The 72,089-nt window shown below is 40.0% G+C and overlaps 1 protein-coding gene, 3 non-coding genes and 1 pseudogene across 6 annotated transcripts; 2 read left to right on the top strand and 3 right to left on the bottom strand.

Annotated features, from left to right (window-relative positions):
• Positions 1-12,740: 12,740 nt before the first annotated feature.
• Positions 12,741-12,906, top strand: LOC112129166 (U1 spliceosomal RNA). The gene has a single exon (XR_002911585.2). It is a non-coding gene; the product is annotated as a U1 spliceosomal RNA (small nuclear RNA).
• On the bottom strand, positions 12,755-58,698 carry TERB2 (telomere repeat binding bouquet formation protein 2). 3 transcript variants are annotated; one of them, XM_054531398.1, is made up of 7 exons: positions 58,602-58,676; positions 58,407-58,488; positions 56,881-57,020; positions 53,797-53,858; positions 49,517-49,602; positions 41,832-41,920; positions 12,755-12,903 (listed from the first exon to the last, which is right to left on the bottom strand). In XM_054531398.1, the coding sequence occupies exons 1-7, from the start codon at positions 58,663-58,665 to the stop codon at positions 12,842-12,844; spliced, it is 585 nt and encodes a 194-aa protein (XP_054387373.1). In that variant the 5' UTR covers positions 58,666-58,676; the 3' UTR covers positions 12,755-12,841. The 3 variants fall into 3 exon arrangements, with proteins under 3 accessions (XP_054387373.1, XP_024088504.1, XP_054387374.1); XM_024232736.2 differs by lacking the exon at positions 12,755-12,903 and adding an exon at positions 37,143-37,293 and having other exon boundaries at positions 58,602-58,698; XM_054531399.1 differs by lacking the exon at positions 12,755-12,903 and adding an exon at positions 47,758-47,872 and having other exon boundaries at positions 41,750-41,920.
• Positions 42,058-45,686, top strand: LOC112129103 (5-azacytidine-induced protein 2-like; annotated as a pseudogene).
• Positions 42,126-42,229, bottom strand: LOC112129131 (U6 spliceosomal RNA). Its single transcript, XR_002911559.1, has one exon. It is a non-coding gene; the product is annotated as a U6 spliceosomal RNA (small nuclear RNA).
• On the bottom strand, positions 52,471-52,573 carry LOC112129139 (U6 spliceosomal RNA). Its single transcript, XR_002911565.2, has one exon. It is a non-coding gene; the product is annotated as a U6 spliceosomal RNA (small nuclear RNA).
• Positions 58,699-72,089: the final 13,391 nt, after the last annotated feature.

Raw genomic sequence — 72,089 nt, 5'->3', positions numbered from 1 at the left:
GGTACAAGACAAGGATGCCCTCTCTCACCACTCCTATTCAACATAGTGTTGGAAGTTCTGGCCAGGGCAATCAGGCAAGAGAAAGAAATAAAGGGTATTCAATTAGGAAAAGAGGAAGTCAAATTGTCCCTGTTTGCAGATGACATGATTGTATATTTAAAAAAACCCCATTGTCTCAGCCCAAAATCTCCTTAAGCTGATAAGCTACTTCAGCAAAGTCTCAGAATACAAAATCAATGTGCAAAAATCACAAGCATTCCTGTATGCCAATAGCAGACAAGCAGAGAGCCAAATCATGAGTGAACTCCCATACCCAATTGCTACAAAGAGAATAAAATACCTAGGAATCCAACTTACAAGGGATGTGAAGGACCTCTTCAAGGAGAACTACAAACTGCTGCTCAACGAAATAAAAGAGGACACAAACAAATGGAAGAACATTCCATGCTCATGGATAGGAAGAATCAATGTCGTGAAAATGGCCATAATGCCCAAGGTAATTTATAGATTCAATGACATCCCCATCAAGCTACCAATGACTTTCTTCACAGAATTGGAAAAAACTACTTTAAAGTTCATATGGAACCAAAAAAAAGCCTGCATTGCCAAGACAATCCTAAGCAAAAAGAACAAAGCTGGAGGCATCATGCTACCTGACTTCAAACTATACTACAAGACTACAGTAACCAAAACAACATGGTACTGGTACCAAAACAGATATATAGACCAATGGAACAGAACAGAGGCCTCTAAAATAACACCACACATCTACAACCATCTGATCTTTCACAAACCTGATAGAAACAAGCAATGGGGAGGCCAGGCGCCATGGCTCACGCCTGTAATCCCAGCACTTTGGGATGCCAAGGTGGGTGGATCATGAGGTCAGGAAATCGAGACCATCCTGGCTAACATGGTGAAACACCATCTCTATTAAAAATACAAAAAATTAACCAGGCATGGTGGTGGGTGCCTGTAGTCCCAGCTACTTGGGAGGCTGAGGCAGAAGAATGGCGTGAACCCGGGAGGTGGAGCTGGCGGTGAGCCAAGATTGTGCCACTGCACTCTAGCCTGGGCGACAGAGTGAGACTCCGTCTCAAAAAACAAACAAAACAAACAAACAAAAAAACAAGCAATGGGGAAAGGATTACCTATTTAATAAATGGTACTGGGAAAACTGACTAGACATATGTAGAAAGCTAAACCTGGATCCCTTCCTTACAACTTATAGAAAAATTTATTCAAGATGGATTAAAGACTTAAATGTAAGATCTAAAACCATACAAACTGTAGAAGAAAACCTAGGCAAAACCATTCATCACAGAGGCATGGGCAAGGACTTCATGACTAAAACACCAAAAGCAATGGCAACAAAAGCCAAAATAGACAAATGGGACATAATGAAACTAAAGAGCTTCTGCACAGCAAAAGAAATTACCATCAGAGTGAACAGGCAACCTACAGAATGGGAGAAAATTTTTGCAATCTACCCATCTGACAAAGGACTAATATCCAGAATCTACAAAGAACTTAAACAAATTTACAAGAAAAAAACAAACAACCCCATCAAAAATTGGGCAAAGGATATTAACAGTCACTTCTCAAAAGAAGACATTTATGTAGCCAACAGATACATGGAAAAATGCTCATCATCACTGGTGATCAGAGAAATGCAAATCAAAACCACAATGAGATACCATCTCACGCCAGTTAGAATGGCAATCATTAAAAAGTCAGGAAACGAACAGATGCAGGAAAGGATGTGAAGAAATAGAAATGTTTTACACTGTTGATGGGAGTGTAAACTAGTTCATCCATTGTGGAAGGCAGTGTGGCGATTCCTCAAGAATCAAGAACTAGAAATACCATTTGTCCCAGCAATCCCATTACTGGGTATATACCCAAAGGATTATAAGTCATGCTACTATAAAGACACATGCACACGTATATTTATTGTGGCACAATTCACAATAGCAAAAACTTGGAACCAACCCAAATGTCCATCAATGATAGACTGGATTAAGAAAATGTGACACATATACACCATGGAATACTATGTAGCCATAAAAAAAGGATGAGTCCTTGTCCTTTGCAGGGACAAGGATGAAGCTGGAAACCATCATTCTCAGCAAACTATCACAAGGACAGAAAACCAAACACCGCATGTTCTCACTCATAAGTGGGAATTGAACAGTGAGAACACTTGGACACAGGGCGGGGAACATCACACATGGGAGCCTGTTGTGGGATGGGGTCAGGGGGAGGGATAGCATTAGGAGAAATACCTAATGTAAACGACGAGTTGATGGTTGTGGCAAACCAACATGGCACATGTATACATATGTAACAAACCTGCACGTTGTGCACATGTACCCTAGAACTTCAAGTATAATAATAATAATAAAAGTAAATCATCCACATGCTGAAGGAGCAGGACCAGAGTGCCTGGACTTGAGAAGTGGCCTAGTTCTTGGGCCAGTGCCTGACCAAACAGATGAAGGCTATCCCTAAACCCTTGAGGCAAGAATGTCCTCGTAAGTAGGGATGTGTCTGTAGAATCCTCAAAGGCAAAGAGAAACTGGGAGTCAGAGGGTAGGGGAATGCAGATGAAGGTACCCTTGAGGTCCAGAACAGTGAACCATTCTGCTTCCTCTGGTATTTGAGAGAGCACGGTATAGGAGTTGCGTACAACTGGATATAGAGAAATTACTGCCTCATTGATTAGTGTGAGATCTTGCAGTAGTCTCCACTGACCATTCGGTTTTTGTATTCCTAGAATTGGGGTGTTGCAGGGACTGTTGCATTTTCTTACTAAGCCTTGAGTTTTTAAATGTCTAACAATATCCTGTAACCCTGTATGAGCTTAAGGCCTTAAGGGATATTGCCTTTGATAAGGAAAAGTGGCAGGGTCTTTTAGCCTGATTTGAACTGGGCGGGCATTTTTTGCCCTTGTGAATTGTCCTTCCAATGCCCAGAATTCAGAGTTGATTCCCTCCTCAAGTAGGGGACAACAAGTGAGTAACTTGTCCCCCATATTCATATAGATAATAGCTCCAGCTTTGGCTAATATGTCCCTCCCTAATAAGGGTGTGGACTTTCAGGCATAACAAGAAAGGCATGTGAAAAGAGCAAAGTCTCCCAATTACAGCTGAGGAGGTGGGAGAAATACCTGGTTACAGGCTGTCCCAGGATTCCTTGGATGGTAATGGACTTTGAGGACAGTGGTCCGGGGCAGGAGATTAACACTGAGAAGGCTGTACCAGTGTCCAGGAGGAAATCAATTTCCTGGCCCTCAGTGGTTAAACTTACCCAGGGCTCAGTGAGGGTGATGACATGAGCTGGCACTTGCCTCGGGCACCCTCAGTCCTGTTGTTCGATCATCTTGTTAGGGGCTTCTGGCCCAGAGAATCTTTGTCCTCTGGGACAGTGCATCTTCCAGTGATTGCCTTGGCATAGTGGACATGGGTGAGGGGGCGGCTTATTTCTCATTGGACAATCTTTTTTAAAGTGTCCTTGCAAACCACACTGATAACAAGCCCTACCAGGTGATTGGCCTGCTTCATTTTCTGTCCTTTCTGAACCAGCAAGGTTTGTTTATGTGAGGGCCCTGACTAAGGCTGTGGCCTTTCTCTGATCTCACCTTTCCTTCTCGGCCTGTTCCTCTTGGTCCCTATTATAGAACACCAAGGTTGCCACCTTTAATAATGCCTCCAGATTTTGTTCAGGGCCCAGGGCTCGCTTTGGAGCTTTCTCGTGATATCTGCAGCTGATTGCATAATAAACTTATCTTTTAAGATCAATTGACTCTCAAGGGAGTCAGACGTTAGGGGAGTATATGTTCTTAAGACCTCCCATAGTCACTCGAGGAAGGCAGAAGGATTTTCTTCCTTTCCCTGAGTTATGGTGGACATCATTGAATAATTCATGGGCTTTTTCCTAATTCTCCTTAGTTCTTCTAGAACACAGGTCAAGAGATGTTTGCAACTCCAGTCCCCGTGATCTGAGTCAAGGTCCCAGTGGGGATCCATACTGGGGATGGCTTGCTGACCAGTAGGGAATTTGTCCCTTTCTTCAGTAAATTCTATCATTTACTTGGCTAAGATACCAGGTATCTCCAAATTGTCAGGCTGCATTCTTTTCATTAAAGGCCAGGGTTTGATCTAACAATAAATCCAGTGAGCCAGGCGAGGTGGCTCATGCCTGTAATCCCAGCACCTTGGGAGGCCGAGGCAGGCAGGTCACAAGGTCAGGAGATTGAGACCACCCTGGCTAACACGGTGAATCCCCATCTCTACTAAAAATACAAAAAATTAGCCAGGTGTGGTTGTGGATGACTGTAGTCCCAGCTACTCAGGAGGCTGAGGCAGGAGAATGGTGTGAACTCGGGAGGTGGAGCTTGCAGTGAGCCGAGATTGTGCCACTGCACTCCAGCCTGGGCGACAGAGTGAGACTCCATCTCAAAACAACAACAGCAACAAAACAATAGCATGATATCTCTCCAAGTGAGGTCGAAGGTTTGCCCTAGACCCCATAGGATATCTATATACCTATCAGGATCACATGAAAACTTCCCCAGATCTACCTTGATCTGCTTTAAATCAGAGAGGGAGAAGGGGACATGTACCCAGGTTGGGCCAAATTCCCCTCCCCCTACAGCTTGAAGAGGACATAACCTATAGCCCTGGGGTTTTTTTGTGGTCCCTTGGAGATTTCTTTGCTTGTTTCCTTCTGGGTAGGGGAGATTAGAGGAGGCTCATCATTAATAGAAAGGAAGAGAAGCTGTAGGGAGGCTAGGATATGGGAGTAAGCTGAGCGGTCCTCCTGTGGAATGTAGATTGCAAGCTTTGCATAGTTGTGGATTATCCTTCATTGAAAAGAAAGCTTGGACATAAGGCATTTCACTCCATTTGTTTTCCTTCTTACAGAAAAGGTCAAGCTGCAGGATGCTATTGTAATTTATACTTCCCTCAGGTAGCCATTTTTCCCCATCAGAGAGAGAATATTGGGACCAGGCCATAGTGCAGAAAAAAATAAGCCACTTCTTTTTCAGGGTTTGCAGGTCAAATTTGTCCCAATGGTTTAGGATTCATTTCAAGTGTGAGCCTGTTGATCCCTGAGTGTTTCCCATCTGAAAGAAAAAAACGCCCGTGGTTTTGGTTTGTTTTTTTTTCTCCTGCCCAAGAACCTGCAACGGGTCCTGGACGCTGCTGTTTGGAATAGTTTTGCTCACAGAAGCAGCAGTGGAAACACTAGTTTTCCTCCTAGACCACAAAGAAGACCGAGGAAGGTCGGATTTAGTTGCCCTTACAGACGCATTCTCGAAACCCTGCACCCTTGCCTTTCCTCTTAGACCACAAAGAGGACCGAGAAAAAACGGATTTAGTGGCCCTTACTGATGCATTCTCGAAAACCTGTTAGAGTCCTAAGCATTTTCTTCTGTTGGTATTGGGACCTTACCCTTGTCCTATAAAGATGATATCCACAAAATGGAGTGGAGGGCCATACCTTGAAGGAGGGAAGGGATCTCCAGGGTCGTAAGAGTGATGCCTTTTGTCCTCACTTCTCATCATATGAACAGGAAGGATATCTGCCCCCCAATTTTGGAGTCTATAATTTCTGAGGCTCCCCATATCTTAGCTTTTGGAATAGCCTTTGTTAGGCCTGCTAGTCTGAGGAAGAATCCTAAAATTCCAGATAGTCCCCTCTGCTACGGGGTTTTGGGCAATAATTATGTCTTTCTGATTGGTGAGCCTGGGTGCCTAAAAAAGGGAACAGAGTCCTGAAATTTATACTAGAAACCATTCTTTTCAGAGAAACTAGAAGAGCACCAGGGACAGGGAGTAGTTTTTAGAAGCAGGACTAGCCTTAGGGAAGAGAGGTGGGAGGAAGTTTGTCTGACAGGCATTAGGACCCAGGAGGCAAGGGTCGGGATAGATAGGATAGATGGATGAGTCTCACTTGGGCAACGTAACTTTGAGAGCTCTGTTCATGGCTGCAGGGTCAATTAACTTTTTGCTGGGACCCCAGAGCTGAATGGCTTTCCTCTCTGTCGACCCTCAGCTCAGCCCAGAAGTATAGGAAAAGCAGAAGCTGTTTCCAGGCAAACCAATGCTCCTAACTCTGACGAGTCGGGGGTTGTTAGAGAGCCCTTTCCTAGAAAGCCTGACATCCGTGTCTTCAGCCTGGTGGCCACACTAGTTGTTTCTAACTGGCCAACAGGTGCCTGGTGTTTAGCCCCCGAATTCTACGGAAAAACAGGACAGAATAGCAAGTGAAAGGGGTCCAATGGTACTCACTGCATGGTGCTATACTGGACGAGCTCCCAAGATGTGTATGGAGTTGGTTCGCGGTGGGTTCATGGTCTCACTGACCTCAAGAATGAAGCTGCAGACCTTCACAGTGAGTATTACAGCTCTTAAAGATGGCATGGACCCAAAGAGTGAGTGGTAGCAAGGTTTATTGTGAAGAGCAAAAGAACAAAGCTTCCACAGCATGGTAGGGACCCAAGCGGCTTGTCACTGCTGGCTGGGGGTGACCAGCTTTTATTCCTTTATTTGTCCCCTCCTATGTTCCATTTCTATCCTATCAGAATGGCCTTTTTTCAATCCTCCCTGCAATTGGCTACTTTCAGGATCCTGCTGATTGGTGCATTTTACAGAGCACTGATTGGGACATTTTACAATCCCCTTGCTAGCTACAGAGCACTGATTGGTGAGTTTTTACAGAGCACTGATTGGTGCATTTTACAATCTTCTTGTAAGATAGAAAAGTTCTCCAAGTCTCCACTCAGCCCAGGAAGGCCAGCTGGCTCCACCTCTCACCAGCACTTTGGGAGGCCAAGGCAGGCATATCACCTGAGGTCAGGGGTTTGAGACCAGCCTTGCCAATGTGGCAAAACCCTGTCTCTACTAAAAATACAAAAATTAGCCAGGCATGGTGGCAGGCACCTGTAATCCCAGTTACTTGGGAGGCTGAGGCAGGAGAATCACTTGAACCCAGGAGGCAGAGGTTGCAGTGAGCTGAGATCACGCCACTTAACTCAAGCCTGGGTGACAGTGAGACTCTGCCTCAAAAACAAAAAAACAAAAAAACTAAGTTCCCCACAAAGTTAGTTCAGACTTTGCCCAGGAATGAACAAGGGCAGCTTGGAGGTTAGAAGCAAGATGGACTTGGTTAGGTTGGATCTCTTTTACTGTCTTAGTTATAATTTTGCAATGGCAGTTTCAATCCCTTCCTTTGGGTTTTATAACACCTTAATCTTAAGGTGTTGGCTAATGAAGAGAGAGAAAGGGCAAAGACCACTCTAACTTCTTCTTGCTGACCAGGAGCGTAGTCGGGGTACGTTTTGACCCCAAGGTGAAAGGACTGGAACCACTTTGCAACTGTCTGAGCATACTCATGCAGGATGGCTGAAAAATGTGTTAGTATTGTCATCTATAATTTTAGTATTGCATTTAAGGGAACAGCGCACTACAAAGGAAACAATGAGTTCTAGCATAAGGAATGCAATTCCTACTTTTAAAAGTAAAGATTTGAAATCATTAATTTGGAGACTTGTAGTCCACAAATAATTTAGGATTTAGTCCAAACTGCAGAAAAAACTCAAGAACAACTAACAATGAGCGTTTCTTTATTTTTGGAGCATAACTTTTCTGTCTCCAGTCCCCATTTTTTAATTAAAAATAAATCACAGTAGATCAACTTTACTTGAAAAATAAGTTTTAATCTTATTATGCTCTGCCTGATTACTTGCATACAGTGCAGCAAGAATAATTATTGTTCACATAGGCATTTTAAAATGGCTTTGATGGAACTCTGTTTCATAAGGAATCTCAGATAAGACTTTTTAAAAGCCAAGCCCAGCCACGGGTTTGTACCCTCAAATAACCATGAGTTGGGTAAATTCCTCTCCTCTTGAGGTCCCAAGATAACTTGGGGCTCTTCGGCCTGTTAGAAAGTGACATTCTTTACTTACCACAGATCAGGAATCCTATACAGGGACTGTGTAGACAAGGTATGAGGCCAGTTTTCCCAAGGGGCTTTGTTTTCTCTGTTTTGTTTTGTTTTTGAGACAGGATCTTGCTCTGTCACCCAGGGTGGAGTGCAGTGATGCAATCTCTGCTCACTGCAACCTCCATCTCCCAGGCTCAAGCAGTTCTCCCACCTCAGCCTCCCAAGTAGCTGGAACTACAGGCATGTGCCATCACACTCAGCTAATTTTTGTATTTTTAGTAGAGACAGGGTTTCACCACGTTTCACAGGTTGGTCTTGAGCTCCTGAGCTCAAGCTATCTGTCTGCCCCGGTCTCCTAAAGTGCTGGGATTGCAGGCATGAGCCACCATGCCTAGCCCCAAGAGGCTTTTATTCCTTAAAGGCAAGCACACAATTCCAGTCAAAGCCTTAGTAAAATAAGCAGTTTCTTCAGTTGTGTCCTGTTGCAAAGGAAAACATTCCTATTGCACTTATGGAAATAACTATATTGCCATAAGTTAAGAATATTCACAAATAGTTACCAAATCCTGGGGAAATCAGGAAGAGAGAATCAAATATGCTCCAAATTTTGTTTACAGATGTGTACTTTACTCAATATTAAAAGCTGTAAATAGTTCAAAAGAAAGGTTTTCTTGGCTCTGGAAAACAAAAAAGATCAGCAATGTTTTAATCAAAAAGTCAATAAAGGTTGCTTCAGTCTTCTATTAGTTCAGCCCATGCAGTTAACTTCTGTTCTGCTTAATATTCAGATAGAAGTGCAGATAAGGTCTGACACCAGCATAGCTAGGGGGCATGGCTAATTCCACATGTCCCCAGACCTTAGCTAGAATTTCTAATGGCTCCAAAGTAGGTAAGCCTAACAATTTTCAAAAGTCAAAGAAACAGTGTATGACCTTAAAGTGTTTAGCAAACCTAACATCTGACCTAATTTAGACTAAACATCTAAATTGTGAAGACATTTTTTACCAATAATCTTTAAAACTGTTTTTATTTCCAAAAGATCACTGAAATCACATAAACAAAAAGGCATTAAAATGTTTCTATTTTTCTGACAAAATACTTGATTTAAGTGCTTATTTTTTCTAAGCCAAATAGTCAGAGCTCTTTTATACAAACATCGTGCATACAACACATATACATAGACAGACAGACAGAAGGTCTGGTAGTTGCAAGATTTTTCATTTGCCAGTTTCTTAATTGGATTACTGGCTTCAAGGTGGCACCCTTGGAGGAACAGCACCAGGAAAGCATGGCATCTCTAGGGCCTAATAAGAAGGCATAGCTGGAAGGCAAAAACATATCCCCGAAATTAAGGGTGCCATTTGTATACTGCATCTTGGATCCCCACAAAACAGGGAAATACTATGGGAGAAGATAGTGCAATACTTCTACCATGCATGTCATTGCAAAGCAACCCAAAACCAATCAGCCCATTTTGAAATCAGCCCATCCCCCATGGGAGCCTCCTCTCAGTTGGGGGTGGGATATTTCCATACCTTCCAGGTGGCCAAGAGCATGCTTCTCTAATCCAAAAATCCAAGAGCCAAGCATCCCTCTTAACTGCCATTGGCCATTCTTTAAAGTATATTTCCTACGTGGTTATTACACACCAAGACTAAAAGCTCTCAAATAATGCAAAGTAATTTTTGATACCTGCCAATGTAAAAAATGTCAAGTAATGTAATGTAAAACGGAAGACAGCCTTAGATTTTGAGAGGGATCTATTCTCTTTCAATTGCTAGGGTTCCATGAGAAAAACAGAGCTTTTTCCCAGAATGGGGTCTGTGGCACCTCCTCTGTTTTTCCCTAAGAGTCCAAGGCTGTTAGAATTTATCTTAGGTTCTCTCATGTGGGCATCAAGAGTGTTGAGAAGACAAAAGTGGAGAAAAACAATTCAGTCAACTGAGAAGAAAAAACCTTTTTTTTCTTTAGAAAAATAAGATCCAAGAAGAGAAAAAATAAGTAAAGGTATTTTAAGTATATGTAGAGTTTGGATATCTGCTTTTAATCAAGCCGATTTTAACCATATGGCTCTTTAAAAAATTATTTTTTAAATATCTAATTACTAGACTCTAGCCAGGACAGACAGTCAATGTTCCTTGCTTTTGAACTTTACCACAGGTAGCTTCCCATGTGAAATTAATGTTTTAAATAAGGTTATAATGGATACACAAGGTGATTCAAAGAGATAGTAATCAGTTTCTTTTTTTTTTTTAAAACAAAATTTAGAATCTTCCCAAGGTAGTTCAAAGGAAAACTGAAGACGAGAAATCAAAAGTGGTCCACGGAGGAAAAAGAATCAATAAGTGGCAAAAAGTTACACAAATAAGCCAGAAAAGACTCATTCCCTAAGCCAAGAATTTAACCTGGGCTGCCATTGTCAAAAGACGAGGCCTTAGCTACTGAGTTACAGCATTGAGCAATTTCTATTGCTCTTCCTAGAAGAAGCCTAGAGCAGCCAATTTTGAGCTTGCAAAGGCTTTTAACTGCTCAAGATAACTTTTAGGGTTAACTATGACATGAACCCCCAAATTCCTGTCCTCTGGGTGGCAGAGACCAAGAGAAAGTATCCCCACATGGTCACAAGGTTGGGCTCTTAAGGACACAAAACAAACAGATAAATTTCATCTGGTATTGGTGTCAGGTACACACAGCAAAGTCTGTAACTGAGCAGCCTGCCAGGCTGGCTTGAAAAGTGGGCTCACAGGAGTCCTAAACCCACATTCTATTCTGTGATTCCCTTCTCTCCATTACAGAAGAACACAGAAAGACAAATTCTTAGCACAAAGTACACCAGATTTGCTACAACCTAAGACTAGTCTCACAAATCCTTTCTTCTACTAATCGAACCCTTGCAGAGGAGACAAACAGTGATACAATTTGTATAAATTTATCATTTATACAAATACACACACACACACACACACAGAGAGAAAGAGAGAGAGAGAGAGAGAGAGACAGACAGAGACAGAGACAGAGACCAGAAACTCGGCTGGAGAGTAGGGGAAAACCAGCGAGTCAGGAGTGCTGATTGGTTGGGTCAGAGGTGAAATCATAAAGGGTCAAAGCTGTCTTCTTGGGCTGAGTCAGTTCCTGGGTAGGGGCCCCCAAATCAGATGAGCCAGTTTATCAATCTGGGTGGTGCCAGCTGATCCATCAAGTGCGGGGTCTGCAAAATATCTAAAGCACTAACATTTCATTTTATAATAGTGATGTTATCCCCAGGAGCAATTTGGGGAGGGTCAGAATCCTGTAGTCTCCAGCTGCGTGACTCCTAAACCATAATTTCTACTTTTGTGGCTAATTCGTTAGTCCTACAAAGACAGTCTAGTCCCCAGGCAAGAAGGAGGTTTGTTTTGGAGAAGGGCTGTTATCTTTGTTTTAATCTATAAATTAAAAACTAAGATCCCCCTGAAGTTGGTTCAGACCATGCCCAGGAATGAAGGACAGCTTGGAGGTTAGAAGCAAGATTTTAGGTCAGATCTCTTTCACTGTCTCAGTTGATTTTGCAGTGGTGGTTTCACAGACACACTGCTAATCCTCTTACCTAATCCAGTAGACTTTGCCCCAGCCCTTGAAGTTGTCTCCCCCTGGCCCGCCCAACATACAGGGCACAGCCTGTACTTTCACCAGTAATCACCCCTTCCCCAAATGCACTGGAATCCCACAGATGACAAGGCTTCATTTCTTAACCAGGATGTGGTAAAGTGTTCTATACAGCATAAAAGCCCCCAAAAAATTTGATGATGATGACGGATCAATCTCTGGAGCCTCAGTAATGACAACAAGGGAAGTGTGTGTGTGTGCGCACGCCTGCACGTGTAGGTGCAGGATGGGGGAGTATTACAAGATGTACAAGGCAGTGGAATGGATTTTTGCAGTGGAATGACTTATAGAATCAGTCAGGTCTTTTGCTTTTAGATACCTCCCACAGCTCTTAGCTGTGCATGACTGGTTCCTTCAGTAGCTCCTGCACTTAGCAGCTAAGAAGGTCTTGCTTGGAGAGATGAGGTGCTTTCCTTCACTTATCCACTGAATTTAAAACCCAGTTTAACCCCCCTTGCTTTGTGGGGTTTCCACACAGTCTTCTAAGCATGTCCTTCCAATGGGTGAAGCTGAAGGAGAAGACCCCAGGAATGGCTTTAGAGCTGAGGGCCACTTTAAGGAGACACTCCTTGGACTTTAAATTATGAAAACAAAACACACAGAACCAAAGCAAAAGCCACTGGAATAATGACATAATGCCCACACTGGAGTTGTATTTGTTTTTTCCTGAGCAGTAACATTTTAAAGCTGTCTTGAAGGTTGTTGCCTGGTAGCAGAGATTTGGAGGAGGGGAAAGCAAATTTAGAAATATATTCTATGACTAGGGCTCTTTATAGAGAAAGTAAAAGGATGAATTGGTAAGGATTCTGTTTTTTCAGAGCAGAAGAACTTGATAAGGAGTCTTAAGAAGCTGACATTTTAAAAACAAAAAACTGAAGTTGTTATTATAGTATTGTGACACTTCTGCATAATTTCCTAACAAAGGCCAGCATTCATAGTGCTGAGGAACAGACTTTTCCAGGCATTTTACTGAATAAGCTGTAAAATGCTGCCTTTGACTTTGCTGGTGGCCTGCTTGGCACAGCTTCTCTGGGCCTCTGCTTAACTTTCCCAGACAGCACAGCACAGCACTTTGAAACACTCTCCCCACTGAATGCAACTAACAAGTTGTTGATAAATCTCTACTATCAAAGCTTATTTGGATTCTTACCAGGCAGGGGAGATGCCATGATCATGAATGTGGTTTTCCCAGGGTGAGGCTCATCCATTGCACTCCATAGGTGTGCTTACCCCTGTGATTTCCTCAAATGCGGGAAACTTGACTGCATAATTTGTGGTAGTGAGGAACTGCATTCGTGCTTTCCCCTGGGGAAAAAAAAAAGAAAAAGGAAAAACCTTATTTGGAGTTTAAAATATAATTAATTAAAAATTAATCCTAAGGGGTCGCATATCTAGGGGAGACTTTAACCCATCACAGATACTGGATCTGGATAACTTGCAATAACCCAGTGTCTGTGATGGGTTAATCTCCCCTTAACTTATCACAGATACTGGATTATTGCAGGTCTGGATTACATAATGCGCTGACAAGAAAAATCAGTGTGCCATAGGTCCTCGGTGTTCCAAAAGTCAGAACAGTTATAAAATCCTGACTATGGCTTTCTCCATTGCTTCATCAGCTATTCAGTTACTCACACCTAGCTATTCACAGCAAAAGAAACAAGCAACAAAAAAACAAAAACCATAAAGTTTCTTGAAGAACTTAAAAATAAGGTTGACAATGAACGTTAAACTAGTAAAATTCATATGCAGTAAAAGAGATTAATAGAGGCCACCCTGAGGAACCATTAACATACTTTCTATTAACAAACCTGAAGAAAGCACTATGAAGAGCTAGGAAAGGAGAGTCAGAGAGCAGGAATCTTATTCTAGAACTATCCAAGGAGAGAGGCACTTTGGTAGTGGCGGCAGTGCTGGTGGCACAGGAAGAGTGGAAGCAAGGAGACCAGTTGAGGTTCCTGCTATATGCCAGCCCAGAATGCTGATCTGGACTTGGATAAATGGTGGAAGTGGAGGTGGAGTGAAGTAGACAGATCCAAGATTTATTTTAGAGGTAGGATCCATGGAACTTTGTAAGGCGTTAGCTTATGGGAGTTGAGAAGAAGATAGCAGAAAGGCTGACTCCCAGATTTCTGGCATGACTAACTGGATGGATGAAGATACTCTCAGCTGAGATTTGGGGAGGAGCAGATTTGGGGAAAATATCAAACGTGTGATTTTGGGTAGGCCAAGTTTGAGATGGTGTCTTTGTCTACTTTGTGTTGCTATAAAGGAATATGTGAGGCTGGGTGATTTATAAAGGAAAGGTTTATATGGCTCATGGTTCTGCAGGCTGCACAATAAGCATGGTGGCAGCATCTGCTCAGCTTCTGGTGAGGGGCTGCAGGTTGCCTCCACTATTGGCAGAAGGGAAGGGGGAAGGAGAGCAAGCATGTGCTGAGATCACATGGTGAGAGAGGAAGCAAGAGAGAGCAGGGAGGTGCTAGGCTCTTTTTACCAACCAGCTTTCATGGGAACTAACAACCAGCATAATAGAGTGAGAACTCACTCACTTTACCTGCCCCTACCAACCCACAAAGGGAGGGCATTAATCTGTTCATGAGAGGTCATCCTCCCTGACCCAAACATTTCCCATTAGGTCCCACTTCCAACATTGAGATCAAATTTCAACATGAGGATTGGGGAGACAAACATCCAAACTATAACGTTCTGCCCCTTTCCCCCCAAACTCATGTCCTTCTCACATGCAAAATACATTCTCTCCCAATAGTGCCCAAAGTGTTAACTTGTTCCAACATCAACTTAAAAGTCTAAAGTCCAAAGTCTCATCTGAGACTCAGGGCAGATTCCTTCCAGCTATGAGCGTGTAAAATCAAAAACAAGTTATTTAGTTCCCAGATGCAATGGTTGTACAGGCATTAGGTAAAGATTTTCATTCCCCAAAGGAGAAACTGGCCAAAAGAAAAGTAACAGGCCCATGCAAGTCTAAAACTGAGTAGGGCAGACAGGCAGACATTAAATCTTAAAGCTCCAAAATAAACTTTGACTCCATGTCCTGCATTCTGGGAACACTGGCTTGAGGGATGGGCTCCCAGTGCCTCAGACAGCCCTACCCCTATGGCTTTGCTGAGCACTGCCTACATGGCTGCCCTTATGGGTTGGAGTGGAGTGCCTGAGGCTTTCACAGACTGAGGTGCATGCTGCTGGTGACTCCATAATGCTATGGTGGAGGGCAGCAGCCCTTCTTCCACAGCTACTAGGCACTGCCCTAGTACAGTTTCTCTGCAGTGGCTTGCCCCTGTGGCAGGCTTCTGCCTGGGCACTCAGGCTTTCCAATACATCCTCTGAAATCTAGGTGGAAGCTGCCAAGCCTCTACCACTCTTGCATTCTGGGAGCGTGCAGACAACACCATGCGGAAGCTGCCAGAACTTAAGGCTTACACTCTCTGGAACAGCAGCCTGAGTGGTACCTGGGGCTGTTTGAGCTCAAGCTAGAGCTAGAGAAATTAGAATGCTCCCCACATCCTGCAGTGGCACAGGGCAAAAGCATCCCAGGCCTGTCCCCTGAAACCACTCTGTCCTCATAGGCCTCTGAGCCTGTGATGGGAGGGATGACCTCAAAGATTTCTGAAATGTCTTTGAGGTCTTTTCCCCATTGTTCTATTAGCACCTGGTTCCCTTCTATCCATGGTAATCTCTCTAGCAAGTGGTTGCTCTATATCACCCTTGGATTCCTCACCTGAAAACATTCTTTCCTTCTCTACCACATGACCAAGTTATAAATGTTCCAAATTGTTTTGCTCTTTTTCTCTTTTAATTAGAAATTCCACCTTTAGATCATTATTTTGCTGCTGTATCTGATCATAAGCTTTTAAAAGTAGCAGGCCAGGCACGGTGCTCACGCCTGTAATCCCAGCACTTTGGGAGGCTGAGGCGGGCAGATCACGAGGTCAGGAGATCCAGACCATCCTGGCTAACATGGTGAAACCCCGTCTCTAATAAAAATACAAAAAAATTAGCCGGGTGTGGTGGCGGGCACCTGTAGTCCCAGCCACTCGGGAGGCTGAGGCAGGAGAATGGCGTGAACCCGGGAGGCCGCGGAGCTTGCAGTGAGCGGAGATCACGCACCACTGCACTCCAGCCTGGGCGACAGAACAAGACTCCATCTCAAAAAAAAAAGTAGCCGTGCCACTTCTTGAATGTGTTGCTGTTTAGACATTTCTTCCACTGGATAACCTAGGTCATCACTCTTAAGTTTGGCCTTCCACAAAGCCCTAGGCCATGAACATAATGCAGCCAAGTTCTTCGCTACGGCATAATATGGGTGACATTTGCTCCAGTTCCCAATAAGTTCCTCATTTCCATCTGAGACTTTGTCAGCATGGCCTTTACTGTCTATATGTCTATAAACATTTTGGTCACAACCATTTAACCAATATGTAAGAAGTTCCTAACTTTTCCTAGGCTTTTTTCTCTTCTGAGCCCTCCAAACTCTTCCAACCTCTGCCCGTTAACTAGTCCAAAGCCATTTCCACATTTTCAAGTGTCTTTATAGCAACACCCACTCCTCAGTATTAATTTTCTGTCTTCATCTGTTTTGTGTTGCTATAAAGGAATACCTGAGGCTGAGTAATTTATAAAGAAGAGGTTTATGTGGCTCACAGTTCTGCAGGCTGTATGATAAGCATGGCACCAGCATCTGCTTCTGGTGAGGGCTTCAGGTTGCTTCCACTCATTGTGAAGGTAAAGAGGAGCCAAGGTGTGCAGACAGTACATGGCGAGAGAGGAAGCAAGAGAGAGTAGGGGGATGCCAGGCTCTTTTTAACAAACAGCTTTGGTGGGAACTAACAGAGCAACAATTCACTCAGTCACTCTCACTTCCCCAACCCCAGAGGGAGGGCATTAATCTATTCATGTGTCGTCTATGCCCATGGCACAAACGCCTCCCGTTAGGCCCTACCTTCAACACTGGAATCAAATTTCAACATGAGGTGCTGGGGGACAAACATTTAAACTATAGCAGATGCCTATAGCAGACATCCAGGTGAAATGACCAAACAATATAGGTCACATGCTATGTAGGAGACTGGGAAAGTCTAGGCTTGAAGGTCTAGATGAAATTTGGAAGTCATTGGTATATAGACTGTATTGAAAGCAGTAAGTGAGAATAAGATAATCTAGGGACTGAACACACAATTTGAAAAAGGACATAGCTCAGGTCCAAGCTCTGAGCATCAAACATCAAGGAACTAGGAAAAATGAAGAGGAAACAGCAAAGGATCCTGAGAATAAGTGAAGGCACAAAAAGCAGTGTTTTAAGAAAAAAGTGGTCAAGTGTTTAATACTGATAAGAAGTCAAGGTGGAAACCAAAGAATATCTAGTGGATTCAGCAACAAGGAGGTAATTGGTAATCATGCAAAAGGAGTTTTGGTGAAAAGATGGGAGTGGGAGCCATATTGGGACAGGATCATTCTTCCATTTATTCAGCAACTATGTAATAAGTGTCTATGACATGCTGGTACAAGGTGCTGGGGATACAATGAATCTGACAGACACAATCCCTACTTAGGGGAGGACAAACCATTAAACAGATAATCATAGAAGTAATGACTCAAACACAATTATGGTAAGGGCTATGAAGGAAAAGAAAAGAAAACCATGGAAGTGTGTAGCAGAGGAACCTAGTCTAGCTTGAAAGCAAGAGAATTTTGCCCTGAGGGAGTGATAGATAAAGCTGTACTTGAGAGACTTGAGTTGTGACAGCAGTGAGGCTACGGAGGGAGATTGTGTGTTCCAGGCAGAAGGAACCACCACAAACGTGGAGTCCAAGAGGGCGAGGCCATCATGAAAAGTCAGCAGTGTGGCAGAATCACAGTGAACAAGGAGAGAGTGGCACAAAACAACAAAAACAACAACAGCAACTAGAGCCTAGCAAGTGACCCAACCCAGGGGTTCACATAGATCCTCCAGTGTTTTACACTGTAGGAAATGCCAGGATGCAAGAAGAAAGGTAGTGAGAAGGCCTATGGCTGAAGACCTTAGGGTAAAAGCTGGAAAATTATACTTCTCTAGGGTGAGGAGTTCACTCTGATGTACAAAGTCTATTTTTTTCAAGCCAAAAATAATCGAATAGCACTGACTTTTATTCATTCATGTGAAGTCATCTGGAATGATATCTGTTGCATTTAAATGCTCATTAATAATATAAATGACTTAACAAATCCATTTCAATGGATATTCAATATTCCACTTAGATAAGTCACACAGCCTCATGACAATGCATATAACATATATAAACAGACAGAGATAAACACCCCCTCCCCCTCAGTTGATTTATTCAGCATGTTAGAGCAGTGAAGAATGGTTTCAGTCTTATAACCAAGTTAGAGTGAAGACACTGGCCGCATAATACACATGCTCCATTTGTAAAACAATTCTGAGTCTTGGGCAACCGTTCTCTTGAAATCTTACAGTTTTTAAAAGCAGTTATTGTCCAAAGCTGAGAGAACTTAAGTCTTCTCAAATGAGCATGTGAATGAATGGAGGGAGGTAAACAAAAAATAAAACTTAAAAAGATGAGGTCTGATATGGGAGCAGCTGGATTAGAAACTAAAAAAGGGGCTGGGCGCAGTGGCTCACACCTAGAATCCCAGCACTTTGGGAGGCCAAGGCAGGCAGATCGGTTGAGCTCAGGAGTTCGAGACCAGCCGGGGCAACATGGTGGAACCCTGTCTCTACAAAAAATAAAAATAAAAAATAAATACAAAAATACAAAAATTAGTCAGATGTGGTGGCACACGCCTGTAATCCCAGCTACTTGGGTGGCTGAAGCAGGAGAATCACTTGCACCTGGGAGGCGGAGGCTGCAGTGAGTGGAGAAAGAGAAAGAGAGACAGAGAGAGAGAGAGAGAGAGGAAGGGAGGAAGGTAAAAAGGAATAGTAATTTAAAGTTTATTTCAGCTATAATGCAGGTTATTCTGACTTCAAGGTAGCATCACGTGGCATACTTCTGAGTCAATTCTCGACATATTCTGTTGTGTTTATCTCTGTCTGTTTATATAAAAAGGCACAGTGAGACATTTCTAAACATGGCAGGATCTCAAGAAATATTGTTTCCATGAGCTTTCCTTGAATAAACTACTAGAAGATGAACTTCAACCAAGAAATAAATTGGAAAACTATGGCAAAAAGAGAGGTCATCAAGAGCAGGATAGGGAGAAGATGAGAAAATATTCTAATTTCATTATTTATTCATATTAGGGGATTGATAAATAGTGCCTAAGAGAGGAAGATTAAGTATATACATTATAAAGACAATCACTAAAATAAAAATATAACCTCTCCAGATTTTCAGAAAAAATAAAACCAAATACATACCATAACATCAGAATTTTTAAAGGATCTATGAAATAACAGAAGGCATCATATAAAGTTATATATATTATATTAATAATTAATACCAAGTATTTCAATTTGATAAATATAAATGTGCTAAACTAATGTATTACAATAAAAGAAATTTCAGCCAGGCTTGGTGACCCACACCTGTAATCCTAACACTTTGGGAGGCTTGGGCAGGAGGATCGTTTGAGCCCAGGAGTTCATGACCAGCCTGGGCAACACAGTGAGACCCCATCTCTATTTTTTATTTAAAAAATAATAAAAATTGAAAGTAAAATAAAATAAAGTAAATTTGGATTAAATCATAAAGCAAAATTCAACTCTATGCTGTACACAAGGGATCCAAAACAAAATAAATCAGAAATCTTTACAAATGTAAATTAGAAGAAAGCAATGGTTATAAGTTTTGTTTTGTTTTGTTTTGTTTCTCTTTCTTCCTTTTTATTTTCTATTACACTTTAAATTCTAGGATACATGTGCACAATGTGCAGGTTTGTTACACAGGTATACATGTGCCATGTTGGTGTGCTGCACACATCAACTTGTCATTTACATTAGGTATTTCTCCTAATGCTATCCCTCCCCCAGCTTCCCAAGCCCTGACAGGCCCCGGTGTGTAATGTTCCCTGCCCTGTGTCCATGTGTTCTCATCGTTCAACTCCCACCTATGAGTGAGAACATGAGGTGTTTGGTTTTCTGTCCTTGTGATAGTTTGCTGAGAATGATGGTTTCCAGCTTCATCCATGTCCCTCCAAAGACATGAACTCACCCTTTTTATGGCTGCATAGTATTCCATGGAATCGCCACACTGTCTTCCACAATGGCTGAACTAATTTACACTCCCACCAACAGTGTAAAAGCGTTCCTGTTTCTCCATATCTTCTCCAGCATCTGTTGTTTCCAGACTTTTAAATGATCACCATTCTAACTGGTGTGAGATGGTATCTCGTTGTGGTTTTGATTTGCATTTCTCTGATGACCAGTGATGATGAGCATTTTTTCATGTGTCTGTTGGCTACATAAATGTCTTCTTTTGAGAAGTGTCTGTTCATATCCTTTGCCCACTTTTTGATGGGGTTGTTTGTTTTTTCTTGTAAATTTGTTTAAGTTCTTTGTAGATTCTGGATATTAGCCCTTTGTCAGATGGGTAGATTGCAAAAATTTTCTCCGATTCTGTAGGTTGCACGTTCACTCTGATGACAGTTTCTTTTGCTGTGCAGAAGCTCTTTAGTTTAATTAGACCCCATTTGTCTATTTTGACTTTTGTTGACATTGCTTTTGTTGTTTTAGTCATGAAGTTGTTGCCCATGCCTATGTCCTGAATGGTATTGCCTAGGTTTTCTTCTACAGTTTGTATGGTTTTAGGTCTTACATTTAAGTCTTTAATCCATTTTGAGTTAATTTTTGAATAAGGTGTAAGGAAGGGATCCAGTTTCAGCTTTCTACATATGACTAGCCAGTTTTCCCAGCACCATTTATTAATAGGGAATCCTTTCCCCATGGCTTGGTTTTGTCAGCTTTGTCAAAGATCAGATGGTTGTAGATGTGTGGTGTTATTTCTAAGGCCACTGTTCTGTTCCATTGGTCTATATATCTGTTTTGGTACCAGTACCATGTTGTTTTGGTTACTGTAACTTTGTAGTATAGTTTGAAGTCAGGTGCCTCATGCTTTGTTCTTTTTGCTTAGGATTATCTTGGCTATGCAGGCCCTTTTTTGGTTCCATATGAACTTTAAAGTAGTTTTTTCCAATTCTGTGAAGAAAGTCATTGGTAGCTTGATGGGGATGGCATTGATTCTATAAATTACCTTGGGCAGTATGGCCATTTTCATGACATTGATTCTTCCTATCCATGAGCATGGAATGTTCTTCCATTTGTTTGTGTCCTCTTTTATTTCATTGAGCAGTGGTTTGTAGTTCTCCTTGAAGAGGTCCTTCACATCCCTTGTAAGTTGGATTCCTAGATATTTTATTCTCTTTGTAGCAATTGGGTATGGGAGTTCACTCATGATTTGGCTCTCTGCTTGTCTGCTATTGGCGTATAGGAATGCTTGTGATTTTTGCACATTGATTTTGTATTCTGAGACCTTGCTGAAGTAGCTTATCAGCTTAAGGAGATTTTGGGCTGAGACAATGGGGTTTTTTAAAATATACAATCATGTCATCTGCAAACAGGGACAATTTGACTTCCTCTTTTCCTAATTGAATACCCTTTATTTCTTTCTCTTGCCTGATTGCCCTGGCCAGAACTTCCAACACTATGTTGAATAGGAGTGGTGAGAGAGGGCATCCTTGCCTTGTGCCAGTTTTCAAAGGGAATGCTTCCATTTGTTGCCCATTTAGTATGATATTGGCTGTGGGTTTGTCATAACTAGCTCTTATTATTTTGAGATACATTCCATCAATACCTAGTTTATTGAGAGTTTTTAGCATGAAGTGCTGTTGAATTTTGTCAAAAGCCCTTTCTGCATCTATTGAGATAATCATGTGGTTTTTATCATCGGTTCTGTTTATGTGATGGATTATATTTATTGATTTGTGTATGTTGAGCCAGCCTTGCATCCCAGGGATGAAGCTTACTTGATCATGGTGGATAAGCTTTTTGATGTGCTGCTGGATTCAGTTCGTCAGTATTTTACTGAGGATTTTTGCATCGATGTTCATCAGGTGTATTTGTCTAAATTTCTCTTTTTTTTGTTGTGTCTCTGCCAGGCTTTGGTATCAGGATGATGCTGGCCTCATAAAATGAGTTAGGGAGGATTTCCTCTTTTTCTATTGTTTGGATTAGTTTCAGAAGGAATGGTACCAGCTCCTTTTTGTACCTCTGGTAGAATTCGGCTGTGAATCCATCTGGTCCTGGACTATTTTTTTGTTGGTAGGCTATTAATTATTGCCTCAATTTCAGAACCGGTTATTGGTCTATTCAGAGATTCAATTTCTTCCTGGTTTAGTCTTGGGAAGGTGTATGTGTCCAGGAACTTATTCATTTCTTCTAGATTTTCTAGTTTATTTGCATAGAGGTGTTTATAGTATTCTCTGATGGTAGTTTGTATTTCTATGGGATTTTAAACTAAAGAGCTTCTGCACAGCAAAAGAAACTGTCATCAGAGTGAACAGGCAACCTACAGAATGGGAGAAAATTTTTACAATCTACCCATCTGACAAAGAGCTATTATCCAGAGTCTACAAAGAACTTAAACAAATGTACAAGAAAAAAATAAACAACCCCATCAAAAAGTGGTCAAAGGATACAAACAGACACTTCTCAAAAGAAGACATTTATGTAGCCAACAGACACATGAAAAAATGTTCATCATCACTGGTCATCAGAGGAATGCAAATCATTTTTTATTGTGGCTATTTGGTTCTTCTCTCATTTCTTATTAGTCTTGCTAGTGGTCTATCTATTTTGTTGATCTTTTCAAAAAACCAGCTCCTGGATTCATTGATTTTTTTGAAGGTTTTTGTGTCTCTATCTCCTTCATTTCTGCTCTGATCTTAAGTTATTTCTTGCCTTCTGTTAGCTTTTGAATTTGTTTGCTCTTGCTTCTCTAGTTCTTTCCATTGTGATGATAGGGTATTGTATTTAGATCTTTCCTGCTTTCTGTTGTGGGCATTTCGTGCTATAAATTTCCCTCTACACATTGCTTTAAATGTATCCCAGAGATTCTAGTACATTGTGTGTTTGTTCTTATTGGTTTCAAAGAACATCTTTATTTCTACCTTCATTTCATTATTTACCCAGTAATTCAGGAGCAGGTTTTTCAGTTTCCATGTAGTTTTCCAGTTTTGAGTGAGTTTCTTAATCCTGAGTTCTAATTTGTTTGCATTGTGGTCTGACAGACAGTTTGTTGTGATTTCTGTTCTTTTACATTTGCTGAGGAGGGCTTTACTTGTGGTCAATTGTGGAATAAGTGTGATGTGATGGTGAGAAGAACGTATATTCTGTTGATTTGGGGTGCAGAGTTCTATAGATGTCTATTAGGTCCACTTGGTGCAGAGCTGAGTTCAAGTCCTGGATATCCTTGTTAGCCTTCTGTCTTGTTGATCTGTCTAATATTGACAGTGGGATGTTAAACTCCCATTATTGTGTGGGAGTCTAAGTCTCTTTGTAGGTCTCTAAGGACTTGCTTTATGAATCTGGATGCTCCTGTAATGGGTGCATATATATTTAGGATAGTTAGCTCTTCTTGTTGAATTGATCCCTTTACCATTATGTAATGGCCTTCTTTGTCTCTTTTGATCTTTGTTGATTTAAAGTCTGTTTTATCAGAGACTAGGATTGCAACCTCTGATTTTTTTTGCTTTCCATTTGCTTGGTAGATCTTCCTCCATCCCTTTATTTTGAGCCAATGTGCGTTTCTGCATGTGAGGTGGGTCTCCTGAATACAGCACACTGATGAGTCTTGACTCTTTATCCAATTTGTCAGTCTGTTTTTTTTAATTGGGGCATTTAGCCCATTTACATTTAAGGTTAATACTGTTCTGTGTGAATTTGATCCTGTCATTATGATGTTAGCTGGTTATTTTGCCCATTAATTGATGCAGTTTCTTCCTAGCATTGATGGTCTTTAAAATTTGGCATGTTTTTGCAGTGGCTGGTACTGGTTGTTGCTTTCCATGTTTAGTGTCTCCTTCAGGAGCTCTTATAAGGGAGGCCTGGTGGTGACAAAACCTCTCAGCATTTACTTGTCTGTAAAGGATTTTATTTCTCCTTCACTTATGATGCTTAGTTTGGCTGGATATGAAATTCTGGGTTGAAAATTCTTTTCTTGAAGAATGTTGAATATTGGCCCCCACTGTCTTCTGGCTTGTAGAGTTTCTGCCGAGAGATCCGCTGTTAGTCTGATGGGCTTCCCTTTGTGGGTAACCCGATCTTTCTCTCTGGCTGCCCTTAACATTTTTTCCTTCATTTCAACCTTGGTAAGTCTGACAATTGTGTGTCTTGGGGTTGCTCTCCTCAAGGAGTATCTTTGTGGTATTCTCTGTATTTCCTGGATTTGAATGTTGGCCTGCCTTGCTAGGTTGTGGAAGTTCTCCTGGATAATATTCTGAAGAGTATTTTCCAACTTGTTTCCATTCTCCCTATCACTTTCAGGTATACCAATCAAATGTAGATTTGGTCTTTTCACAAGTCCCATATTTCTTGGAGGCTTTGTTCATTTCTTTTCACTCTTTCTTCTCTAATCTTGTCTTCTCACTATATTTCATTAATTTGATCTTCAATCACTGATACCCTTTCTTCCACTTGATCGAATCAGCTATTGAATCTTGTGCGTGTGTCATGCAGTTCTCGTGCTGTGGTTTTCAGCTCCATCAGGTCATTTAAGGTCTTCTCTACACTATTTATTCTAGTTAGCCATTTGTCTAACCTTTTTTCAAGGTTTTTAACTTCCTCATGATGGGTTCAAACATCCTCCTTTAGCTTGGAGAAGTTTGTTATTATCGACCTTCTGAAGCCTACTTCTGTCAGCTCATCAAACTTATTCTCTGTCCAGTTTTGTTCCACTGCTGGCGAGGAGCTGCAATCCTTTGGAGGAGAAGAGGCGCTCTGGTTTTTGGAATTTCCTGCCTTTCTGCTCTGGTTTCTCCCCATCAGGCAAGGCTAACATTGGGACAAACAAGTGATAAGGGGTACAAATAAATAATCTATAATGATAAAAAAATGCAGTTCACCAGTTACAATGTTATGAATACCTAAGCACCAAATAACTTAGCACCAACATGAATATTAATTAAAACATAAAATCACAGGATATACAAGAAAAAATGGAAACATTGTAGTAGAAGCCAAAACGACAGAGAAGGGCTAAATAGCATAATTAATAACACAGATAAAACTTGGTACTCAAGAAAGAGAATACACCTTTTTTTTAAAAGTATCTGTGGATAATTCACAAAAATTGACCATGTATTAGGCCAAAATGAAAATATTTGTGAGGTATAAACTATAGAAATAATACAGATAACATTGTCTAAATACAAGGCATTAAAAAAGAAGAGAAGAACCAGGTGCAGTAGCTCATGCCTATAATCCCAGCAGTTTGGGGGGCCAAGGCTGTTAGATCCCTTGAGCCCAGGAGTTCAAGACCAGCCTGCGCAACAAGGTGCAACCCTGTCACTACCAAAAATAAATAAATAAAAGACAGAAGAGAACACTTTTTAACTTGTTTTATGAGGCCAGCATAACCTTGATATCCAAAACAGACAAGACATTACAAGAAAGAAAAATTACAGGCTGATCTCTCTCATCAACATACATGCGAAAATTCTGAACAAAATATTAGCAAATCTAATTGTATTAATACATTCAAAGCATGTATAGTTTTTTTGTTTGTTTGTTTGTTTTTGAGATGGAGTTTTGCTCTTGTTGCCCAGGCTGAAGTGCAATGGCACGATCTTGGCTCACCACAAGCTCTGCCTCCCAGGTTGAAGCTGTTCTCTTGCCTCAGCCTCCCGAGTAGCTGGGATTACAGGCATGTGCTACCACGCCTAGCTAATTTTTTGTATTTTTTAGTAGAGACAGGGTTTCTCCATGTTGGTCAGGCTGGTCTTGAAATCCCGACCTCAGGTGATCTGCCCTGGCCTCCCAAAGTGCTGGGATTACAGGTGTGAGCCACCACACCTAGCCAAGCATGTATAGTTTTTAAAAGCTCAACAACATGATCTGATGTGCAGTCAGGTTTGATCCACTGTTGTACATGATATAAGATGTCATCATCACAGACCATAATAGTAAATTCCCAATTGAATTGCCAATTTAGAAGCTTGAGTTTTCCCAGTCACTTCAGCATTATGTAGGAAAAGACTGAACTTTAAAACCAGAGTGATCAGAGATGGAATCACAATTCTTTTTGTTGTTGTTGTTGTTGTTGTTGTTGTTTTTGACAGAGTCTCGCTCTGTTGCCCAGGCTGGAGTGCAGTGGCACAATCTCAGCTCACGGCACACTCCACTGCTTGGTTTCACACCATTCTCCTGCCTCAGCCTCCTGAGTAGCTGGGACTAAAGGCGCCTGCCACCACGCCCGGCTAATTTTTTGTGTATTTTTAGTAGACACGGGGTTTCACCGTGTTAGCCAGGATGGTCTCAATCTCCTGACCTCGTGATCTGCCTACCTCAGCCTCCCAAAGTGCTGGGATTACAGGCGTGAGCCACCGTGCCCGCCTGGTATCACAATTCTTAGAATTTACTAGCTATGTGATTTCGGACAGATTACCAAACCTGTTAGTGTCCATTTTTTTCAGATGTAAAATAAGAATAACACTAACTCTCTGTAATGTTCATTTGTGGAATTAAGGAGACAGTATTTATAAAGGCAATATGTTGGGATGAGACCCCAAATTATCCCTAAAATTTAGAATAAAATCAATGTGAGCCAAATAAAAAGGATGAGGTTAGACACCAGTAGAAATGACACAGCCAAAGAGATTATTGGATTATTTGTGGGTGTGTAATAGTCTCACCAACACCCAGATCAAATTTAAGTGGCCTGGGTATACTGTCATCTCTGGAAAATAGGAACTGGACTGCACTGGATTAGGTTAAGTCTCAACCTAATCAGTTGCATAATAACATAGGACAAAAACAATGTGCCAATCCCCACAGTAGGAACACCCTAATAACAGACATGGAGGCATCAGGCCACTGAAGCAGGGTGGCATCAGCCATTAGAACCATGGAGCCTCCTGTACCCCACCTCTGAGGTTTCCTGCTCACTGGGCCACCTTCTGGTGACATTTTTACAGATGTGCCTATGGAAAGGGGATGACATGATGAGCCAACAAGCACATCCATCAAATCCCTTAGAGCGGTATCAATGGAAATCTAAAAGCCCTAGGACTGGGACCTTGGCCATCTCACTGCCCTTAGTGCTTGGGTGATGCTGGAGAGGATATTTGTAAGCCTCCATCTTTTTCTCCCATCCCAGTCTAGTCAGTTTATATGGCAATGAGGTGAGGAAAGGAAGCTTTGGTGATTCAGGTTTCTGGGGTGGCCACTACATGATTCATCATGATAAGACTGCAATGATGATTTCTCAGACTTAGCAAATACTAGCACTTACCCCTTCTGAAGTAAAGCAGGTCCATTATGAGATGGTTTTTAATATGGCCACTTCTGGTATCTTTCATTTTTCAGAGAAAATCTTGTGTAACTCAAACTCCTTCTTCTCTCCTTCCTTAGTGCTGCACCCTTGTTTGCTTCTTTCATCTCCCAGAATGCAGTCTGAACTTCAGTCACTTCCACTGCCCCCCTTTCCCTCCACACTACTCTTTTTCCCATGATCATTCAGAATACTTGTCACTGACCCTGTGGAGATCTCTTTCTCCACAGTTCATTTCCCAGTTTCACTTTCTCCTACTCAGTGATGTCCATCTCCTACCCATTCCCAGGATATGCTGAGTTTAACCACAGTCCATCATGCCAGAAAGACTAGTATGTGCCGCATGAACGAAATACTGTTTATTTTTCATGGGACAAAATGTAACATTTTCCTGAAGGGTTGTTGTTGTAATCTCTACCTGTACCAGACCAACAGACAGGCTGACCTTTAGAAGGTAAAACTAAACTTCTTCCTTTTCAACTCACCCCTCTCACCATGTCAGCCTCTAGGGGTTGGCAAATAAGGAGGTAGAGCTTGTTCTGTTTGATCAGTATTCTTTGTACTTAATGATCCTTATGTGCTCCAGCTTTGGCAGTTAAATCAACAATATTAATTTTGTTTTCAGTATGTGCAGAGCACCAAACCACAAGAGAAAGTGCATGACAGACAGACTCCTTGTCCTGAAAGAGATGACACTCTATGGGGAAAGGCCACCCCTACTCCAAGAATACATACAACAACTCAAATGATTTAAATGGAAAAGTAGGGTGAGTGTCACCCTTACCACAAGTGCAGTCATAGGTGTGCTCCCCAAATCAGCCTGTATGGAGGATAAGAGCATGGGCTCTGACACTTGCCATCTGATTTTAGGCAACTGCATAAGCTCTCTAAGCCTCTTTCTTCTCTGTAAGATGGGATACCCATAGTCTCTGCTTCATAGTGTTGTAGTGAGGATTAATTAGCACATAAAAATTGCTTAGCACAGTAATAATAATAGCTCGCTTCTTAAGCATTTACTTTATACCAGTGTGGCAGCTAAATAATGGCCCCCAAAGATATCTAGGTGCTAATCCCTGGAATCTGTGAATGTTACCTTAATGGAAAAAGGGCCTTTGCAGATGTTATTAAGTATCTTGAGACGGGGAAATTTTCTTGGGTTACCTGGGTGGACCCTAAATGTAATCACAAGTGTCCTTATAAGAGGGAGATAGAGGGAGTAAAATCTAGGAAGGGTTTTACTGAGGAAGGCAGCAATGTGATGATGGAAACCAGATGCTATGCTGCTGGCCCTGGAGATGGAGGAAGGTGCCACATTCATCCTAATCTAATATAAAAATCCAGATTTACAAAACAAGTCAGTGAAAAGATAATTATTTTTTCCTTGTTGCAACTTCTTTCACTCTGTACCCTGGGTTATGGGGTTATGGGATTGGTGAGGAGTGGTTTGGGAGAAAGCTGTGGCTTGAGGCTCTTCAGGTCTCTCCCTGGCCTAGAATAAAGTGGGTCAGGAAGGTTCTGCACATGTGAGTACAGGGTGTGGTGTGTGGTGAAGCCTAGTGAGGATGGTAGATTGGTAAGTATGATCCCTGGATACACCTCCCCACCATCAATGAGGAGATGGGAAGAGGTGAGAGTTGGATGAACCAATACAAGGGAGTTCTTTAGAATAGTGCCTGGCTGTATTCATTTCCTATGGCTGCTGTTATAAATTACCACAAACTTGGTGGCTAAAAACAATACACATTATTCTCTCACAGTTCTGGAGGTCAGAAGTCTGAAATCAGTGTCACTGAGCCAAAATCCAAGTGTCTGCAAAGTCGAGCTCCCTCCAGAGGCTCTAGGGGAGAATCTGTTTATTTCTCTTTTCCAGCATCTAGAGCTGCATTCTTGGGGACCTTCCTTCATCTTGAAAGCTGGCAGCATAGCATCTTGTTTCAGTCGTCACCTTGCCGCCTTTTTCTGTATATAAGAAGTCACATAGGCAAGCAGTATGCTAACTGATTAATGATCAAAACTTAGTTGCTCTTTTGAAAGACTCTACCAGACTGGCTCCTTATCGTTGCCATTCAGAAGCTATTTGTGTCTTCAAGGAAGCCACTTGAAAGAAACACAGAAAACAAACCAACACCCTGTCACATTTGTCCTTGTGGCCTGAGTCACAGGGAAACACAGAACGGAAAGAACCAAGTTTCCTATCTGTGACCTGACTCCACCATAGCCTAGACCCAAGTGATGCCTATAGCACTTCCAAAGTCCCTGGGAGTTTGGATCCAGGTCAGGACTGGTAAATACCAGTGGGACTGGGTCCCGGCTCAGTATCAAGATCTATCTGTTTCCCCTAAGGGTTTTCCAAATTTCCTAGGGTACCTGAGCCTGGGGAACAGCCTTTAGAACAGCACTGTCCAATAGAAATACAGTGGTCTCCTGGGATATGCAGAGGATTGGTTTCAGGACACCTCCAACACAGCTACCAAAATCCACGATGCTCAAGTCCCTTATATCAAATGGTGTAGTTTGCACTTATAACCTACACACATCTTACTGTGTACTTTAAATCATCTCTAGATTACCTGTAATACCTAAGACAATGTAATTCTATGTAAATAGTTGTTATACTATATTTTTAAAATTTATTTTTATTGTTGTATTTTTTTTTTTTTAGATATATTTGATCCACAGTTGGTTGAATCCACAGATGCAGAACCCACAGATATGAAGGGCCAACTGTATAATGTGGGCCATGTACAGTTTTATTTATTTATATTTTTAGAGACAGAGTCTCGCTCTGTCACCCAAGGTGGAATGCAGTGGCACAATCACAGCTCACTGCAACTTTGAACCCATGGGTTCAAGTGATCCTCTTCCCTCAGCCTCCCGTGCAGCTGGGACTACAAGGATGCATCACCATGCTCAACTAATTTATTCATTTTTTTGTAGAGACGAGGGTCTACACCCTATATTGCCCAGGGTGTACCTAACTTTAAATGGTCAAGTAGCCACATTAAAAAAGTAAAAAAAAAAAAAAAAAAAAGAAACAGGTGAAATTAATTTCAACAATATATTGTATTTAAACCAATATATCCTAAATATGATTTTAACATGTAATCAACATGAAAATTATTCTGTTTTTGGCTGGGCATGGTGGCTCACGCCTGTAATCCCAGCACTTTGGGAGGCCGAGGCGGACAGATCACTTGAGTTCAGGAGTTTGAGAACAGCTTGGCCAACATGGTGCAATACCACCTCTACTAAAAATACAAAAATTAAAACAAAAAATAAAAATTAAATAAATACAAATACAATTCAAAAATTAGTTGGGCTTGGTGGCACATGCCTATAATCCCAGCTGCTCGGGAGGCTGAGGCACGAGAATCACTTGAACCTGAGATGCACGAGGTTGTAGTGAGCAGAGATGGTGCCACTGCACTCCAGCCTGGGTGATGGAGTGAGACTCTGTCTCAAAAAATAAAAATAAAAATAATCCTTTTTTTGTGCTAAGTCTCCACAATCCAAGGTGTATTTCACACTTAATACATCTCAGTTCAGACTAGCCACATTTCAAGTGCCCACTAGCTACATCTTGCTATATTAGACAGCACAGGTCTACAGCAACTTGACTTGCCTGCTCCTACCCACTCTACCTCGCACTCTCATCAAATGCAGAGACAGTGCCAGGGATTTGATGAGAGGTGGGCCAGAAAATCTCAGAGGGACATTTTTTTAAATACGGCAACAAAATATGTTGCCCAGGCTGGCCTCAAGCAATCCTCCTGCCTGGGCCACCCAAAGTGCTGGGAACCTGTAAAGGTGTGAGCCACAGTGACCACTCATTTTTTTTTTTTTAACAAATCTTTTTTGTATATATTTATGGGGTAAAATGTGATGTTTTGATATATGTATACAATTGGCATGATTAAATCAAGCTGATTAACATATCCATCATTTCACTTACCTATTATTTTTTATAGTGAGACATTTGAAATTTACTCTTAGCTATTTTGAAATATATATTACCATTGACTATAGTCACCCTGATGTGCAGTAGATCTCAAAACCTGTTCCTCCTGTCTATCTGATATTTTATACCCTTTAATCAACAATTCCCCATTCTCTCCCTCCCCACCTTCCCCCAAGCTTCTGTTAACCATTGCTCTACTTTCTACTTCTATGAGTTCAACTTTATTAGATTCCACATATAAGTGAGATCATGTGGTATTTATGTTTCTGTGCCTGGCTTACTTACTTAGCATAATGACCTCCAGATTCATCCACGTTGTTGCTGGAAATGACAGGATTTTCCCCCTTTCGGGGCCTAGTTGTTGTTATCATGGTGATGCTATGAGTCCACCAGGAAAAACAAAGTTGCCCTTCTTCTGAACCATCCTGATTTTTTCCAATATCCCTCTTTTCTGCCCTGCAGAAACCAAGGACTAGTGCTCTCAGAGAATTTGACCTATATGTTATTCTAGCACCTACTTCACTTTGCCATACAGTCAGTTGTTTATATTTCCAACTCTCCAACCAGATTATAAATGCCTTAATGGAAGGGTCCCACTCCCTGTTATTTCACTTTACAGGAAAAGAAAAAAAAGCTGTGAGTTTAGCACTCAGTCATCAACAAATGTTTGTTGAATGAATGCATAAATGAATGAAGGAGACAACCCTAACAGGGTTGATGAATCAATGTGTATTATGGAAGCCTTCATTTTATCTGGCACCTCGAGGTTCATACAACCTGCTTCCTAATAAACAGAGAAACAGGGCACTGTTGGGTCCCAGTCTGGAAACTGAAGGAAATAATTTCCTTTATCTTCTGGATTCTTACACGTATGAATTCAATTCATCAAATACTTCCTGAGTCACTCCCATATTCCAGGCACTGTGCTGGGTGCTGTGGGAGCTGCAAAGATTAGTAAGAAATAATCCTTGCCTTCAAGTACCTAACAATGTAGTAGGGGCCTTTGGCAGGTATATACAAATAATTATAACTTTAGGTTGAGTAACCTAAGTGCTCTAAGTGGACTAGAGTCCTGTGGGGAGAGGGGGCAAGAAGAGGAGGTTGCCAAAGAAGTTTCTTTCAGAGATATCCTTTGAGATGATGCCTGAAAGAAGGACAGGATTTGGACAGATGGGAATGGGGAGAGGGAAAGAAACAGCTTTTAAAAATCTGACAAATGGACTGGGTGTGGTGTCTCACGCCTGCAATCCCAGCACTTTGGGAGGCCGAGGCGGGCGGATCATGAGGTCAAGAGACACAGACCATCCTGGCCAGCATGGTGAAACCCCATCTCTACTAAAAATACCAAAATTATCCGGGCGTGGTGGCGTATGCCTGTAGTCCCAGCTACTCAGGAGGTTGAGGCAGGAGAATCGCTTGAACCCCAGGAGGCGGAGGTTGCAGTGAGCCGAGATCGCACCACTGCACTCCAGCCTGGCCATAGAGCAAGACTCTGTCTCAAAAAAAAAAAAAAAAAAAAAAAAAAATCCGACAAATGACGAAGAAACACAATACAGAGTAGGTATGGTGAGGAGCCTAACTAGGACAAAGAAATGAACCCGATTTTAAAGATAAGAGCAAAGTGAAATAAATCACAACACTGTGACAAGGAAATGAACCTCTTTAAGAGGGGTGAGGGCCCCACAGTTGGCAGGCACCCTCGTTTAAGTCAGCAACACCATGAAGAAAAGCTCTTGAGATTGGGAATTCCAGGAAGAGATGAGATCTGTGTCACACCTTCATCTGTGTCACACCCTCGTGATTGCAGAGGCAAGGAATGGAGTGAAGGGCTCTCTGATCAAGAAAGAGGGAATCTCCTAAAGACTGTGACGCAACCGGCCGGGCGCGTTGGCTCACGGGCCTGTAATCCCAGCACTTTGGGAGGTCGAGGTGGGTGGATCACGAGGTCAGGAGATCGAGACCATACTGGCTAACACGGTGAAACCCGTCTCTACTAAACATACACACACACACACACACACACACACACACAAATTAGCTGGGCATGGTGGCGGGCACCTGTAGTCCCAGCTACTCCGGAGGCTGAGGCAGGAGAAGGCTTGAACCCAGGAGGCAGAGGTTGCAGTGAGCCGAGATCGCTTCACTACACTCCAACCTGGGCAACAGAGCGAGACTCCATCTCAAAAGAAAAAAGAAAAAAAAAAAAGATTGTGACACAACCAGATTGAGCAAAGCCCCCGAGTGACAGAGAAAGGATGAGAAGAGATCAGATACGCTGGAAATAACTTTATGTAACACAGAAGACATGGACAATATTCTGGCTAGTGAGTACTACATGCTCTGGAGATCAGGGGAACCATACGAACAGGAAAACAAATAGCAGGCTGGGAAATCACCCCAGGGTGGGGAGATGGAAGAAGAATGGAGACAGTGATAGTGAGGACTGGAGTGTAAATTCTAAGTGACAGCCTTTTCCAAGCCACTAAGTTCAGGATCTAAGGCCTGGAGTAGGGTAGGTGGTTCTGTACATATCACAAAAATTGCACCCACAACAGTGGGAAAAAATTCCAAGACTGATACTGAGGCAGGTGTGCAAAACAAAAGCAGAGACAATCTGATTTAAGGAAAAGATTGATTTACTTTCAATTTTATTTTTAAATTTCAGATCCACCTAATGCCCTGAGCAGTTTTACTTCAGAACAAAGAGCAGGTCCCTTTACCTTTCAGAGCATGCACACAAGGGAGCCTGAAGAACACACACATTCTGCATTCAGTGGTACACCATAGCTGTAAAGGAAACTAATCAAGGCAAGCATGCATTGATCATGTGGCAAATGCTAGGCCCTGTGCAATGCACTTTTACAGGTATTTTCTCATTTAATCCTCCAATATTACTATGGCATTATGTTACTATCTTCATTTCTCAGATGCGGAAACAAGTTACATAACTCACTATGATGACAAAAACTAGTAATTAGTGCGGCTGTAGGAAGATTTTTAATATTATAAAATCATTATTTTTCACAGTTATAGGACTGCTCAGATTTCCTCTTTTTTATGGAAGTTTTAGTAAGATATATTTCCCAGAAATTTAAATAGTTCATGTAAATGTTCAAATTTATTGACATTAATTTGGTCATAATTTCCTCTAATTTTTTTAAATGTCTCTAGAATCTGAGAAGTATTCCTCTCTTCATTTTTGATATTATCTGTGCCTTCTTTCTTTCTCTTGGCCAATCCAGTCAGAAATTTATAAATTTCTTTTAGTCTTCAAAACTCAACTTCTTGATTTGTTGATCATTTCTATTGTAAGTTTGTTTCCTATTTTATTAATTTCTCTTATCTCTACTACAATTCCATATTATTTCCTGCAACTCCACCTCCCAGGTTCAAGGGATTCTCCTGCCTCAGGCTCCCGAGTAGCTGGGATTACAGGCACATGCTGCCATGCCCAGCTAATTTTTGTATTTTTAGTAGAGACGGGATTTCACCTTGTTGGCCAGGATGGTCTCAATCTCCTGACCTCATGATCTGCCCACCTCGGCCTCCCAAAGTGCTGGGATTACAGGCCTGAGCCACCACGCCCGGCCAGAGAACATTTTTTATAAGGATATTCAGAGGCAATATCCATCAGCTACATTAAAGCAATTTTTTAAAAAAGGTTACATGAGCAGTAACTAAGATCATATTGCTTTTCACTTCCCATTAAGACAATAAACTCAAAACTCGTTCAACTTTGCTTATTTTATTTTTTCATGTGCTTCTAATTCCTAGAAGGCTTATGTTATCACTGATTTTATTGTGCCTGACAATATTTCATTGATATAGGTTACATTTTGCTTTACTATATACATCTAAAGATATAATCACTTTGGGAAACAAACCTAAAAAACTGTTTCATTATAATTTTTAATTTACACATGCATAATATATCAGAAAAATACTAGATACTTTCTTTCAACAAATTCCAACATACACAACTTGGTGTACATTTACTTAATCCTCTTAGTCATTAATTTAAGATTTACAGACAGGCTTGGTTTCTATACAAGAAACAATCAATGGTATGTAACTATGATAAAGTATCCAGGAGAAATGTGTTTCAGGGAAAGATAATTAACATTTAAGGTTTTTGTCTTTTCTGTTTTTTGTGTAATTTACAAGATCTGAAGGGCGAACCACAGATGTGAATATAAACAAGGAAAAGTTATCATATGGAAAAATATAATTCTCAAATGCTGATGCCAAAAGTAGTGTTAAAATTTTGTATTATGAAATTTGAGTCATGGGAGAAGGACCAGGGCCAGGGCCCACATATACCCAAATGGTCCAAGCACTAAAAAAAAGTGTGCATTTTCTTTAGATAATTCTACAGCTGGTATTCACTTGCTTGGAAGAAGTACAGTTCTAAGATGATAGCTTCACAAATAACACTGTCATTTATAAGTCACAAAAACGTAATAAACCAATCAGACTCTATATAGCATGGCCATATGAATAAAGATAACAAACTGCCTTCTTGAAATCACTACCACTCAATACTAATGAAACTGTCTAGGGTCAATGGTCTTGTAGTCTGAGGTGTTATCTGAGGTCATTGTTTCACAACCAAGAAAATTCAGGAGCCTGGACACAAGGGTGAGGTTGGAGCAAAACTTTTATAAGCAAAAGAAAGAAAGCTCTCCACAGTGGAGAAGGGACCCGAATGGGCTGCGGTTTTTACAGTTGAATCCAAAAGCTTTTATGAGAAACTCCCCTCAACTCTGTAGCTGTTTGTGTAACTTCCCTTATCTATGAAGCTGTATATGTAACTCTCCTTATCTGTGTATGTCTTGGGCAAGCACAAAGTGCAGCTTCTCTTGTTCGTGTAACTGTGGGTCTGTTTTAGGCAAGCCCCTCACCTCCCTGTGCAAGTTCCCACGGAGCTCACCACATAAATGCCTGAAAAGGGGAGGAAATTTTTTCCTGAGAGCCTGCTAATCACACAAAGAACAAAGGCTCTATGCTGGGCCTTGCTTTCTTATCAGTGCAGCTGCAGTTTGGTTTTTCCCTGGGCTGCTCTATTTATGCCTGTAGCTGTGATTTTTTCAGGCTGTTTCTCAGAGGACTAGCCTTAGTGGTCTGCCTAACTGATTTTTCCTTTTCTTCTCCCTCACTATTTCAGCTTATTTAAAAGACAAGCATGTTGGCTTGTTTCTGGGTCTGCTTTGCGGATCTGCAGTCGTATTGTACCTGGCACAGAAGCTACAGCATATGCTATTTGGGAGAGTGGGGAAGCACTTGCCTAGAAAATCAAGAGGGTTGTGTTCCAATTCTGTTTTGGCCCCCAGTTAGTCCCCCTAAGTAAGACTTCTTCTCAAGGTCCTTATTTCCTCATTAAAAACAATAAGTGAACTGGACTCGTTCTTTAAGTTCCATTCTAGAACTGTGATTCTAAGGTGACTTGCAGGTTCATCTAACAAGACATAACACTCATAGTCTGTTTATGTTAAGTCACTTTTGAAATATTTATTATCAGAAACCATCCAACATGAAATATGAATTATTAAAATGTTTTTCTCCATGTTTCAAACCAGAACAGTAATTCAGAATTCAACTAGCATCCTAATTTTTAAAATCAAAATAAGATGACCAGAATAATAAAACTTAGTATTCACAGTATTCAATCTAGAAAAAATATAATTAATAGAATGTTAAAGCCAAAAGAACATTTGAAAGACAGAAAGAGAGATGGGGAGGAGAGAAAGAGAGAGAGAGAGAAAAGAGAAAGCAAGAAAGAGAAAGAGAGAAAGAGGAGGAGGAGGAGGATTGAGAGATGGAGAGTTTGAGATTGAGATTTCTTATGAAATATATTTTAATGGCAATTACTCATTAACAACTGTGCATTGAGAATATTTGAACACATTGTTAAAAGCTAGGGGAAAAAATGTCAAAACACAGAACCAAAATGATTCTGTATTTCCTAAAGATATACTTTGAGAAACAAAAATTATTTCCCATTTCTCTATCCCCCAGTACCAAAAGGGAGCATTTTATGCTATGCACATCTGTATAATATTTTATAGAAAATAAATGCCAAGGTATTTACAATTTAATATTTCCTCTTCAATTTGTTTTTTATAGCAGACATATTAATTTCATTTTGAACATGATATGCCAAATATCCTGAGCTTCCAGGAATGAAGTCATGTAACTCCCCAAGGAATTTCTTCATGACATCAATTGATATATAACCTACAAAATAAAATTTTAAAAAATAGGTATATACTTCAAACCCGCTCATACTATTTGCTTTTCAGTGTCTTTGATTTATTAGAGTTAACACTTCTAAAGAATGTTTTTAGAAAAGAAGTAAAAAGAAGAAATAATACCAGTGAGAAGATTCTCCATGAAACCTTATAATTATCAGGGAACACCTCCTCTTCCCCTCCCACAACTTTCTGCCACCTTTTAAAAGATTAAAAGGTGGATTAAAGCCGCTTTGACTATTGAGATTGTGAAGTCTAGGTTGGGGCTAGAACGTAAAAGTACTTAGACCAAAATAACTGGGAAGTGTTTCTAGCTTAGACGGTAATCACTTAGAACTATCCATCCAACTAGCTACTAACAGTGCAAACAGTTCATCTTCCCTGTTCCAGCAGGCAACACTTTCCTGCACTGCTAACACTAGAATAGGATTCTTTTAACAAAAAAAAGTTAATGAAAAATCGATGTTATTGCTCAGTCAACAAAGATAATGGGTGAGAGTAATTTTGATATCATTTAGTTATCCAAAACAGGTATGAGTCATATAAAAAAAACACTGCCTCAGCTTAAGGACTCTATGACTAAGCAATATTAACTTGATATCAATTGCTTACTATTTAAATGATTACATTTTATGTGTAACACAAGTGTTTGTGGCTTTTACTAAAATTGAAATCTAATTTAAAAATAAATATAGTGTGAAAAAAATTCTGGTAGAGCTCGAGGATGACTGAATTTAGAACACCATACCATCAAGATCAACAGGACATCCATGCATATTGTTTAATCATTTTTAATAAAAATAATAAATTCACAGTTAATAAATTAACTGTCAATCCAAGCACATAAAATTGACTAGTATCTTTAAAGATATTTTAATCATGGTCATTTACTTTAGGAGCTCTTGAAGCACTATTACTATACTCTATGAGTTCATAATCTTTGCCTAATGGCTATGTATCTGTGTAAAATAAACTAGTGCAGAAGAATATCACTATTAGTGTTTAGTTAATTGCACATATACACTGTGTGAAACCTCTGAAGATGTGTGAGGATAGGAATTTAAAAATTACTACATTAGTAAAAAATATTCTTGTAAGTATAAGAAGGATAGGACATTTATGGCATCAGAAATAGATTATTGTAGATTTTTGAATAGTTAAGGACTTTAGGATGAAATGGAAAGAAACCTAATTTAAACTAACTTAAACAAAAGGGGAGTTTACTGGAAGGACATTGCCATATCATCCGAGCTGTGAGGAAGGCAGGCATATTGCTGGGACTCAGAGTTAATTAGAACCAGCTATGATCGCTCTCACCAGTCTGAAGTTTTTAGGGTTTTTTTTCTGGTGTGTGTGTGTGTGTGTGCATGTGTGTGTGTGTGTGTGTTTTGACAGGGTCTTATTTTGTTGCCCATGCTGGAGTGCAGTGGCACTATCACACCTCACTGCAGCCTTGGTCTCAAGTTTTGCTCTATGTATTAGCCTCATTTTCCTTTTTGGAGGCAAGTTGGCTTTCTTTTCATGGTAGAAAATATGGCCAATGACAGCTCCTAAGTTTTACATCTTAGAGTTTTGATCACGTAAATGAGAATGACTTGATTTGCTATGTTCTACATCTAAAAATCCAGAAGAAGATCTGCAATTAGCCCGGTTCAAATTAGGCATTCACTCTCAAAGCAAATGTTGAGGGTGGGGAGCAAGCTCATGTTTAAAAAAATGTCTGTTCCTGTGTTATCCAGATAAATTGGGAGGGAGAAGGGAATTCCTAAGAAAGGCACTCCTGGTGGACAGTCCCACATGCATCTGTGATAGCCAGCCACCCAGCGGCCCCAACTGATCGCCACCTCCTGATATTCACAGTCCACTACCATTTTGTACTTGGTTTGATCTGTATAACCAATGGCATATGACAGAAGTGATGCAACGTCACTTCTGAGAGTCGGATGTAAAAAAGACTCTGGCTTTTTTCCTTGGGCATGCTCTTTCTTATTCTTGGATTTTTCACTCTGAGGGAAGCAAACTACCTACCATGTTGTGGATGGTCCTTATGGAGAGGCCCATTTGGTGAAGAGTTGAAGCCTTTGGCCAAAATCCAGCAAGGACCCAACACCTGCTAATAACCACTTGAGTGAGGTTTGAAGTGGATTTTCCAGTCCCAGTTGTGCCTTGGAATGACTGCACTCCAGCTGACAACTTGACTGCAACCTTACAAAAGGCTATGAGACAGAAGCACCCAGCTAAGATACTCCTGGATTTCTGACCTTAGAAACTGAAATAATAAATGTTCACTGGGTCAGGTGCGGTGGCTCGTACCTGGAATCCCAGCACTTTGGGAGGCCAAGGCAGGAGGATTGCTTGAGCCCAGGAGTTCTAGACCAGCCTGGGCAACACAGTGAGACCTCATCTCTATAATAAACAAATAAATAAATGTTCATTGTTTTAAGCTGCTAAGTTTCGGAGCACTTTGATTTACATCATAAATAACTAATACAGCATCTACTATAGATTTCCAAACTTTTAATTATCAGAACCTTTTGATTTGAAAATTGTTGCCAGCAAAGTATTTAAAATTATTAGTAATTGCTTTCTTACTCTTATTCATCACATATGTAACTGTCAATCAGAACTTCTTATCATGGGTGATAATAAGTGATATTAGTCTGAGAAAATTTAATTCCAGTCAAAAGCTGAAAACGAAACAAAAACTCTTGATGATTTAGGGGATATTTGGCAATGTCTAGGGACATTTTTGGTTGTCACAACTGGGAGAGAGATGGGTGATGCTATTGGTATCTAGTGGGCAGAGGCCAAGGTAAATATGCTATAATGCACAGGACTGACACTCACCTACCCTCGCCCAAACAAAGAATTATCTGGCCTAAAATGCCAGTAGCGCCAAAACTGAGAAACCCTGTTCTAGGCTATTGCCCCAACTTGTATTTTCTATAACTAAAGACCACAATTAATTCTATTTTCAGACATTTAACAGTCAATGTGTTGAACCCAACCCATTCCAAAGAAGAGATAGTGAAGTTTTAGTCACAAAAATTGATACCACAGCCTAAATTAGAACTCTTAGTCACTAAATGTTTAATTAACACAAGCTGATTTTTTCCAACAAGAAGTTATTCCTTCCTGTGCAAGCAGATGGGCATGATAAAAAAGAGAAGTACTTGTCATTTCACATCAAAATTAAAAACAAATACATTATCTCTAAAAATGAAGATTTCTTCCAAGAAATTGCTATTATTTAATGCAGAAATACAAAAAAGGAAATTTATTCAATTGAGCAAATAAAAAGATTAAAAATTTTTACTTTAGTTCTACCAATAAAATTCACAACAGAGTATTACCACAGGTTGAAATCATACTTTTAAAATTCTGACTAATTTTTAAATAGTTTTTTAAAATTTGTTTTTGTGTTACACTGTTATGTCTTTATGAACAATCAGACTGCTTCTTTATCCAGCAATAATACAAAAAGCAGCACTATTACATGTCCAAATGTAGGTATATGTCCTTATCTATGGCTGATTTTAATATTTATCATTGCTCTCTTAAATATATTAATAAGTGTTTGGTAAGTCCAAATGAATAGGGATAGTAATATGGCAAGACATCTAGGATCTAGGAAACTGTGGACTAGCTGCAAGAGGTAGTTTTAACATTGCTGAATAAAGAGAAAATGATAAATATAAAAATTATTTTTTAAATAAGCTTTCAAAAACCCATACTTTAAAAATTGCTCTTTTAAAAGCAATTTAAAAAAAATCTCTATTTTTAAAATTGTTATCAATGACTCCACTGAATACTATTCAGATCAAAGTATCTAAATTTCCATCTCACTCAACACAATTGAAATCCCAATGGCCACTTTTCAGTTGGTTCCCTTGGTTCTATCCTCTCAATGTCAGCCGTGGTTAGTTGTCTTCTCTTTATGTAGGGCACTAGGATAGGAAACCCAAATAAGGAGTCCATGGACATCTGGGTAATCCACCTATAGGCTTCTGGGCATCTGTGAGCCTTTTACAATTATATGTAAAGTTTGTGTGTTATGTTTTTGTTTGGTTTTTAAAATATTTATATATTTGATATTGAATGGAATGACAGTGTGTGTGTTATGTTTCTATGTGTGTATGCTAAGGAAAGGGGCCTATGTTTCATCAGATTCTCAAAAGAAACTCTGATTGGAGCTGTTCATATAATTTATCTTCCAAACTGGGACACCTGAGAATTAAAAACTAATGCCAGAACAACAGTATAAACTGGGACTGTCTCATGTAAATAGGGACATGTGGTCACCCTACCTTGATACCATTGTTTTAGCACAGAAAATATAAAAGCATATTCCTGGGTCAATTCTGCAGGTAATTTATTCAATATGTAAGTGACGTGTCCTCCATTACCAGGCTTACTAGAGAAGGCTCTACTCTCTAGGTATCTGAAGTACAACAGCTTTATTCAACACAATATTCCCTTGTTTCTTTCCTACCTGAGTTTACTCTAAATTTTATTTTAAACTACCTGTTACCATGTTGTTAACTGGGTAATTCTGTAGAGGTAAGTACATCTGCTTTTCTACAACTGGAGTTCTTGTAAAATGCTTTTCTGGGCTGTAAAATAAAGCATACAGAAAGTCACACATACATAGTATATATATGTCTATATGTATTACATTTATATTAAAGTATATTTATAAATAAATATTTATAATACATATTTACATTTACTATAGTATATTACACCACATATGTATATATTTGGACTTGTTTTACAAGTAAGAACTTATTCCAGACAATATATATAGTGATTTTTAAAAAATATATAGAATGCTTCACAAATTTGCATGTCATCCTTGCGCAGGGGCCATGCTAACCTCTGAATAGTTCCAGTTTCGGTATATGTGCCGTCAAAGTGAGCACATATATAGTAATTTAATTGCTCTTTGATCAGACTTCAGTCTTAATGGGTGAAAATGTTAATTATGAACTTTTTTTGTGCTTTTAAGTAATATAAAAACCCATATAGATATTCTAGTGTTCTTGGCCACTTCACAAAACAAGTATTTGAGTCTATAGAGTCCTGGGTCTTTTTCTCAATATCCCTGAAAGTACAATAATGCAATACTATATATTTAGACAAAATACACATATACATATACAATATTAAATCTGCCAAAAGAAAAGCATAGTAGATTCTATTTTAAATGATCACAACATTTTTGTTAGTGTTCAAATAATTGGGCCTCTATTAACTAGTATTTCCATAGTTTACTATAACAAATAAAAACTGATGTCTAGGCCAGGCGCAGTGGCTCACACCTGTACATCCAGCACTTTGGGAGGCCGAGGCAGGTGGATCACCTGAGGTCAGGAGTTCGAGACCAGCCTGGCCAACATGGTGAAACCCCATCTCTACTAAAAATACAAATCAGCTTGGTGTGGTGGCACGCACCTGTAATCCCAGCTACTCAGAAGGTTGAGGCAGGCGAATCGCTTGAACCCAGGAGGCAGAGGTTGCAGTGAGCCAAGATCGTGCCACTGCACTCCAGCTTGGGCAACAGAGCGAGACTCCTCTCAAAAAAAAAAAATTGATGTTCTAATTATACAATTATAAAATCTAAAAATATATATATTCTTATTTTTAAAAGCTAAAAGGTGGCCAGGAACAGTGGTTCACGCCTGTAATCCCAGCATTTTGGGAGACAGAGGCGGGCGGATCACTTAAGGTCAGGAGTTTGAGACCACCCTGGCCAACATGGTGAAACGCTGTCTCTACTAAAAATACAAAAATTAGCCAGGTGTGGTGGCGGGCAGCTGTATTCCCAGCTATTCGGGAGGCTGAGGCAAGAGAATTACTTGAACCTGGGAGGTGGAGGTTGCAGTGAGCCGAGATGGCGCCACTGAACTCCAGCCTAGGTGACAGAGCCAGACTCTGTCGCAAAAAAAAAAAAAGCTAAAAGGATCTCAACTAAAAGATCCTATTTTCATTCATGTCGTTTTGAACAGTCAGTATTCAAAAATGACAATGTTTACTATACTCAGACCACATATAACTAACAATATAATTGTATAAAAATAAAAACCTCAATAATTAAAAATTGGAGTCATCCTTAAATTTATTATTTTCCTAAAAATCTAGAAGTACACTGAGTAATAGCAAAGGCTTTATTTTCCATTTTTAAGGCCTGGTGCAGTAGCTCACGCCTGTAATCCCAGCACTTTGGAAGGCTGAGGTGGGTGGATCACCTGAGGTCAGAAGTTCACAACCGGCCTGGCCAACATGGTGAAACCCTGTCTCTAATAAAAATACAAAAAATTAGCTGGGCGTGGTGGCACATGCCTGTAATCCCAGCTACTCAGGAGGCTGAAGCAGGAGAATCACTTGAACCTGGGAGGCGGAGGCTGCAGTGAGCCGAGATCGCACCATTGCACTCCAGCCTGGGCAACAAGAGCGAAACTCTATCTCAAAAAAAAAAAAGCTTCTATTTCATTTAAACTCTCCCAAAAGAAACTCTACTCATCAGCATGAGGTCCTACAAATAAAGCAAAATTGTGTTCCCAGAAAAGTCAGGGACCACCCACTATTTAATTCTGGCCAAACAATAAGAGATAAAGGGAAAAAGGGGGGTGGGGATGAAAAGGAAGAGCTATTGTGAAAGAAGGAATACTTTCATTATTTTATTTTATTTTTTTTTTTTTTCGGAGGACAGAGTCTTGCTCTGTCACCCAGGCTGGAGTGCAGTGGCACGGTCTCGGCTCACTGCAAGCTCAGGCCTCCCAGGTTCAGGCCATTTTCCTGCCTCAGCCTCCCAAGTAGCTGGGACTACAGGCGTCCACCACCACACCTGGCTAATTTTTTGTATTTTTAGTAGAGACAGGGTTTAACGGCCTCCCAAAGTGCTGGGATTACAGGCGTGAGCCACCGCACCCAGCTGGAATACTTTCATTATTAACAAATGATATGACTATGTACCCTGAAGAGCCAAGAGAATCCATTAAAATATCCTTAGAATCAATTAAAATATCCTTAGAATATTAAGGAATTCCAAATGGGTAGATATAAAACCAATATCCTCAATTCAATAACTCAGAGTGGCTGCTTTTGCTGGCAAAGTGGAGGTATCTTCAAGGAAATCTGAACCCGTGGTGATCCCTGGCAACCCGATCTGTTTTTGTCTGTTTCTAAACATTAGGGAATAGAAACTAGGTGGTGGCCCCAAGTAGCCTGGTTTCAGGCTCTCTTGGATGCACTGATAGAAGGTGATACCTGTATGCTAAATTATGAGAAAACCCCAGCAACTCCAGTTTCAACATATTGAGGAGATGCTTCTGTTGCTTCCCAATTTACCCATATGAAGACATCAAAAAAGGACTTAAGGATTCAGAGAAAGAGAAATCTTATGTTAAAGAAAAAAATTAGATTTTTGGAAGAAACGCTTATAGGAGCTCAATTAGATGAAGAAACAAGTTTTGTGGAATACCAACAAGTAAATAAGGCCTATTATGTATATTGAAAGATTTGCATTGAGAGATGATTTAAACAGCAAATTGGATAAAATGAGTAAACACAACTCTGAATCTTTAAAAGTATTGAATAAACAGATGCAGTCTAAAGAAGTAGAACTCTAGCTAAGGACAGAGGTGGAAACTCAGCTGGTGATGAGGAATTTCAATCCACCTTCATCAAACTGGGAGGTGGAAAAGTTAAGCTGTGACCTGAAGATCCATGGTTTGGAACAAGAGTTGATGAGGAAAGAATGTAACGATCTCAAAATAGAACTACTCAAAAACCAAACAAACCTATCTGTATCAGGAAGACAATCTTGAAGAGCAGAGATCTCTGAAGAGTAAGAACTTCAAGTGATAATACGCAGAATGTATACTGGCAACTGAAGAGATAAATGTCTAATTTATATCTGGTGACTCAAGTGCTAGCTGAACTATTAAGAAAACTGAAAACCCCAACTGCAATCAAGAAAGCCTGTACCTCAGTAGGATGCATTGAAGACCCTTGGAAAGACAGCACAAAACTACACATGATGAATTTTACTGCAACATACACAAGACATCCCCTTCTCTCACCAAATGGCAAAGCTCTTTTTTATACTACATCTTCCCCTTTACCAGGAGATATAAAGGTTTTATCAGAGAAAGCAGTCCTCCAATCATGGACAGATAATGAGAGAGCCATTCCTAATGAGGGCACACACTCTTATGGCAGAAACTCTCTGGAAGATCATTTTGAGTATTCCCAATCCCTCCTGACTCAAGTGAGACAGCATTTAGGGAAATTAAAGTAAAATTTTGCCTTTTAACCAATGTACCACTACTGCATTACTTGGATCAACATAATCAAAATTTCCTTTATAAGACTTAACTCTGAAGAGATTCATCATTTGATCACAAGGACACTGTCTCTCAGTGGTTCTCTCAAGAAATTCTTAACAAACTAAACATAGATTTTGATTAAAATTTTGTAGAGTTCTTTAGTACATGCATTTGAACATACTGTATGATATTATGTAGTTTATTTCCAGTATGAAAGAATACCCTCCAGCTCCATATTCTAAGAAACAGATATATGCTACTAAATTTTTTTTTTTTTGATACATGGCCTCACTCTTTCACCTTGGTTGAAACCCAATGGAATGACCATAGATAGCTCACTGCAAACCTCAACTCCTGGGCTTAAGCAATCCTCCTGCCCCAGCCTCCCAAGTAGCTAGGACTACAGGAGTACACCACTACACCCAGTTAATTTTTTTTTTATCTTTTGTAGCAATTGGCTTTCTGTATGTTGCTCAGACTGGTCTTGAACTCCTGGACTCAAGCTATCCTCATGCCTCAGCCTTCCAAAGTGCTGGGATTACAGGTGTGAACCACCATGCCTGGCCTGCTACTGTACTAATTAATAAATACCTTGGGCCCAAAAGTTAAAGACCAGCCTCAGCAACATAGTGAGATGCCATCTTGACAAAAAAAAATTTAATTAGGCTGGGCAAGTTGGCGCACACCTATAATCCCAGCACTTTAGGAGGCCTAGGAGAGTGGATTGCTTGAGGCCAGGAGTTTGAGACCAGCCTGGCCAACATGGCAAAAACAAGTTTCTATTAAAAATACCCAAAAAAATTGGCTAGGCGTGGTGGTACACACCTGTAGTCCCAGCTACTCAGGAAGCTGAGGCACGAAAGTCACTTGAACCCAGGAGGTGGAGGTTGCAGAGGATATAGTGAGCCAAGATTGTGCCACTGCACTCCAGCCTGGGTGACAGAGCGAGACCCTGTCTAATTAATTTTTTTAATTAGCCAGGCATTGTGGCACACATCTGCGGTCCTAGCTACTCAGGAGGCTGAGGTGGGAGGATTGCCTGAATTCCTGGGAGTTCCAGGTTGCAGTGAGCTATGATCATGCTATCTCACTGCAGCTTGGGTGACACAGCAAGATCCTGTTTCTCTCTCTCTCTCTCTCTCTCTCACACACACACACACACACACACAAATTAAGTAAATAAATAAACATAAGGGGTTTAAGAAAGAAAAAAAAACTCCTCTTTATACCATAATTTCCACATCTGAGAATTTACATGAAGAAAACTATCAAAAAAGTAGAGCAAGATTTATTTTTAAAAAGATGTTCATGGAAGTGTCATAAAAGTAACAAATTCTAGGGCAGGTGTGGTGGCTCATGCCTGTAATCCTAGCGGCATTTTGGGAGGCTGAGGAGGGAGGATCTCTCACTTCAGCCTGGGAGGTTGAGGCTGCAGTGAACTGAAATCGTGCCACTGCACTCCAGCCCTGGGGGTCAGAGTGAGCTTTTGTCTCAAAAAAAAAAAAAAAAAAAAACCAGGTTAAACAAAATGAAATATCATATGCTGCCATTACACATCATAATATCAAAGAAGATTTTTCAGCCAGGCACGGGTGGTTTATGCCTGTAATCCCAGCACTTTGGGAGGCTGAAGCAGGTAGATCACTTGAGGCCAGGAATTTGAGACCAGCCTGGGCAACATGACCAAACCCCGTCTCTACTAAAAATACAAACAATTAGCTGGTGTGGTGGGGTGGCATGTGCCTGTAGTCCCAGCTGCTCCGGAGGCCAAGGCACAAGAATTGCTTGAACCCAGGAAGCAGAGGTTGCAGTGAGCCGAGATCACACCACTGCACTCCAGCCTGGGCAACAGAGTAAGATTCTGTCTCAATTAAAAACAAAAAAAAGTTATTACTGGAAAGGTTATTACTGGGAGAAGATTTGGGAGAAATTAGGATTTTATGCTAATTCTGTACTGCCTGATTTTTCGTACATCAAGTTTGTACAATGTAAAAAAAATCAATGTCCCTAGTACTATGCTAACAAATGCTTCAGCAGGTAAATTGAGGGTATATTTTATCTATGTTCACACTGCACCCTCTGGTGTTTCCACAAAGAAAAGGCTCTAAGTAAACACCTACCTAGGGTTTATTCGTATCCTTTGTCCACTTCTGTTGTTTTTGGATTGGACATATTTTTCCCAGATTTATAATACCTCTTTGTATATTAAGGAAATTAGCCCTTATGGGAGAAAAACTTGAAAAAATTATATAAATTACATCATTACTTTTATTTTGAAGAAAGATAACTACTATTTGATCATTTATATTACAGCAGCTAAATACCAGACTGTAGGGTACCCCAGTCCCATCCTCCCCTCCCCCGATTCCACTCCTGGCTTTCTTTCTGTGTCCTGACCAAAAATCACAGAGTGCTTTGACTGCTCTGTGAGACAGCCCAGTGCAGGGTTTTCCCATCGGGCTTGAACTCAAACCAGGACCTTAAACATTTCCAGGCACTGATAAAGGTATCTAGGTTGCTGCTCAAAACATTGAAAGAAACTGGCCTCAGCCCTGAGCCAGATTCCTTAAACCCGCATATAAACTCCATACCCAGACCCCCTCACTGTGGATATACCTAGGTAGAACACCCCTTATATCTTGTCCATTGCAAGGACTGGTGCAATACTCTACAAGTTCCCTCAATAAATGCTTTAGACTGATTACTCTAGTTAGTGGTTCTTTCTTTAGAATCCCAACTGGCCCCAACTTGGGACAGTTTGGGGCACTCCCTTGTGGGGATTCCCCTGCCTCCACTTTTAGGTTGACTCTGGCCACAGGTCTGGAGGGATAAAATATAGACTTCTGAAGAACCAATGTTCCCTATGCATATTTGAAAACCAACTGAATTGGAAAATATGGAACTAGGACTAGATCATGTACAAGCCTGCAATGAGAAGGCCTCTCATAAACTGGTCCTAATATAATGGCAAGGCCATGTTTGTTTGTCTTTTTAAATTAATTTCTTGTTTTTCTTTGAGACAGAGTATTGTTCTGTCACCCAGGCTAGAGTGCAGTGGCGTGATCATGGCTCACTGCGGTCTCAACCTCCTGGGCTCAAACGATCCTCCCACCTCAGCCTCCAAATAGCTGGAACTATAGGTATGTGCCACTATGCCCAGCTAGTATTTTAAATTTTTTATAGAGATGGGGTATCCCTATGCTGCCCAGACTGGTTTCAAATTCCTGGGCTCAAGCGGTCATCCGGCTTCAGCCTCCCTAAGTGCAGAGATTACAAGCATGCGCCACAATGCCCAGTCTAAATTTAATTTCTTAAACCAACGTAATATATTACAAGCAATTTGGAAAGAAGAAGGGAAATCACTCACCACTTTTCATCCTAATAAAATTACTGCTAATATGTAGTGTATTTCCTTCCAAGTAAAAAATATATTTTAAGATTCTTTTGTAGTTCATAAGCATGATGATTGGGTTTTCACACACAGATACATATAATTTTTAAATAATTTATTAACTGTTGTCATAACATACGTAAAATCCTTGTCTCCTTTCTGCAGAGACAGTATAGTGTGCTATACTATGAGATAGTATAGTATTCTACATAGTAAATACCTGGTATAGTATTTAATGACTACCATTTAAATAATGGGCTCCGACTCAGTTCAAATCCTGCTTCTCCCGTACTTAATAAAGTTTGTATGACTTTGGGGAAATTGCTTGTCTTTCTAATTATAGATCTCTTTTTTTTTTGTATAATGGGAATGATTATAATGCTATCTATCTCATAGGAAAACTGAAAATTAAATGAGATAAGCACACAATCAGTGCTCACAGATTTCTACATTGAATTGAATATTAATGAAGATTATGAATTCAATACCTTTCGGATAATTCTTTTTTGTGCTCTGTTGCTAGTTCACTGTTTTCCCTAAGGGTCTTTATTTCATTTGGTGTTACTTCATCATGCTGTGGATAGAAAAATAAATCACATTTTAAAAAATCGTCATACCAGTGATCCAATCAGTAATGTTTTTAAAAAGGAAAAATAAACTGGAAATATATATATCAAAAGCCATAAAAATATTTACACATTTAAGTCCACTTAATCTAGCTTGGTGGAGGAAATTTACAAAATTTTGTCCACACACACATATAATTATACTATATAATTTTAGAGACACATAAAGAAGACCAGAATTTTAAATATACCAGCTGTGGTTATGTCAGATAAGTAAAACTTTAACTGATTTTATTCTCCTTTCAATTATTGAAATTTCCTTTAATGCGGTTATATTACTTTTTAGTCACAAAAATAAGGAAACAAAAAATCTTGCTGCTAATTTAAACTTTCTTAAAATCCTTGACTTAAGGATTCCTGTAAGCTACAAATCAAAAACATAAAGTAAGCTGAACAAAGTATATTTCTCCTTCAAAAGGACAGTGAAGTATTTAGCTGTAAAGATATAAAATAACTAAATGTATGTTAAGTTTTTCTAATTATTCTGTGAAAGCAACTTAGATACTGGTACCTATCACATAATCTACTTATCTTATATACTAGTAAGAAGTTTGGTTTTTTTTCTTTTCTTTTCTTTTTTTTTTTTTTGAGACAGAGTCTTGCTCTGTCACCCAGGATGGAGTACAGTGGCACGATTTTGGCTCACTGCAACCTCTGCCTCCCAAGTTCAAGCAATTCTCCTGCCTCAGCCTCTCGAGTAGTTGAGATTACAGGCGCCAGCCACCACATCTGGCTAATTTTTTGTATTTTTAGTAGAGACGGGGTTTTCCCATGTTGCCGAAGCTGGTTTCGAACTCCCAAGCTCAGGCAATCGGCCTGCCTCAGCCTCCCAAAGTGCCAGGATTACAGGCGCGAGCCACCCCGCCCAGCCACCATTAAGAAGTTTCTATATTTAAATAAAAACTTAAATCCACTCCAAACAATAGTAATGCTCCCCAGATTTACCCTTGTTATTGCCATTCAATGAATACCTTCCACGTATATATGCTATGGTTACATTATTATAATTGGCTAATACTCATATCAACCAATATTTTGAAAGAATTGACAAACTCTTTTATCATGTAATAATATAACTTCTAGAGTCAACGTCCATACAAGCATGTTTTAGTAATTTTTTAGTAGAAAAAACATTGGATTGGGTTAGAGCTGAGAAAATTTGGCTCCACTTTGCTAGTATCTGCCAATGTGTACTAAAATGGGTCATTATATTTTCTTTACCTTAGTTTTCTCATGTATAAAGCTAAATGATGAAATTAATGATCTTTAAACTCTAAAGTTGTGGTAGAGTCAATAATTACCACCAAATAATAACCACTGCATTACTGCTCACGTTCCTGGAAACACTGTGAAAAGTCAAGGATTAGATATTTCAGTCCTTAGTACAACATACTATTACCTCTTAGACCAAAAAAAACTGAAAGAAATATTATTTTCAGATGATGATGCCTTGGGAAGAAAAAACAAATTAATGACAGGAATATAAAATATATAAGTTGATAGCCTGATTTTGGACATAATGTAAAGGTTTTCTATATGATATGGCTGTGGGTTTAAAGTTTAAAAAAATAAAACACAAAAATGAAAGATTTTCTCCCTAACTCTTTATTGTGAAAAATTTCAAATTTACCAAAAAGTTAAAGAATAGTACAATAGGCCAGGCGTAGTGGCTCACGCCTGTAATCCCAGCACTTTGGGAGGCCAAGGTGGGCGGATCACGAGGTCAGGAGATTGAGACCATCCTGGCCAACATGGTGAAACCCTGTCTCTACTAAAAATACAAAAAGTAGCTGGGTGTGGTGGCGGGTGCCTGTAATCCCAGCTACTTGGGAGGCTGAGGCAGGAGAATCGCTTGAACCCAGGAGGTGGAGGTCGCAGTAAGCTGAGATCCCGCCACTTCACTCCACCCTGGCAACAGAACGAGACTCCGTCTCAAAAAACAAAAAAAAAAGAATAGTATAATAAATACCATATACCTTTCACCTAGATTCACAAAGTGTTAACATTTCCAACACCCTGAGTGCCTCCTCTCTCTTTTTATTTTTGTGGAACCACTTGAAAACATTTGCAGATATGACATTTCCACTCTCTAATACCTGGCATGTGTTTTCTAAAAATACACGTCGTTTTATCTTTACAACACCACTATCACACTTAAGAAAATAAAATGTAACACAGTATCACCCATTATACAGTTCATTGTTAAATTTTCCCAATTGCTCTCCAAATGTCTTTTATACCTCTTTTTTATGTCTCTCAATCTACCATGCTCCTATTGCTATTTTTGTATTTTATGACATTAACTGATGTTAGAGTCCAGGTCAGTTAATTGTCTTGTGGTATGGTCCATATTCTGGATTTGTCTGAATGTTAACTCATAATTAAATTCGGGTTAAATGTTTTGAACAAGAATACTACACAGATAATATTGTGTATTTATTATATCATATCAGACTGAACATAATGAAAGGTTGCTCCAATATTGGTGATGCTAAGTTTGCTAAGTTAGTTAAATGGTGCCTGCCAGATCGCTCCATTGTAAAGGTATACTGTTTAACTTTGTAACTAATAATCAATCTGTGGGTGATAATTTGAGATCATAGGTTTAGAATGACCTTATCTAAATCAATTATTAAATTGAGGGTTTTAAAAATGGTGATTTTTCTATTTTATCTTTCTTTCTATATTTACCAGCTGCTATTTTTGTAAAAGAAAATTTTCCTTATCCCACCCTTATCTTCCTTATTTTCTTCCTTCTTTCCTTTCTTCCTTCTGTCCTTCCTTTTTTCTTTATGTCTGCTTTTGGAGTATCATATACACGTATGGAATGCTTCACAAATTTGCGTGTCATCTTTGCCCGGGGCCATGCTAATCTCTGTATTGTTCCAATTTTAATATGTGTGCTGCCGAAGCAAGCACATGGATTCTTTTTACCTAACATATTATAATCCATTATTGTCATTATTAGTTTTAATGCTCAATTGTTCCCAAATTTGGCTATTACTTAAAGATTTTGAAGTAAGTCAAAAGCATAAGTAAATCTGAGGCAGGATGGCAAAAGCTACAAAATAGCTATTTTTCCAGTATTGTACACTCTTTTCCTTCTTGTTTTGGTTAATCAGGCAGCCTCTGAACCAGAATAGGTTCAGACAGACTCTTGTACACATTTATTGAGGGGTGTTATTCAAAACATTGAACAAACAGCACATCATAGGAATTAACAAATCAGAGTCTACACTGGTAGTAAAGAACTGGTAAATAGCAGGGCGCGGTGGCCCAGCACTTTGGGAGGCCGAGGCGGGCGGATCACGAGGTCAGGAGATTGAGACCATCCTGGCTAACACGGTGAAACCCTGTTTCTACTAAAAATACAAAAAAAATAGCCGGGCGTGGTGGCTGGCGCCTGTGGTCCCAGCTGCTCTGGAGGCTGAGGCAGGAGAATGGCATGAACCCGGGAGGCGGAGCTTGCAGTGAGCCGAGATCGCACCACTGCACTCCAGTCTAGGCAACAGAGCGAGACTCTGTCTCCAAAAAAAAAAAAAAGAACTGGTAAATACTATGCACCTATTATTCTCTTCTTATTAGTAACAGAAGCAAATTTTCAAGTTTCTTATGGGAATAATTTTATTTATACAAAACAACCTCAATTTTACTAATGTACTACTATAAAACAACGTTGAACCAAGTAATATTCAATAACACCATGCCCTTTAAATTTCTTAATCTGGGCCAGGCACAGTGGCTAACGCCTGTAATCCCAGCACTTTGGGAGGTCAAGGTGGGTGGATCACTTGAGGCTGGGAGTTCAAGACCAGCCTGGCCAACATGGCGAAACCCCATCTCTACTAAAAATACAAAAATTAGCTGGGCGTGGTGGCACACGCCCATAATCCCAGCTACTTTGCAGGCTGAGGCAGGAGAATCGCTTGAACCCAGAAAGCAAAGGTTGCAGTGAGCCGGGATCGCGTCGCTACACCCCAGCCTGGGAGACAGAGTGAGACTCCGTCTCAAAATAAATAAACAAATCTCTTAATCTGACTCATTGGTGCTAACATGTCACAAGTAAACATTTTAAACATAACTTTGCTTTCAGAAAATGTTGAAACTGTAGATTCTAATCAAGTACCTTAATTTACTCTTACCTTTTCTATCAGAAAATGTTGGTCTTGTTCCCAAATAAAACTACCAATTTTTCTTCTTATTTCTGTGGTGAGAAAAACAAATCCAATACCGTTTTTTTTTTTTTTTAAGAATCTTCTGAATTTTGCTTAAAGTCTGAAATTTCTAGGCCAGTGTTATTCTATTTGCAACAAAATCACATAACACACTTGTTAAAATGCGGATTCCTATTGAATCAGATCATTGAGGAGGAGCTCTGGAATTTGCATTTCTAACAAACTGTCCAGATGATTCTAATACACTTTGCTAATCATTGTTGTAGACTTTTCCTGCTAGAATATATCTATATCTATATTTGTATCTCTATATACATTAGATGTGTGTGTGTATATATATATATATATATATATCATTGAGGTATGTTCATCCACTCTTCTTTTATATCTATATTTGTATCTACATATATATTAAATATACATCAATATCTATATCTGTATCATTAGATATACATTAGATGTATATGTATATATGTATGTATAGATATACCTCTGCATTTATAGATATATCTCTCTTTACATAATAATGCATATGTATCTATATAATGCATGGATATATATTAGATGTATATCTAATGTCTATATAGCTATAGATATTGATACAGATACACATATATAGATATAGATATAAATGAAGGGTGGATTAACAATATGTCTTGTAAACATGGTAGTACAGGAATTCTACAATGGTCAGTATGTCAAAGGACAATGTCATCATCCAAACTCAATGATCTCAAAAGTTTTCACAGTAGCCAAAAGGACAAAAAAGGTAATATTACTCTAGACTTTTGCTGTCCAGTATGGCAGCCACTAGCTACATGTAGGTACTGAGCACTGGAAATGTGTGGTTAATCCAAATTGAGAGGTGCTGTAAGTATAAAATAAATACAGGATTTTGAAGACTTAGTATCAAAAACAGAATGTAAGGTATTTCAATTTTTATAGATTATATATTGAAATAATATTTTAGATATATTAGGTTAAATAAATATATTTCTAAAATTAATTCTACTCAATTATGTAATTAATTTTTTTTAGAGAAGGGGGTCTCACTATGTTGCCCAGGCTGGAATGCAGTGGCTATTCACAGGGGTGATCATGGTGCATTGCAGCCTCAAATTCCTGGGCTCAAGGGATCCTCCCACCTCAGCCTCTAGAGTAGCTGGGATTACAGGTGCATGCCACCTCACCCAGTTATTTTTTATTCTTAGTAATGTGACTACTAGAAAATGTAAAATTCATATGTGGCTCACATTTACATCTCACACTTCTACTAGACAATAGGCAGATTAAAAAGGTATACTTTAAATTTTTTAAAAGCAGCATGTTTTCATTTAAAACAGATTTTTGAAAATTTAAATACATGTTAACATAAGATGCTAAACTCAAAGACAGAATAGGAGTGATAATTTAAAATCATATAAGTAAATAGGAGTGATAAATTAAATCACAGCCATGCTACAATATAAGCTCCTTGAAGGTGGGTATTCACTGATTGGCACAAGTAGTTTTTAAAATCAATTCCCCCATCCAGTCATTAATTGATATATGTAACGACTTAGAACAATTTAGTGTTATTACTTATAAGTAAGTTTCACCAGGACATCGACTATGGAAAGAAACAAATCTCTGGGGTTTCTAATGGCTCTTTTATAGAAATAATTTTTAAGTTGTTTGTTTTCTTTTCTTTTTAATACTCTCCTCACTGGGAATATGTACTCAGCTTCAATCTGTCTTTCTGGAGATGAACACGTATCTACGATATGTATGATAACACGTATCTTGATATGTAGGCAAGCTACATATCAAGAATTGATATGCTTGCCAGCTACATATCAAGAATTGGGTAATAATACAAAACCTACCCATGGGGTAGTTAAAGTTAGCCCAGGCCAGGGGCAGTGACTCACGCCTGTATTCCCAGCACTTTGGGGGGCTGAGGCGGGCAGATCACTTGAGGTCAGGAATTCAAGACCAGCCTGGCCAACTTGGTGAAACCCTATGTCTACTAAAAATATAAAAATTAGCCTGGTGTGGTGGTGGGCGCCTATAGTCCCAGCTACTTAGGAGGCTGAGGCAGGAGAATCGCTTGAACCCAGGAAGTGGAGGTTGCAGTGAGCTGAGATCACACCACTGCACTCCAGCCTGGACAACAGAGTAAGACTCCATCTCAAAATAATAATAATAATAAAGTTAACTCAGAAAAATAGGCAGGATTTGGGTAGAAGAATGGGATAAGAAAGGGTGTTCCAAGCAGGGAAAACTAAAAGAACCAATCTCAGAAGCAGTTTATTTACTTCCCCACCTTATTTCCTAGGGCTGCTGAAAAAATTGATGTGAAAGTGCTTTCAAATGTATTTTAAAAAATACAAATACATGGGTTCATTATCATAACCAATCTTTAAATATCAGAAGAAAAAATTAGAAAAATAATGAAGAGATTCAAAAGTAGCAAAGAATACATTTATTAAATGCTCACATCAGACACCTTAATACATTATCTTATTTTTAGAAATAATTTGAAATTATTAAAATAAATAGAGACAGGGTCTCACCATGTTACCCTGTTGCCCAGTGTAGTCTTGAAGTCCTGGGCTCAAGTGATCCGCCCGCCTCAGTTTCCCAAAGTGCTGGGATTACAGGCACACCCTACCGCACCCGGCCTATTATCTCATTTTATCCTCAAAACAACTTCAGAGAAGTAACTTGCTAAATGATCACAAAACTAGTAAGCATATAGATCTTAGCCTGTGAAGGCAAGATCTGCATCTGTTTTATTCTCCACTGAATCCCCAGCACCTACCCAGGTTGAAACCTGGCACACAGGAAGAGCTCAATGAATGTATGAATAAACAATACACAAACAAAGTCAGGATATGCACCCAAGGCAATCTGATCCAAAGTCCATGCTTTTTCCACTTATGTTAAATAGATACAAAGTTCAAAAATATGTGACTGAGAACAAAATAAGTACAGTTGAATTTGGCTGTTTAACAGAGATTAGCCAGATTTGGCTGTCTGACAGGGATTGGCTAAATGATCTTTGCTAACCTTTTTGCAGGCACGCAGGAGGAAGAATGAAATGACCCAAAGCCACTGAGTTTTTTATTTCGGCATTAGCTACTGCAGAGAGATAGTAGGCATGAAAAACTGTAGCATTATCTTCTATGTAATCAAGGCTCTGATATATTCTAGGAGAAAGAAAGGAAATATTTTAGGTTATGAAAGAAACAAGAATGTATTTAACCTTTCAAAAGAATAAATAAATAACTGGAAGTAGGGAGACGATTACATTGAAGTGTACATGTATGCTGTCCTTTTCTGGCAAGGAAGGAAAAACATATGGCATAAGATACTATTTTCTGGGGGCCTATATCTGGCGCATCTCAGCTTTACAGGGTCGGTTAATGATCGTATGAATTAGGAAACTTGATCTAAAACGGTCGTGTTCACTGGGCATCAACAGTGGATTGAGCTAACAGCCTATGGGGCTTATCCATGGTCATTGCTATAAAGAGGGATCAATTAATCCTGAGGTGAGGAGTGTGCATGCAATCAGAGAAAGCTTCACATATAGAAAGCAACATCTTTTCTATAGGTGGAGATAAGAAGAGCATTACAAGAAAAAGGCATGCATGAAGGTACAATAATGGCAGTTCGGGTTGACTGGGCTACGGAAGGCATGAGAAAAACTGGGAAATAAACAAGGTAGGCACAGTCACGATCTAAATCTGTAGGAAATCAGCAGGGGCAAGGGGCGGGAGTGGGGAAAAGAGGGTGGTAGGGCCCTGATCTGATGTCTGGTTTGTAAACGAAATCTGACAGCCATGTGAAGGGGGATCTCAGGGAACAGATTCGAGGCACAGTAACGGCTTAGGAAGTTACTCTGATAGTCCCGGCGAAAAGGGAATTAATGTGCTACTAAGTTAGTGTCAGTGAGGATGAAGAACAATTATAGGGATCTAATTCATGGTATTCGGCCACTGACTGATTCATGGCCTAGGGTTGTTATTCAAAGTTTTGGAGAACACAGGCCCTGGCGCAGGTATGAGGGGAAATGACAAGATTTGATTTAGACATTGAGTATGAGGGGCCTTCAAGGTGCTACATGCGGGTGTAGAAGAGGCAGCTGGAAACACACACTTGGAATTCAGGAAGAGAGGCCCGAGGACCAGGAGAAGCCTGTGACACTGCAGCAGAAAGGAAAGGAGGTTGTCTATTTCTTTCCCTCAAATCTAGGACTGAAAACTTGCCCGTTTCCAGTCTCATCCTATCGTCAATATTACTTATTTATTTTTTATTTTATTTTATTTTATTATTTTATTTATTTATTTTTTTTTTGAGATGGAATCTTGCTCTGTCACCCAGGCTGGAGTGCAGTGGTGCGATCTTGGCTCACTACAACCTCCACCTCCCGAGTTCAAGCGATTCTCCTGCTTCAGTCTTCCAAGTAGCTGGGATTATAGGTGTCCGCCACCGCGCCCAGCCTCATCAATATTTATTAGTGGACTGCAACTTCCATCCCTAACTCCCGGCTCATCCTAACATAAGAGGCACTGCCAGGTCGCCCTCAGTACCTCAGCGTGTCTGGGTGCGAGGCATCACAGCTGAACAAGAAGTCGGCGGCTCGCGGGTCACTGATCGTTCCCCCTTCAGCCACTGTGGAGGTAAAATCACAGGGTGAAACTATCAAGCACCCTGGACCCAAAGCATCAGAGAGAGGAGGATGCACCCCTCACCACCTAACCCGCTGCTTCCACTCAGCTTCCTACCCCAGAATTGCCTCAGATCCCGGCTAACGCTGCCGCAAAACCAACCGCGCTGCCCTTGAAACATGGCGTCGCCAAGCCTGCGGAGACATGAGAGAGAAGGCCACAGAGCTGAGATTCCTGATTGGTTCCAGGTCCAAAGCCAAGCTCGATGATTGGTTCTCAAGAGAAATGGCCGGGAAAGGCCTGAGGCCCTCAGATGAGGGACAGTCACTACCAGACTGAGCTGACTGGTTCTCAGGATCACTTAGGGGCCTCTCAGCCTTCCCCTGATAAGAGGAGGGCGGCAACTCGAGTTGGTGAGGGTTTTTTGTTTGATTGGTTGATTTTGTTTTAGATTTTGAGGTGGGGAGTTTTAAACCCGAAGTATTAACAAAGTTACCATGCTGTATGTGTACAGGCATAGGGCAGATTCTGCAGCATCAATTATTATTTTTGAAGCAAAATTCATTTCATCATTTCATCTATAAATGTTTCACTTTGAATCCCTTAAAAGTGAGGACTTAAAAAAGACACACACAACCGCGACACCATTCTCGCACTTAAAAGATAGTTCTTTAATATAGTCAAATAGCACCAGGGTTCAAATTTCTGTTTTACTCAAAATTGTTTTCCTTTTACAGTTTCCCGCCTCTTACATCAGTTGTGATAAGTAGTTATATTTTTCTGGTGTTGTGTTCCTTTAAACATTAAAAACTTGTTTATATAAAGTTGTCCATAAAATCTTTTACTTTTGTAATATCTGTGGGATCTCTAGTCATGGTTCTCGTTTTCATTTTTTTGTCCTTGTTTTTAGATTTTTCCTCCTACTTTAGTCACCTCTCTGACAATCTTTTTTTCATTTCTGATACTGGTTATTTGCGCCTTCCCTTTTTTTATTTCCTAGTCTGATTAGAACTTTGTCAATTTTTTAGCCTTTTCAAAGAACATACTTCTGGTTTTATTGATATTCTTTTCATGTATTTCTATTCTATATCGTTAACTTTAGCTCTTTATAATTTCCTTCCACTTTTCTTTCTTTAAAATTGCTGTTCTTAGGCTGGGCGCAGTGGCTCATGCCTATAATCCCAGCACTTTCCGAGGCCGAGGTGGGGGGATCACTTGAGGTCAGGAGTTCGAGACCAGCCTGGCCAACATGGTGAAACCCCATCTCTACTAAAAATACAAAAAATATCTGGGTGTGGTGGCACATGCCTGTAATCTCAGCTACTAGGGAGGCTGAGACAGGAGAATCGCTTGACCCTGGGAGACACAGGTTGCAGTGAGTTGAAATTACACCACTGCACTCCAGCCTAGGTGACAGAGCAACACTCCATCTCAAAAAAAAAAAAAAATGCCTTCTTTTTCTAATTTCTTGAACTGGATAATTCTTTTTGATCCTTTATTTTTCTAATATGTGCATATAAAGCTATAAATTTCCTTTGAAATGTGTGTCACATGTTTTTAAGAGGTCATTTTTTATTATTATTCAATTCAAAGTATTTTCAGATTTCCCATATGAGTGTTGTGACTCGTGGATTATGTGAAATGTTTTTAAATCTCCAAGTACATATGATTTTCTAGTTATCTAGTTGTTATTGATTTCTGGAGTTCGAGACCAGCCTGGCCAACATGGCGAAACCCTGTCTCTACTAAAAATATAAAAATTAGCTGAGTGTGGCGGCACACGCCTGTGGTCCCAGCTTCTTGGGAGGCTGAGGCAGGAGAATCACTTGAATCCAGGAGGTGGAGGTTTCAGTGAGCCGAGATCGTGCCACTGCACTACTACAGCCTGGGCAACAGAGCAAGACTCCATCTCAAAAAATAAAAAAAGGTGTTTTGTGTGATCTTTTCTCTTGAAGACCAGGAAGAGTTCGTCTTTAAATGTCCCATTTTACTTCATGTGCCCTTCAAAATTGTAAATTATTCTTCACCTTTTTTATCCTAATACATGCATAGTTACATTGATATATTTCTTTTTAGCCATAACAAGTTTTGATGTGCATTCTTGTCAATATTGTTTGCTTCAAAATCTACAAAGGCTAATGATTTTTCTAGCTTATGACTTAAAGTCTACTGTTTCAGGAGAATTTTCCCAAATACTCAGTCGACTCAAGTTTATTTCAGCATAAATGTCTTGCAACGTACTTTTAAATGTTATCTCTTATTAGTTTATTCCATTGTTTTATTACTTTTTTCCTGGGACTCCAACTTTGTGAATAGTGCCTTTGCTTAACTTTGATTTCTACCACTTTCCTGTGACCTCTTTTTTCCTTATGTCATTTTCATTCTCCAAGTGTTTTTCTACCTTTCTTCAATGCTAGTCATTATATTTTCATTTGAGTCTATTCTCTTTTGTGATCTTGTGGTTCCCTTTTTCTTTAGGAGATAACTTTGTCTTTCTTTCTTTCATTTATCTTCCGGCTTTAGTTCACTGTGTTTTCATTTCCTTATGTTTTTGCCCATTTTTGTTCCTATTTTTTAGATATCTGACTCAATTGGCTTTTCATATCCACAAATGCTTATTTGAATAAATTTTATTCTATTTGAAGTGTCGGCTTAGAATTGTATTCTGAGTCATTGTTATTTTATTTGGGGAGATTTGAATTAGTCAAACTATATTGGATCTGATTTTTTAATTTGTTTATTAATGATTTACGTAAGTTACATGAACTTGAAAATTTCTTAGACTGATTTAAATAATTTATGAACACTCTTAGACTGATTTAAATAATTTATGAATACTCCTGACCTCAGGTGATCTGCCTGCCTTGGCCTCCCAAAGTGCTGGGATTACAGGCGTGAGCCACCACGCCGGCCTATCAGACCTTTCAAAAACAACATACAAAGCAAAACAATCATAAGGTGGGTAGCAAATTCAAAATACTCTATAATATACAGAGGGCTTTATATCCAGCCAACTAACCTTGTGTAGTACCAGGACTACACAAGAAAGTATTAAAGATATAAGAACATATAAAATCGTTTACCTACAAGCCTTTCTTGAAGAAACTACAGGATGAGTTTCATCCAAACAAATATTACTGGGAAATCCTCATTAAAATGGTGGGTGTGAGTATTTACACATATTGTAGCTCTAAGGCTAAAATGAAAATAGGACAAGGGTGAGTTACTAATATGGAAATCTTATATATTGTGTAAGTTAAAAATAATGAAACTAAAAATGGGAGGAGAAGAGAGAGGGAAAGAAGAAAGTAGAATAAGTTAAATTTTTTAAAATACAGAAGCAATTAATACAGGACTTGTAGAAAAGGAAACACAGCAATTATAATAAAAATATTTATAAAATACTGTGACACAGTTGAGGCCAAATCTATCAAAAGTCATACTTATCCATATGCATGGCTTAACTACCAAAACAAGACATCACTTTGAATCACAAAACACAGCCCAAATATTTGCAGAATATAAGAGAAACACCAAAACCAAAGTGATTAAGAAAGGATAAAAATTTACACACAAGGCTGGGCGCAGTGGCTCACGCCTGTAATCCTAGCACTTTGGGAGGGTGAGGTGGGCAAATCACCTGAGGTCAGCAGTTCAAGACCAGCCTGGCCAACATGTTGAAACCCCATTTCTACTAAAAATATAAAAATTAGCTAGGCGTGGTGGCAGGCGCCTGTAATTCCAGCTACTCAGGAGGCTGAGGCAGGAGAATCACTTGAACAAGGCAGAGGTTTCAGTGACCTGAGATCGTGCCATTGCACTCCAGCCTGGGTGACAAGTGCAAGACTCTATCTCAAAAAGAAAAAAAAAAATGCACAAAGGCATACTAGGCAAATGAAAACATTAAAAAAACAAGGTGTACCAATCCTTATGTAAGTAGTATTCAGGCCACAAAACATTAAGCATGACAAAGAAAGCAAGCTTTTAATGCTAAAATCCAATTCACGATGAAGATACAATACTTATGAACGTCTGCATACAAAAATCACATTCTGCGTAAATAGAAACCAGACAGGCACTAATGAGTAGTTAGGAAGGCTCTCATCATTGGGAACTTTAAAACTCTACTCTCAATACAACACAGATCAAGTGGACAAAATAACTAAGGATATAGAAGACTTAAACATCATAAAATCAATAAGAAAAATCTTAAGAATAAATACAAACATTACACCCTTAGAGAATATACTTTTTTTTGGAGACACAGTCTCACTCTGTTGCCCAGGCTGGAGCGCAGTGGAATGATCTCAGATCACTGCAACCTCAAACCCCCTGGTTCAAGCAGTTCTCCTGCCTCAGCCTCCCAAGTAGCTGGGACAACAGGCGTGTGCCACCATGCCTGGCTAATTTTTGTATTTTTAGTAGAGACGGGGTTTCACCATGTTGGCCAGGCTGGTCATGAACTCCTGACCTCATGATGCACCCATCTTGGCCTCCCAAAGTACTGGGATTACAGGCGTGAGCCACCACGCCCAGCCTAGAGTATATACTTTGTCAAGAACACATAGAATCGTCACAAGAAATTATCATATAATAGATCACAAAGACATATCTGCAAGTTCCATAAGTATAAATATTATAAACAACACTTGCTAGTTACAATGCAATGACACTAGAAATTATTAGCAAAGTCATAAACACAAAGACTCTTTCCCATGGAAAATTTTTAAAAATTGTTAACTATGGAGAAAAAGAGGAGATGGAAAAATTCTAAAAACAATGATAATTAAAATATTACAGATCAGCATCTATGGGTCCATTTAATGTAGAAATCAGAGGAAAATTCTTAGCACTGAGCACTGTATTAGACCATTTTCACATTGCTGATAAAGACATACCCGAGACTGGGAAGAAAAAGAGGTTTAGGTGGACTTATATCCATGTGGCTGAGGAGGCCTCAGAATCATGGCGGGAGGCGAAAGGCACTTCTTACATGGTGAGGGCAAGAGAAAATGAGGAGGAAGCAAAAGCGGAAACCCCTGATAAACCCATCAAATCTTGTGAGACTTACTCACTATCCGGAGATGAGCACAGGAAAGATCGGCCCCTATGATTCAATTACCTCCCCTTAGGCAGCTCCAGCAACACCTGGGAATTCTGGGAGATACAATTCAAGTTGAGATTTGAATGGGGACACAGCCAAACCATGTCAAGCACATTTATTCGAAATGAAAGAATTCAATATATGATTTAATTTCACAGATGGAAAATATAGAAAAGTAATACAATAACAAAGTAATACAAAAAACCAAAAAAACACAAGAAAAATATAATAAAGATGAAAGGAAAAGTAAATGAGATAGGGAACAGAAAAACATGAGTGAAATGCAGGCCTCAATAGAACCATATTAATAGTGCATTAAGTGTAAATAGATATATCACCCCAACCAAAAAGCACAGAAGACCAGACAATATGAAAGCAAGAAACAACTGAATTCTTGTTTATTAGGTACAAAATTTAGATATGATGACACAGATAGATGAAACTGAACAAATGGGAAATGAAATACCATGCACATTATAAACAAAAAATTCTATGTAAATATCAAACATCAAGACAAAAGGGACAAAGAAGGACAGTTAATAATGTTAAAAGTGTCAATATATCAATAATACATAAAAATTATCGCCATACATGTGCCTAAAAACAGAAGTAGGATATAAAATATTTAACAACTAAAGGGAGAAAGGAAACTCCAAAATCATAGTTGGAGATTTTAACACTAATCTTCCAGCAATTAATAGAAGAGGTGACACACACACAAAAAACCATTTCAAAATAAATGATCAGATGAATGCCATCAACTACTTTAATCAAAGTAAAATGTATTTATAAAAATCCTAAAAGTTGAGAATAAATATCCTTTCAAGTCCAAATGCAATATATTTACCAAGATTTTGCACATACTGGTTGTAAAACAAGGCTCAATAAGCTTTAAAATTTAAAATTTTACAGAATATGTTTGCTGACCAAAATCATACTAAATTACAAATTAACAGAAATAAAACATCTAGGTATTGTCCAATATCTGGAAGCTAAACAACTCACTTTTAAACAACAGATTGCTCAAAGAACACATCACAACTAAAAACAGAAAATATTTCGAAATGGATGAAAATTAAAACAGCGTATCGATATTTCTGAGAGGTATGGAAAACAGTGCAGATGTATAGATTTATGTATATGTTAGGAAATAAAGCAAAAGCTCTATGTCAATGCTACATTTAAATCTTAGGAAGCTAAGCAAAGCAAAAAGAGCAAATTTAGATGACAGTAAGTAGGTAGAAAAAAACATAGGTGACAGAAGGAATTGATGAAAATGAAAGCTAATGAGCAATAGAGAGAAACAATGAAAACAAAAAGGTTTTTTTTTGGTAACGAGCTATAAAATTGGTAACACTTTAGTAAGTTACTAATATCTAGAATGAAAGGGAAGCTACTATTACAATTCCAACAAAGGAGGGGACAATTCCCAACGTACTTTAAATGACCAGCATAACTCCAGAAGCAAACAATATCCCTACGAACATAGATGCTAAATTTCTTAACAGATTTTTTTTTTTTTGAGACGGAGTCTCGCTCTGACTCCCAGGCTGGAGTGCAGTGGCGCGATCTCAGCTCACCGCAAGCTCCGTTTCCCGGGTTCATGCCATTCTCCTGCCTCAGCCTCCTGAGTAGCTGGGACTACAGGCGCCCGCCACCACGCCCAGCTAATTTTTTGTATTTTTGGTAGAGACGGGGTTTCACCATGTTAGCCACGATGGTCTCCCCTTCCTGACCTCGTGATCAGCCCGCCTTGGCCTCCCAAAGTGCTGGGATTACAGGCGTGAGCCACCGCGCCCGGCCCGCAGCAATATTTTTTACAGCTAATCCTAGTGACCAGGGTATCTGCTAATATTAGAACATTGATTGAGAAGAAATTGAACCCTGAAGATTGAAATGGGGAAACACAGGCAAGCCCCCAGTGAAAGAGTGGACCTCAAACTAAATTTACCGAGTTCTCCCCTCTCCACCCCCGGTCAAAGCAGCCCTTCAGCACTCAGCTGAGGAGGGTACCTCCCTCTGCCTGAAGAACATGTAATGCCCCGCTGTGAGGTAGTTGACTTGAAAGACACTGCTGAGTCTCACCAGAATCTATTTTAATAACATTATCCCGGCCGGGTGCAGTGGCTCACGCCTGTAATCCCAGCACTTTCGGAGGCCGAGGCGGGTGGATCACGAGGTCAGGAGATTGAGACCATCCTGGCTAACACGGTGAAACCCCGTCTCTACTAAAAAATACAAAAAATTAGCCGGGCGTGGTGGCGGGCGCCTGTAGTTCCAGCTACTCGGGAGGCTGAGGCAGGAGAGTGGTGTGAACCCGCGAGGCGGCGCTTGCAGTGAGCCGAGATCGCGCCACTGCACTCCAGCCTGGGCGACAGAGTGAGACTCCATCTCAAAAAAAAAAACCATTATCCCAATTTATGTGGACATTAAGTGGGATCAAGGCAGAAGCAATATAAAGTTGGATCAGGCTAAATGTATTGATATGGGTCAACTAAGCAGAGATCCTGGATGCAGCTTTCCTAGCTCCAGGAGTTAGGAAGGGCTTTGTTTGGTTGGTTGGCTAAAATGTGAGCCCAAAGGTAGCCTATACTAAGTGAAGTTGAAATGCCGGACTGTCTTGGTGTACTATGGAGAAAGATTGTTAAAGACTTAGAGGTATGGGAAGACAGAGTGGATTTATCATGTAAGGCCTGCTCACCCATGATCAGGGAATCCACATTTCACCACGCTGTTAGAAATGAATTTGTGAGGGAAACCCTAGCATCCTTAAGATCTCTGTGGTCATTCTTCTCTGTAGGTCAGAAATGACAGTGGGAACTGCAACCACCAAACTTAAGATCCCTAAATGCAATGAGGTGCCAAGTGGCGACACTTGATTGTCAAAGACAAGGTGGATGTGGTCACCACAATGGACAGTGGAACAAAAGCAGTGATCAGAGTAGACTGACTCAGAGAGATCTCTGGAGTTGACTGGTTATCAGGATGGTTCTAGGAAAGAAATAGATGGCTGGAGTTTTAGCACCTTTTTTTGTGTTGTTATAATAGATACCTGAGACTGGATCATTTGTAAAGAAAAGAAGTTTATTTAGCTAGTTGTTCTGCAGGTTGGGAAGTGGGACATGGCACTGGCATCTGCTCATCTTCTGGTGAGGGCCACATGCTATGTCAGAACATGGAAGAGAAGGTCAAAAGGGAAGAGAGAAAAACCAAGGGGCATCCTGGTTTCATAACAACCCACTCTTGAAGGAACTAATCCATTCCTAAAATCATTAATCCCACCTCACCAGAGCAAGAACTCACTCACTGCTGTGAGAACAGCATCAAACCATCTATGACCCAACACCTCCCACTAGGCCCCACCTCCCAGCACCTCACCTTGAAGATCAAATTTCAACATGTATTTTGGTGGCGGCAAACAAACTATATCCAAACCACAGCAGCCAGTCTACTAAATTCTCATTAGCCTGTGCAGTCAGAAAGATCTAGGTCCAGTGAACAGAAGTCAGACTTAAATCATCAAAAGAGAGTTACGCCTCTACAATCAATTCACAAACTAGAACCAGTTTATAGAATTCTTTCCTTTGAATTAAGAGGAAATGTTCCCTTGAGGAAGGAACACAATACAATGTCAGAAACTTGTAATGCTGATTTTCCTCCCAGCCATCCCCAAAGGCACCCACAGCCCTTTGTCACAGTGAGTGCCTTGAGGAAGGGGAAGTAATAAGACTTTTAAGGGATTGCTGGCTCTAAACTGACACTAATTCCTGAAGATGAATACTACCTGTGGCCCATCAGTCAGAATAGGTCTTTATGCAGGTCAGGTGATTGATGGACTTTTAGCTCAGACCTGTCTCATGGCTGACCGACTGTCTCCCTGAACCCAACCTGCACTCATTTCTTTAATTCTGGAATTCATAATTGGAAGAGACAGTCTCAGCAACTGGCAAAATCCCCAAATCCACAGGTTTCCAACCCATGGAGTAAGGGCTATTATGGTAAGCAAGGTCAAGGAGAAGCCCCTAGAAGTGCTGCTCTTTCTATAAAAATAATTAGCCACAAGCAATACTGCATTCTGGAAGGATTGCAGAAATCAGTGCTACCATCAGGATACAGGGGTGAGGATTGCACCACATTCCTGTTCAATGCACCAATTTGGTCCATGGAGAAGACAGACCGATATTGGAGAATGATAGTGGATTATCATAAATTATTCAGATGGTGACTCCAGTTGCAGCTGCTCTTCCAGATATGGTTTTGTTGCTTTAGCCAATCAACCATCCCTTGGTACTTGATTTGCAGCTGCTGATCTGAAGAATGCCTTTTTTATTTTCTTTATACCTATTAGTGAAGACCACTAGAAGCACTTTGATTTCAGCTGGCTAAGCTAGAAATACATTTCTGCTATCCAACCACAGGTGTTTATCAACACGCCAGCCTATACTTGATCACCTTTCCTTTCCACAGCACCTCACACTGGTCTATTACTTTTATGATATTATACTGCTTGAACTTGGTGAGCAGAAAGTAGCAATTACTCTGCAATGTAAGTGTCTCAGGAAATAGATATCATAAATATTCACGGACTTTCTTTCTCACTGAAGTTTCTAGGGGTCCCATGGTAGGAGAATCCCTCCCAAAGTGAAGGAAAATTTGTTGCATCTCGCCCTCCTATGACCACAAAAGAGGTATAATCCCTACTCAGTCTCTTTGGAGGCAACATGTATCTCATTTGGGTGTGCTATGCCAACTCATTAACCATAACCTGAAAAGCTGATAGTTTTGAGTATAGACGACAAGGGACAAGAGAAGGCTCTGTAACAGGTCCAGGCTGCTACATTTGTATTACCATCAGCAATGAGATTTTTCCAATAAAGTAATTTTTGCCAATTTACATGGATGTAATAAAATATCTTGCTGTATTCCTGCTTTTCATTTAATTGGTTATTAAATGGCATGTTGGCCGTTTGTGCTTACTCTTCTGTGAATTGTATGTTTCAGTCTGTTGCCCCCCATTTTTTGTATTGAGTTGTCTTTTCCTTATTATTTTATAGAACATTTTTATATTCTTTAGATATTCATTCTTTCTCATATGTTACCAGAAAATAAACCAAAAACAAAAGAAAGCAAAAGAAAAATACAGATAATTGCTTGTGTTTTAAATTTCTTTATTTTCTTTTTGTTTTTTGTTTTTTGTTTTTTTTGAGACAGAGTTTCACTCTTGTTGCCCAGGCAGAAGTGCAATGGCACAATCTTGGCTCACCGCAACCTCTGCCTCCCAGATTCAAGCGATTCTCCTGCCTCATCCCTCCCGAGTAGCTGGGATTATAGGCATGCACCACCACGCCCGGCTGGTTTTGTATTTTTAGTAAAGACAGAGTTTCTCCATGTTGGTCAGGCTGGTCTCAAACTCCCGACCTCAGGTGATCCACCCACCTTGGCCTCCCAAAGTGCTGGGATTACAGGCATGAGCCACCACGTCCGGCCTATTTTCTTTTTTATAACTGAAGTTCTTATTATTATTTTAGCAGTTGTCAACCTAAATAATACACAGAAGGACTCTCTAAAATAAAAGATATTTGAGAACAAAGGATTGTGATGAGAATATGTGTGCCATGGTAAACTATGAGCACATTCAGGGAGGAAATGGAAAACAATTGTTTTTAAAGGTAATAATGAAGAGGATTACATCATCTTTCTCAATAAAGGTGATTCCAGTCCAAGGTTGGACACACAGTTGCTAGGCAGATGTCGTCACAGAAGCATTTTTTGTATAAGGTTACAATGACCTTTGTGCAAAGTTGTGGTTTTTGCAGTCTTTTGTGATACTTTTTGTTATCAGGCATACAGGAATTAGAATTCTCTTTTCATGACCTTCCCTGGCTCTATTTGTCAAGCTTTCTTTTTTTTTTTTTTTTTAACATTAATGACTCCATTTTGATTTTGAAAACTTTCATACAGTATTTATCATTATTTCTACTTTTTGATTCGTGTTTTATAACAATTTTAAGAAATCTTTATCACAAAGTCTTCTTTATTTTTTATAATAAATTTAGAGTATGTCTTTGCTATTATGACCTTAACCCTTCTGGAGTATTTTGTAGATAATAAATAATATGAAGTAAGAGACTTTTTTTTTCTTTTTTTTTGAAACAGAGTCTCACTGTTGCCCAGGCTGAGTGCAGTGATGCGATCTTGTATCACTATAGCATCGACCTCCTGAGTTCAAGCAATCCTCCCACCTCAGCCTCCTGAGTAGATGGGACTACAGGCATGTGCCACCATGCCTGGCTGATTTTTCATTTTTTGTAGAGATGGAGTCTCACTATGTTTCCCAGGCTGCTCTAGAACTCTTGGACTTAAGCAATCCTCCTGCCTCAGCCTCTCAAAGTGTTGGAATTATAGGCACGAGCCACCATATCTAGCCATAGAAACTAGTTTTTTTTTCTCTCATGTGGATAACCAACTGTCCCAGCACCTCTGCTGTCCTTCCTCCTTAGCCTTCTGCTGTGATAACTTCATCATATGTAAAATCGTCCTCAATGTTTAGCTCTGTTACGTGGCTCTCCATTCCACTCCAATGCTTCATTTATTTATCCTTGAATCAACACTAGTGTGTCTTAATTTCACTTTTATAGTAGATTATAGTGAATTACTGAAAATATTTCAAACTGACTTGTAAAAAAAAAAGAGAAGATATGACTTCTGATAAATGGAATTTTTCCGATTTGTATGGATCTGGGTTTCCAGTTAGATGGTCAGACCTTCCTATGAGATGGTAAACCATCCTTCCCGTCTGCTGAGATAGGCCCTTGAGCTTCCCCTTCAGACGCTTTTGCCTCTGCTTGTCCTTTACTCACATCTTACATTGTTAGGGTCAGCATGCAAAGGAGTTCCCCATGAGAATTTTGATGGGATTTCACTGAATCTATAAATCCTCTTGGGAATTATTCACAATGAAGTATAATTATGTAATTTCACAGAGATGGACATTATATGAGTCTGCTAGGGCTGTCATAAGGTAATATCACAGACTGGGTGGCTTAAACAACATAAATGTATTTCTCACAGTTCATGAGGCTGGATGTGCAAGATCAAAGTGTGAGCAGGTTCGGTTTCTCCTGAGGCCTCCCCGCTTGGCTTGTGGACGCCACCTCACTATGTCCTCACATGGCCTTGTCTCTGGGCACTGCATTCCTGGTGCCTCTCTCTCTTCTCATAAGGACACCTGTCCTATTGGATGAGGGCCCCACCCATATGAGCTCATTTACCTTTAGGAGCCCCCTAAAGTCCCTGTTTCCAACTACAGTCACATTGGGGGTTAGGACTTTAACATATGAATTTTAGGGGGACACATTCAGCCTGTAGCAGACATTTCAGTTGTTTCTCGTGTCTTAATCTAATTCAAACAGCAGTGAGAGCTGCAGTAATCTCAGCCTCTGCCATCTCTCATAGCTGGGTAACTAGCCTTTCACAGGTTCTCACCTTGCTTGCTGAGGGTAAGTGTTAAATCACCCTTGTGACTGGCAGCTTTAAGCAAATGCCTCATGAGGTAATAACCTACATTGGTCACATTGAATTTTTATTTCCTTTTTTTTTTTAATTGAGACAGTCTCACTCTGCCACCCAGGCTGGAGTGCAGTGGTATGATCTCGGCTCACTGCAACCTCCACTTCCCAAGTTCAAGGGATTCTCCCACCTCTGCCTCCTGAGTAGCTGGGATTACAGGTGCCTGCCACCGTGCCCGGTTAATTTTTTTTTTGTATTATTAGTAGAGACGGGGGTGTCACCATGTTGACCAGGCTGGTCTCGAACTCCTGAACTCAGGTGATCCACCCGCCTCGGCCTCCCAAACTTCTGGGATTACAGGCATGAGCCACCATGCCGACCTTATTTCTTTATTGAAAAATAAATAGAAAAAAAATTTTAAGATGTAAAATGATACAAAATGAAAACCATCTCATCTTCCGTTCCTATCCCACTATCATATATCTCTTAATTTTCATATTTTCCATTATTTTCATAAATAAAGGCTGTTTCTTTTATGAATTACTGAAAACAATTCAAACTGGCTTGTAAAAAAGTGAAAATGAATGACCTCTGAAAAATGAACATTTTCAGATTTGTCTGGATTGGGTTTCAATTTTTTCTTTTCCTTTTTTTTTTTTTTTTTTTGAGACAGGGTCTTGCTCTGTCACCCAAGCGGAGTACAGTGACACAATCTCGGCTCACTGCAGCCTCAATCCCCTGGGCTCAAGCAATCCCCCCACCTTAGCCTCCCAAATAGCTGGAACTTCAGGCATGCAACACCACGCCTGGCTAATTTTCATTATTTTTGTAGAGATGAGATTTTCCATGTTGCCCAGGCTCGTCTCAAACTGAGCTCAAGCGATCCACCCACCTTAGCCTCCCAAAGTGCTGGGGTTACAGGCGTAAGCCAGTGTGCCCAGCACTTTACTGTCTTTTACCATATATCTCTTATATGGGATGAAGCACAGTGA

The sequence above is a fragment of the Pongo abelii genome, chromosome 16, assembly GCF_028885655.2.
Source record: "Pongo abelii isolate AG06213 chromosome 16, NHGRI_mPonAbe1-v2.0_pri, whole genome shotgun sequence".
Classification (NCBI taxonomy): domain Eukaryota; kingdom Metazoa; phylum Chordata; class Mammalia; order Primates; family Hominidae; genus Pongo; species Pongo abelii.
The sequence above is the reverse complement of the archived record's forward strand: the minus strand, read 5'-3'. Positions and strand labels throughout refer to the sequence as shown.

Excerpts from the sequence above, each read along its gene's own strand:
- TERB2 (XM_024232736.2), bottom strand. The coding sequence starts at position 58,665 with ATGTTTCAAGGGCAGCGCGGTTGGTTTTGCGGCAGCGTTAGCCGGGAT. Across the intron at positions 41,921-49,516 it reads AAAAAAGAATTATCCGAAAG|CCCAGAAAAGCATTTTACAA; the intron begins GTATTGAATTCA and ends TTTATTTTACAG. Across the intron at positions 37,294-41,831 it reads AGTTAACAACATGGTAACAG|GTTATATATCAATTGATGTC; the intron begins GTAGTTTAAAAT and ends TTTATTTTGTAG.